Source organism: Orcinus orca, chromosome 7 (assembly GCF_937001465.1).
Source record: "Orcinus orca chromosome 7, mOrcOrc1.1, whole genome shotgun sequence".
Classification (NCBI taxonomy): Eukaryota; Metazoa; Chordata; class Mammalia; order Artiodactyla; family Delphinidae; genus Orcinus; species Orcinus orca.
In genome coordinates, this window is record NC_064565.1 from 38,012,836 (window position 1) to 38,084,924 (window position 72,089).

The 72,089-nt window shown below is 37.0% G+C and overlaps 2 long non-coding RNA genes across 2 annotated transcripts; both read right to left on the minus strand.

Annotated features, from left to right (window-relative positions):
• Positions 1–2,578: 2,578 nt before the first annotated feature.
• On the minus strand, positions 2,579–47,418 carry LOC125965039 (uncharacterized). Its single transcript, XR_007478503.1, has 3 exons — positions 47,333–47,418; positions 39,382–39,439; positions 2,579–2,645 (listed from the first exon to the last, which is right to left on the minus strand). It is a non-coding gene; the product is annotated as an uncharacterized LOC125965039 (long non-coding RNA).
• An 18,604-nt stretch (positions 47,419–66,022) lies between these two features.
• Positions 66,023–67,933, minus strand: LOC125965038 (uncharacterized). Its single transcript, XR_007478502.1, has 3 exons — positions 67,787–67,933; positions 66,495–66,589; positions 66,023–66,077 (listed from the first exon to the last, which is right to left on the minus strand). It is a non-coding gene; the product is annotated as an uncharacterized LOC125965038 (long non-coding RNA).
• Positions 67,934–72,089: the final 4,156 nt, after the last annotated feature.

The following is a 72,089-nucleotide window of genomic DNA, read 5'->3' on the forward strand; positions in this document are numbered from 1 at the left end:
AAGAAAGTATATATCCTGAATATCTATAGAGAGACGGCCAAAGCACTCTATAAAGATGCCCTGACTAAATACAACAACAAAAAATGGATCTTTACTTTCATGCTGCTTCTAACCCTGCTGATTTTTTTTTTTTTTTCCCCAATCTAGTGAAACATCATCAAGAGTTAGGAGATCTGTACTCTAGGTCTAGCCCTGAGTAAGTCTATGACCCAACCATGTCACATAATTTCTCTGTGCAATTTATTTGCCTTTGAAAAAATACTGGCAAATGTCTATAGTTGCCTCCAGCTCTAACACTTAGGTCTCCAATAAATGCACCCCTTGTCCTTTAAAGACTTATGCCTAAATCAGGTTCTGCAAACCAAACTGCTCTATTATGTAATACATAAGCACAAAGTTTGCCTGAGCTGGTATATAAGATCTGAGTCTCATCCACTCGTGTGAAATTTGTAAACCTCTACGTGTATGCATATGGTTGATTCACTTTGTTGTACAATAGAAACTAACACAGCACTGTGAAGCAATTATACTCCAATAAGGATGTATTTAAAAAAATGCCATTTAAAAAACAAACGAAAACATGTTTGGAGGACAAGTCTTTACCCAGCATGTACTGTCAAATACCTGGGTTCTTTTTCAAACCCCTTCCTGGAATTGCGGGGGTAGGGAGGGAAGAATGGGACAGGGTATTCCATGGATGTGATTAGTTTACAGTTCACCTATAAAAAGTGAGATGATGTGGTCCCTCCAGTCACTTCTTTCGGGGTCATGGCAGTTTAATCTGATAAGAACACTGAACTTTAACAGTGAACTTGCAATGATTTACATGATTCCTTTCATTCTAAAACTCATTAAGTTGTTAAGCATATTATAAAGTTCATTGAATAGTCACTCTTTCCATACACATTAAGATCAATGGGGACTCAATTTCCTCCTCTCCACCCATGTGCACACATAGAAATTAAACCATTTACAACTGTTTGGGGCTGATATGAAGCAATTCTTGTCCTTAATGTTGGTACCCATTCTTTGGACAGGCTCACATATTGACATCTCTCATACAATGGAACAGTGAATTTGAGGCCATGATTCCCCTATGACTATTAAATCTTGAAATTTCAGACTTTGACCAAGACTGTAGTAACAGTGCCAAGTAGCAAAACTCAAAGAAACCATATCTGAATTGGTCCAAACACATGTGTCTGGAAGAGACCTTGCGTGTGAAGGACTTTGCATGTGAAGCAGTCTTAGAAAATTTACAACAGACCTGTCCTCAAGTTGCTTTGTTTTGGAACAGAATAAGCTTGGAAATAATTATGGTGACGAAGTCAGCTCCCCTGGACCTGATCCTTGGCATTCCCAGGAAACTTAATGCTGTTTAAAATGTTGCCAAGAACAGCTGGCTAGACCCTACACAGTTCTAAAAAAAAATTATCTCAATAGTCATGTAAATCCCTGTTGCCCCAAACCCCACAATGGCTAACAACTGTTTTACAACTGACAAAATTTTCAGCACGGTGTGTTGGAAAGGACCTATCATTTTCAGAGATCTTGGTCTCTTTACAAGTACTTGGGAGTTGTGCCAGACAACAGACTTAAGTCATCATTGCCGGACTTCTGAATGAAAATGTAAAGATATATTTATTCACTGTTCTACATTTTATAGCCATGGCTACTCGGGGATGGGCAGTACAAATGGGTTTTTCTTTTCATGCTATTAATTATAAACTGGGGAAACCAGAAAACAGATCAATTAAAGCCAAGTTAGCCCAGCTAAAGAAAGTGCTTGGCAATTTCCTTAAGAAAATTATGGTAAATATGAAAATGTTAATAAACCTAAAGAGAAAGAAGCTTAATAATGAAAGATTATTTTATTATTCAATGTCCTTTCTAATGTTTAAGTAATACTAAAAAAATATTTCCACTCTTGGTTCAACTGTTTTCTTCTGTTAAAACCACAAGGTGCCAAATGTCTCCTTTTCATAGCTTTGTTAACAACTAATCTCTGGCAAAATTTGTTGTTACTGGTTTGACAACAAGGTAGCTTTGTTGGTTATTTTCTATACTTAAATCTGTTATCACTATGTTACAATCTTTTTCTGAAAGTTACCCTCATTCACATTAGGATCTGATTCCTTTGTATTTTATAAATTCAGTTCATTATTTGTTTTTTAAAGACCACAATAAAGTTTTTTTTCCCCCTTCTTGAGCATGCAGACCATGATCAGAAATGCAATTTCTAGATAGATCAGCAAATAGTTTAAGATGCTGCTGTGTGTAGCATTATAAATAATTTAAAACACATGAAATGTTTAATAATGTCTCATAACAAAAATGCAAAAGGAAGTCTGCATGGTAATATACCATGCTTGATTCTAAAATAAATATAGGTATTAATGTGGGCACTTAGATAAAAATATCACTTTAAGGAACGTTTACCAACCTCAAAAATAAGAAATTATACACCTACACCAGAGGCAGAAAATTATCTGCCAATAATAGAATATTTGATTTTCAAAACAGAAATGTAATAGCTAGATGTATATCCACTTGTTATTTTTTCAAAAGCATTTCTCACCTCTAATACATTGCTAATAACTTGAATATGCCCATATATCCCCTCTGTCCTCAGCTGCCGTCTCTATCTAAAAAAAAATGAGTAGATGAAAAAAGATTATAAATGCTTAATAATCTAAGAACTGATTAACCCACAAAGAAAGTACAGTTTGAATGAGTGTGTAAATAAATTTAATAGAATATTCATTTCAGAGAAAGGAAATGATCAAGATGCATCCTTATCTAAGTGTTCATGAACTTTATCATTTCCTTTTTTCATATGTTTATTTAAATCTACCTCCTGTGTAAAGAAAATTTAATCTTCTCAAGTAGAACAATTTTGAAAAACAAAGTTTGCCATCCTTAGGATCAATTTCCTGAGATAAACCCACTGAAGTTCCATTAGTGTCAGTAGAAAATCATGTACCTAATGCCACTGGAGAGAAAGGCCCTCAGTAATGATTTCAATTTGTATTAATCTTCTGTTATGATACGAGAGAAAGCGTGTGTGAGAGAGTGTGTGTCTATGTGGAATAAAAAACTATCTACCCCCAGCCCTACCATTTACTCAGCAGATGATATATAGTATAATATTTCATTTTGTTCATCATTTATTTACTCTAGGAATAAGAGACAGAAGCTCCCCACTGGAGATTGGAGAAATGTCAGGAAGGTTGAGTGGAAATAGGTGGCGGTGATGATTGATACCAATGCTATTGTCAATTAATAAGAAACTTCTCAATGTAGGAAACATCTATTTGAAAATCCCATCCACGACAAAATTCAAAGAATAATGTCATTTAAGTTTATGAGTCTTCAGTAGATTATAAAAATTTCCAAACTATGAAGAAGGCAGTTTGCAAAGATGTAGACCAGTTTCACATGTGAATTTCAATGCAAGAATCCTAAATAAAATGATAGCAAGTTGATTTCAGTGTATATTAAAAAAAATAATGTAGTCAAATTTATTAAAATGTTAATGTATTATAACAATAAAATTCAAATGATAATATGACAGAATGCAAGCATAGCTCAATATTAAGAACACTAATGATACAGCTCACTTTAAGAGAAAAATCACACTGTCATTGCAAAATTAAAATAATGAATATATTAAAATTCAATAGACATTTCTAATTTTTAAAAAGTAAACTCGGACTGCTATGACCTTCCTTGGGGAGACAAATATACAGAATTTTAAAAAGAAGATTTAATTGACATCTACTTGGTCTGCTTCCAGGAATAATAACTGCTTAGCTTTCTCTCTAAAAAAGAAATTAGTAATCATGGATTTACAACTACTGGCAGATAACAGACTAATCTTCAATAGGTTAATACACATTTGCTTCAACTTGATAAGTGAATATGAAGTTCCATGTTACAAAACACTGTTTACACTGAGCTATAACCACATAAGTATTAGAAGCTACAACAATCAATAAAATATAAGTGTCACAGCAAAGGAAAACACAAACAAGACAAAAAGGCAACCCTCAGAATGGGAGAAAATATTTGCAAATGAAACAACTGACAAAGGATTAATCTCCAAAATTTACAAGCAGCTCATGCAGCTCAATATCAAAAAAACAAACAATCCAATCCAAAAATGGGCAGAAGACCTAAACAGACATTTCTCCAAAGAAGATATACAGATTGCCAACAAACACATGAAAGGATGCTCAACAAAACTAATCATTAGAGAAATGCAAACCAAAACTACAATGAGGTATCACCTCACCCCAGTCAGAATGGTCATCATCAAAAAATCTACAAACAATTAATGCTGGAGAGAGTGTGGAGAAAAGGGAACCCTCTTGCACTGTTGGTGGGAATGTAAACTGATACAGCCACTATGGAGGACAGTATGGAGGTTCCTTAAGAAACTAAAACTAGAACTGCCATATGACCCAGCAATCCCACTACTGGGCATATACCGTGAGAAAACCAGAATTCAAAAAGACTCATGTACCACAATGTTCACTGCAGCTCTGTTTACAATAGTCAGGACATGCAAGCAATCTAAGTGTCCATCAACAGGTGAATGGATAAAGAAGATGTGGCACATATATACAATGGAATATTACTCAGCCATAAAAAGAAATGAAATTGAGTTATTTGTAGTGAGGTGGATGGACCCAGAGTCTGTCATACAGAGTGAAGTAAGTCAGAAAGAGAAAAACAAATACTGTATGCTAACACATATATATGGAATCTAAAAACAAACAAAAAAATGGTTCTGAAGAACCTAGGGGCAGGACAGGAATAAAGATGCAGACGTAGAGAATGGACTTGAGGACACGGGGAATGGGAAGGGTAAGCTGGGACAAAGTGAGAGAGGCATGGACATATATAAACTACCAAATGTAAAATAGATAGCTAGTGGGAAGCAGCCACATAGCACAGAGAGATCAGCTCAGTGCTTTGTGACCACCTAGAGGGGTGGGGTAGGGAAGGTGGAGAGGGAGGAGATATGGAGATATATGTATATGTATAGCTGATTCACTTTGTTATAAGTGAATATTCACTAAGTTATAAGTGTTATAAGTGAATATATGTATAGCTGATTCACTTTGCTATACAGCAGAAACTAACACACCATTGTAAAGCAATTATACTCCAATAAAGATGTTAAAATATATATATATATATATATATATGTCAAAAAAGAGTTAGTGTTTCTAAGAAAATTCAGTTAAATTCTTTGGAATGATGCAATAAGTATGAACAATTAAAGTACTTCAGAAAACAATAATGGTTGGGGTAAGGTCATAGTTTAGAAGTATTATGAATCATGTTACTTCATAAATATCTTAAAATGCCAGGTACTTAAAAAACAAATTCTATGCAATGTTTTATGGGTATGGTTTATGCTAAAGAGGGTGTAAATCTCCAATCAGTAGCCCATATTCAAATAAGAAGACTTGATTCTATAACAAAAGTGTGACAAATGAATACTTAAGTTAAAATGTGAAGTTTAAGTTACACATAATTTTTTTTTTTTTTTTTTGCAGTACGCGGGCCTCTCACCGCTGTGGCCTCTCCCGTTGCAGAGCACAGGCTCCAGAAGCGCAGGCTCAGCAGCCATGGCTCACGGGCCCAGCCGCTCCGCGGCATGTGGGATCTTTCCAGACCGGGGCACGAACCCCTGTCCCCTACATCGGCAGGCGGACTCTCAACCACTGCGCCACCAGGGAAGCCCACACATAATTTTTAATGATTGTAGGTTTTAAACTACTTTTTAATTAATCTACAATCTAGTGGACCTAAAGAAAATAAAAAAGATGCTATGTCATACAATATGGAGAAACATTAACTGAATTGTTTTCACTGAAGTTAGGAATTAGACAACAATATCCTTCTTGAAATTACAGTTAGTACATTTAGTTACAGTTAATACATTTACCCAAAATAATAAAGTAAGTATAGGCATTAGAAAAGAATATGCAAAATTGTCATTATTTTCAGATGTTAAAATTTCATTCATATAAACAATAGCAAATATACTATAAAAATGTAAGAAAAATAGAAAAAAAATTTAAGGTACCTGGTTATAAAAAAAATACGTATATATAAAATTCAATAGCGTTCCTTTGCACAATGGCCAGTTTGAAATTGTAATAGATGAGAGATCACACTAATATTGTTTACAGATTAAAAATTTAGCAATAAATTAAAAAAAAAAGTGCAGGATACATAAAAAATTTGAAATTCTACTCTCAAAGGGAATAAGAAATTTCAAGTCAGATTGCAGTTCATATTTTTAGACTTTACTACACAAAACAGTATATAAAATATAAAACAAAAATTTCAAAAGACACACACACACACACACCCCCCCCCCCCACACACACACACATCTCCATGGAGCAGAAATGAAAGAGAAATCTAATGCAATGCAGGGATCAAGGTTCTGGCCTGCTGAGCTCTGATTCCAGAAGCAAGCAGAGACAGGTAGGAATTCATTTTCTCCAACATACTAAGGACTAAATGTTCCATATCCAGTAAAGGATTGGACACAGACTCACTTTATGAAAAGAGGAGTTGGAACAAGATTCACCCAATGTGAATGGACATGAAAAGAAGCTAAAGCTGTCTTCTGTCTTAGTCTAGGTCTTGTCATAAGCTGACCACCAAGCAAAGATGAAGTAAACAGACCAGCTTTGTAGCCAGCACCTGGCCAAGCAGTCTTCAGCCTTGGAGACTATATCCGGAATGTCCCCCAAATAAGATGGAAGCTTGAGCCAACAATATAAGGCTGGTTCTGGACTTGTTAGTCCCAGGACAGAGTTGAGATTAAAAAAAAAAACAAAAAAAAATCCAAAAGACAAAAAACCCAAAACCTAAATAGGAAACAGTAAGTACAGAGAAAAAGAATTCATTCAAAATAAGTCTATAAATAAAAATTACAAAATACGTGAGAAAAACATGATTCTAATCATCCACCTCTCCAGTACACAGGAAAAGCAGATTCAGAATTGTTAACCGATACTCCCTTGAGAGATAAAGTTACTGACTAGACTACAGTGTTTATGTACTGTTTCTTTTGGTTTTAGCTTTATAGTTTCCCATCAAAACACAATTCTGTGGCACACATATACAATGGAATATTACTCAGTCATAAAAAGAAACGAAATTGAGTTATTTGTAGTGAGGTGGATGGACCTAGAGCCTGTCATACAGAGTGAAGTAAGTCAGAAAGAGAAAAACAAATACCGTTGGCTAACACATATATATGGAATCTAAAAAAAAAAAAAAAAATGGTTCTGAAGAACCTAGGGGCAGGACAGAAATAAAGATGCAAACGTAGAGAATGGACTTGAGGACATGGGGAGGGGAAGGGTAAGCTGGGACGAAGTGAGAGAGTGGCATGGACTTATATAGATAGCTAGTGGGAAGCAGCCGCATAGCACAGGGAGATCAGCTTGGTGCTTTGTGACCACCTAGAGGGGTGGGATAAGGAGGGTGGGAGGGAGAAGCAAGAGGGTGGAGATATGGGGATATATGTATATGTATAGCTGATTCACTTTGTTATAAAGCAGAAACTAACACACAATTGTAAAGCAATTATACTCCAATAAGGATGTTTAAAAAGAAAACAAAAACACCATTCTCCAAAGTTACTTAGGTCAGTTCTTCTTTCCCCCAACCCCTTCAGTACAGAGAGGTTATGTCATACATTTGAAACACAGATTTGTTACAACTGCATTCCCTTCTGAAATTCCAGCAACATCCAGTATAAACATCCCTTTATTTTTAGTCTTCCTGAATTACTTTATTTTAGGTTTTCTATTCTGTACAGCATATATCTGGGTCTTACTGGGGAGGCCAAAATGAAAATCTTTTCCCCTTAATAGATGAGTTAAGCCCATTCACATTTATTGATATAATTGCTACACTGCATTTCAACATATTACTATTTCATAGTTGTGTATATTTTATTAGAGTTAGTATATTTCTTTCTCCTCAAGATGTATCTTTAGAAAGGTTGTATTTTTATTCTAATGGTTACCTTTCTATATATAAATTATTTAATGCCCTTAGTTCACTGTTTTCTTATTTAACCTTTTACTCTGATTTATCAGTTGTTGTTCAGTATGTTTTAACACTTACCAATTAGCTATACAGCAATAAGCTTTCTCTATGTACCTCTTCCCCATTTACTTCTATTTTTAGTTTTATTGAGTTTCATCATTGACATTATATATTGCCACAATTTATAATACTTGCACATCAGTCTTTAATTCTCATCTTTTCCTTAGTTGTAGTCTCAAACACATATATTTTAAATATGCACAACAGTCCTTTTGCTGAAGATTTCCCAGTCATTACCTAGTTAGGAGATGCTCATCTTCTAGTAGATTCCTCAAGAATAGCCAATGAGTGCAGAGATCCTGATGTTCTCATGTGTTGAAACCTTTAATAGCCTTGCCGTGTGAAGGTCAGCTGTCTGGATGTAAAATTCTTAGTTGGCATGTTCCTCAATTAAAATTTTTTTTAAGTGCTGCTCCATTTTTGTCTTCTTTTGTGTCTCGGTTTGAAAAGCCTGATGCCAGTTTACTTTGTCTTTATGAATTATTTGAGTTTTTTTTAAAGACTGGCAAATTTTACCTTTATCTTTGAAATTTAATTGTTTTACTAAGATATGTCTTAGAGTTTATTATTCTTGATTAATTTTCCCAGGTATGTGATGAACCCATTCAATGCATAAATTAGGTCTTTTCTTATCTCTGAAAATTTTTCTTGGATTATGGTTTTAAATACTACCTCTGTTCCTTTTTCAAATTGTTTTCTTCCTTACAGATTCTGAGAATATTAATGTTATTACTTTTTTCCTTGTTTCCCTTTTTACTACTTTCTCTCTGACCATTTTTTTCTTCTTTTTTGATTTTGTCATTTCTTTTGATTTTCATTTCTTTGTTTACCTAGTTTTTTTTTTTTTTTTTCCAACGTGCCTTAATAAACTTTTCTTCAAGTTTATTCTTGGAATTTATAATATTTATTGAGCTAATTATTGTAACTTATTTCTTCATTTATGAGATACTTTTGTTTTTCTATTTCTGAGTTCAATCTCTCTTCTCAATTTTCTTTTGTCCGTTTCTGTTTTAATTTTCAAATTTCTGATTAAAGATGGTTTCTCAAATCCTCAAATGCTTGTTTGAGTGTATTTAATTTTGTTTAGAGTTACTGGCTTACAGCTTTCTTCTGCTTTGTTTTCATTTTTCAAGGTGAGGCGTGGTTAATTTTCTCAGTTATGTGAGAAATTTCATTTACTAATTTTCTGCAATATCTCTATATGGACTTTATCTTTCTTTTGTTCATTTTTATTATACTGGAGTATTTTCCAGTATTCCCAATTCTTAATACCACACTCTTCTGTCAGTACAGCACAGTCAAGAAACTTTAGCAAGGAGTTTTTATTTGTTTTGATGTTGGGGAAAGGGTATGAGTCCTCTAATTTCATGGTTCTCTTTTTTTCTTGCCTTTCTTAAAAATCTCCCCCACCCTTCTTTTCTATTTCTACTTAACTACCAGACTGCAAAGGAGCACTTTCCAGTCCTTTGCAACTTTTTCCTCCAGAAGTTGTGCATTTTGAAGAGTGCCTATTTAAATCAGGTCTGTCCATGTAATTGCATCTCTCCCTGTAAACTGGGCCTGTCCCTTTAAATCACAGGAACTCTTAAGCCTCTGACCTGTAGCTCTTGCTCTGATTTCGACAGATACCTTTCCAGGTTTTGATTTTGATTTTTTTCCAGATTCAGGGTAGATATAATATTTTGAGGCAGTCTTCCAAATCACCATTATAGCTCCTTGCTTGTCTCCCTCTTGTCTTCCTCACAGTTTTTCTTTGGATATGAGATGGTGATGTGAAAGATCACTTACTGGAATTTGGTCATTTTTTTTGTCCTTTACAGAAAGTTATTTTTGCAGTTTTGGTATGTTCTGTCTGCCAGGTATGCTAAGGGCACTGTTTTGCATAGAACTTACTTTTCTTGTATTTTCTTATGGGTTGGGGAATAAATTTTTGCAGATGCTATAAGTCCATTTTCCTAAACCAGATGGATACCCAATAAAATTATATATAATGAGTCATTAGTGGGAAGAAGGCAACCTTCCTACTTTGTCATTTCATTACAGTCCCAGTCAAGTTTCCAAAGTATTTGTTTGTTTGGGGGTGGGGACTTCTAAGGTGGAGACATGATCTGACAATTTATTTTAAAGATCACTTGGAAGACTAAATAAGTGAAGCTATCCATGGAAATGTATGTGGATGAAAGACTAGCCCTAGTCAGTATCTCAAAGGTATATCATAAAATGAATTAAAATTATGTTGTTCTGGTCAGGAGTAGACAGGCAGACTAATGAAACAGAATGAAGACTTCAGAAATAACTCAAATACATATTATATATTGGTATGTGATAAATATATCATTTAAAATCAGAGAAGAAAAGAGAATTCTTTAATAAAGAGTGCTAGGTCATTTGCCAGGTCATATGGGTAAAACCAAAATTAGATCCCTATGTTGCCCCATACATCAACATTATTTCAGAATAATAAAATTTTCAAATTTAAAGCTTAAACAAATGAATAAATGTACTTTAAGAAAACATACAGCAATGTTCTTTATGAAACATTAGCGTGGAGAAGGCCTTGCTAAGCACGCCATAAAATTCAGGAGATATAAAGTTACACGTTGGTAAAATTGACTACATAAAAATCTAAAATTTCTGCATAGCTACTAACATCATAGACAAAGCTAAAAGACAAATAAAAAGGGCAAAATAGTCCATTACTATATGTTTTCAAATATTTCCTTTAATATAGAAAACTCTATCTCAAACTGTTAAAAAGGTCAATAAATCAATAAAAACTGTTTATACAAGATATGAACAACTCACAGGAACAAAATGGTAAACCAACACAGCTAAAGATGTTCATCTCAAATTTAAACCCAAGACGAAGTTTGACACCTATGGAATTCACATGCTCTAGGATTTATTCCTCAGCTCTTCAGTTTTCACCCTCTCTTCACTTTATGGGTGGACCCAACCACATCCAGGACTTCAATTAACACCTGCATGTCAGCCAGATATTCATCACAGACTGTCTCCTAAGTCCCAGACCCCTACTTCTCTCCTCTCCTTACCTTAACAGTCACCAAGTCCTGACAGTTCTACCTCCTTTAGTATCTCCTTACACCGATGTTTTCCAAATAGAACTTAGCAATCCTTTAGTCGGTCATGAAATCAACTTAATCAGCTTAGAAGCAACATTTTAAAAAGAAAATACTACTAAGTGAAAGAAGCTAATCTGAAAAGGCTATATACTGTATGATTCTAACTATATGAAATCTGGAAAAGGCAGAACTATGGAGATGGTAAAAACGTTAGCGGCTGCCAGGGATTTGGGAAGGGGAAGAACGAAGAGGTGAAGCACAGGAAATTTTTAGAACAGTGACGCTATTCTACATGATGCTATATAGATGTATACATGTAATTACAAAGATTTTTAAAAACCCACAGAATGGACAGCACAAAGGGTGAACCCTAATGTGCACAATGGACCTCAGTTGATTTTTTTAATAGTATAGTGTTATTGTGTCCCCCCAGATTCATGTGTTGAAGTCCTAACATTCAATACCTCAGAACGTGACTGTGTTTAGAGAAAAGGCCTAAAGAGGTAATTAGGGTAAGATGAAGTCACATCCATGGACCCTAATCCAATATAACTGATGTTCTTATAAGAAAAGACTAGGACACAGACATGCAAAGAGCTAAGTCCATACAAAGATACAGGAAGAAGACTGCCTTCTACAAGTCAAGGAGTGAGGGAGGCCTGGAACAGATGCTTTCCTCATGGCCCTCAAAAGAAACCAAACCTGCTGGCACCTTGACCTCAGACTTCTAGCCTCCAGAATTGTGAGAAAATGCTTTTCTTTTGTTTAAGCCACCAAGTCTGTGTTTTTTATTACAGCAGCTCTAGCAAACTAATACAAATAGTATAGCATGGCATGACATAGGATGGAAAATAGTGTGTGCCACAGGTACTAGGAGAAAATACTGTTTAGTAAAACATTAGTTTTAAGTGTGGGTATGTGTGCACATATGCCTATATGTACTGAGTCATGTATGTATATTTCCTAATGTAGGTCTTAATTAGAAAAATTTGAAAAACACTGATCCAAACTACCCACTTTTTTATCCTTCTCAATTATCTCCATCATTTCTCAGCTGGATTACCTCAAAAGGTTCCTACATGGTCTCTGTGTTTATTCCTATATTCAACAAATATTGATGAAAGAATTACCATGCATCAGACACTGGGCAAGTTCCTAGAGGTACAGTGGTGAGCAAACAGACCTGGTCCCTGCTCTCATTCACTCATAGTCTAATGGCCCCTCCTATTTATTCTCCACATCTCTGAGAGTAATCCTTCTAAAACACATATTTGATCACTCTGCTCTACTCAACACCCATCACTGGCTTGCCAATGAATTTTGGAAAATAAAAATGCAAACTCTCCAAGCTCACAAGAGAGCTTTCATGATCTGACACCTGCCTGTAACTTTGGGCACATCGTGGTTCTCACCAATCCCCTATACTCCAGATGTATTAAACAATGTACATTACACCTCCCCAAATATGGCAAGATCTCTCAGACCTTTATGCCCTCGAATGAGCTTCAGCCTCTAGCCTCTTCACTCTCTCCATTCACTCAGATAATTCCCAGTTATAATTCCGCTCACTGGCAACTTACCATCCACCCAAACCCCTGTTTCCTACCTCTAGGCCTTCACCTCCTTCAAAAAATCCTTCACTGACCACCCTAGTCTAAATTAGCAGCCTAACCACATCACACTAATTGTCAATTTTTTTGCCTGTCTCTTTCATTAGTTCTGCAAGTTCACTGACAGTAATGATTTAGTTTCTTTTCTTGCTTTTCCACACATTAACACATTTCCTGGCACATAAATGAATGTATGAATAGAGGATGGATGGACAGACACATAGCCTTTTATATGGGGATCATTAATGAAATTATTCATCAAAATTTTGAAATGAACATAATGAAAACTTACCACTCTAGTGACATACAGAGAAGAGATTAAAATTGTAGGAAAATATAAATTGCAGTAACTGAAATAAGGGATTTCACTAGACTATATTATGACTTAGCCTGCACTCTGTGAAACATTTTAATTAAAAATTCCTATCAATGATAATTGAAATTGAGTTAAATATTTTAATGATATCTAGGAGTGAATCAGTTTGTTCTCTAGATCTCAAACAATACAGACACTAAGACTTTATTGGGGACTTTTCTCGCAAATGCTTAAATAACCTTTTATTTCTTAATTATAACAATAAATTAGTAACATGATAATGGAGAAAAAATTAGAAAAAAAATAACTTCCAACTTTGCAAAATATCCCATGTATAACCTAAGTTGTAAATGTGAGCTTAATAATAAAATGTAATCTACCTATACAGGATTTTGATTATTAGCTAGCTAAAGGTTTCTGTTTATCTTTCTGTTTATCTGTTGTTATCTAAAGACTATATCCTGAAGATCATTAAAATGGAAGGAAGAGTCCAAGTGCTAGTGTCAAATTTTGCTTAGGTGGCAGTCCCTCCTGATAAATCTATGCCTTCCAGATACCCATGCTTTTATACCAGTACTCATCTTACATTATTCAAGCAGTGCTAAAAAAAACAAAGGGGGGGTGGGGGGAGAGAAAAGGAAAGAAAAAGGAAAGTAAAAGAATGAAGGAATAAAAATTGTAAATGTCCTAGCCCAGTTACCCCTTTCAGAAACATGAAAAAAATTTTAGTTTTTTCAACATTTACTCTTTGAAGAAAACTAAAATGCTTTAGCCTTATTTTCAGAATGGAACGTGTGATTGTTTTGTTTGTTTGTTTTGAATTTTATTTTTATACAGCAGGTTCTTATTAGTTATCTATTTGATACATATTAGTGTATATATGTCAATCCTAATCTCCCAATTCATCACACCACCACACCCCCTCACCACTTTCCCCCCTTGGTGTCCATATGTTTGTTCTCTACAAGGAACATGTGATGTTAATTGTGCATATTATTTAAGCACCTACTACATAGAGGAATTGAACCTGTAGTAGTACAATCCACCCAATCTGTTATGACTTGCCACAATTCATTAAATTTTATGGATACTTTCTGTGTAACAGATTTCAATGTCTCCCTCTCTCAGAACTCCAGGAAGTATCTTAAATGTAGAACTTGACACAGAGTTAGGAAAAGATACCTGTACCTGAATGGGACCTATTGATGTGGTCCATACAGATCAGCCTTCCAGCACAGAGAGCAGAGTAGAGAAGTATAGAAAGTAGGTCTGGGGGGCGAGGGGTGGAGGCAAACAGAAAATATCTGGCACATCATTCAAGTAGTAAAACAGATTGTAAAATTCATAAAACAAGTATCAGGTGTGAAGATGGCAATAGACACTGAGTACCCATGGGAGACCTGAGCATGCCAAACACCCATCCTACTGAAAAATATTGACACCGTCTGTGAACACATGAGGCCTTGGCACACTCATTTTCATATTCTACCACCCAGCCCATCCTAAACCTTCACATACAGTGAATCTTGAGACAAATTTCCCTCTAAATCTAACCTCTCATTACTGACTACATTTAAGAGCATATCAGGGATTTCCCTGGTGGCATAGTGGTTAAGAATCCATCTGCCAATGCAGGGGACACGGGTTCGATCTCTGGTCTGGGAATATCCCATATGCCGTGGAGAAACTAAGTCCGTGTGCCACAACTACTGAGCCCACATGCTGCAACTACTGAAGCCCACATGCCTAGAGCCTGTGCTCTGCAACAAGAGAAGCTGCCACAATGAGAAGCCCGTGTAATGCAATGAAGAGTAGCCCCTGCTTGCTGCAACTAGAGAAAGCCTGCATGCAGCAACAAAGATCCAACATAGCCAAAAAAAAAAAAAAAAAGAGCATATCAATTTATTATTTCGTAACATCCTGCCTTCCATGGACAGATCTTGGGAGTAGCTATTGCAAATGTAGTCTCTCCTCCTAAAGTATTCTCAAACAGAAGCAAAAGAAGCAAAAGTGCCATAGGAACCCACTCTCTTCTCTCTAAGGAAGAAAACTTACAAGCCTTTTGCTGATAGTACTATTTTATTTCTTTGTATTACTCCCTCATTTTTTTTCTTTCTTATCAATTACTTCCTATATCATTGGGTCCTTCACAATAATCTCACAATAGCAATTCACTATTATAGTGTTATTTGTTATCTAATACCTCTAATCCTCAAAACAGCATTCCAAGGTAAGTGTTATTATTCTCCATTTTGCTAATGAGGAAATCGAGATTTAGAGAAGTAAATTAAGCCTCCCGAGAGTAGACTCTTCTGTGGGTCAAGATATGTAGGTCCCTCTCATTTGTTGAGACTCCTAGTATATTTTTTAAATCTAAATAGTTAGAAAATTGTGTGATAGAGAATGCTTAAATGCATATTATTAAGTGAAAGCCAATCTAAAAAGGCTACATATTGTATAATTCCAACTATATGACATTCTGGAAAAGGCAAAACTATAGAAGCAGTTAAAAAAAAGAAAAGTCAGTGGTTGCCAGGGATTTAGGGGGAGGAAAAGATGAATAGGTATATTCTTAGGAGATTTTTAGGGCCATGAAACTCTTATTTATGATACTACAGTAATGGATAAATGCCTTTATACATTTGTCTACACGTACAGAAAACACACCACCAAGAGTGAACCCTAATATAAACTATGGACTTTGTATAATGATATGTCAATGTAGTTTCATCAATAGTTACAAATATACCACTCTGGTGTGGGATGTGGATAGTAGGGGAGGCTGGGGGTGGGGGTGGAAATCAGATCAACCAACACTTTAGAGCAAATTCCAGTCCATGGATCAACTCTATAATCAACTCAAGAGATAAGATGTACATCTTGTATTACTGACTGAGTCTAACTAGGGTGACCAACTCTTGTTTGCCCAGGACTAAGAGGTTTCCTGGGAAATAGGACTTGCAGTGTTAAAACTGGGACAGGACAAGGCAAACTAGAATAGTTGGTCAGTCTAATTTGACTGTAACAAATCAGAGTCAATAATATGGCAGATATGCTCGCTTTCTCCATTTTCAGGTCTGCTTATTGGTTATTACATAATATCTTAGAGTCTTCCCAATGAAAGAAACTTAGATGTCACCTAATACAATCTCCCAGAAAATGCAGAAAAATAAAACAGGCAAATTGTGAAGCAGCAAAACTAACCTCTGTTTGTATGTCTTCGGTGATGGGGAGTTTAGAGCCTTTCCAATTATGTTTTTGTAATTTGAATTATAATCTATCTCCATATAACCTAAACTAATCAGTCCCAGTTACCTAGGGCTATACTGAATAAATGTAATCTCTAGTTCATATGCATAGGCAAGACTGGGTCCTTCAGATATATCAAAACAATGGTTCTTCCCCATCAGTATTCCCTTATCCAGTGAAACTGCTCCAGTTCTCCCATGGTGTGATATCTAGATACTTTTTTTCTATTCTGGGCATCATCTTCTGGACTTATTCCCATTTATCAATGACACTCCAAAACTGAATACAACACTCTAGATATTGACCCACATAGAATCCAAGGATACTAATACCTTGCATTTTCTGGATATGTTATTTATGTTAATGAAACTAAAGATCACATTAGATTTCTTGGAAACCCTGTCTTACTGTAAGTTCATATTGAATGTCCAGTCAATTAAAACTTCTAGGATTATTTTCCCACATAAATTGTCAGTAATCTTAAGGCTCTTGCATTATATACTTGTAAAGCTGGGTTTTTTTAATCTAATTGCTTAGATTTAATTAAATTTAATTAAATTTAATTTAAATTTCATCTGGTTGTTCTTAGCATCTTCTTCCAACTTACTGGAAATTTTTTAGTCTTTATCAGCCAATATATTATTTACACATTCTATGTGTGTTTAATAATACTACACATATATGAAAAGTAATTTTTTTAGCTTCTTTTAAGTCATTCATGAGGGCATGGCCAAGGTCATAGCCATGAGGCTGACCTCTAGTATGGTACCTTCAAGATGATATTGATCTGTTAATCAACATACTTCAGATATTGTTGTTTTAACAACAAGCTACTAATTTACTTAATGGTGCTATTATTCAGCTCAGATATCTCCATCTTCTCCACTTGTTATAAGATATAACAAGAGACTGTGAAATGCTTTACTAAAATCCAGTTGCAATAAATCAAAGGCAGCCTGGTTAAGAAACACTCCACTCCCACCAGCAAAAATAAAATCAGGTTTGTCATAATTGTTATGAGCACACGGTGATTCACTTAACGTTTCCAAATTGCTAACAGATATTAATCTTTGGGATTTGGCAACAATAAATCAGATTCCCAGGAATTCTCAGGAATTTCTGAAACCTTAAGTTACTCTTGAAATACTTTCAATATTATTCATACTCTTTACTCATTATTATGGATATCTAAAACATTGTTTACTAAATAAGAAATATATGTTTAATAGTAATTACAAGGAGCCATAGGCTATAGCAAATATTCAAACACTGGAAAATACCAGCAAATGCTATTGGATAATATTCAAATAACATAACTTGGTATCTTAGCAAAGTCACCAGCATTACCCAAAATTACTTGTTAAAATTGCCATTGTTAGGATTTATTTTGCTCTGAAAATACTTTTTGGAATGCTGCTCATAAAGTTACATGTCATATAATACCAAATAAAATTATTAACATTTATTTTATTTAAGAATGCCAGTTAGCAGCAGACAGAACCACAGACACACAATAGGTAGAAGCATGATTGCCTGACCATGACTGCTTCACTTGGACGTGGTCCTATCCCAGTTTCAGACATGGTCCAGAGATACAAACATTTAAAACAGCAAGATTCTCTTTGTCACTTATCTCCCCATCACACATTTAAATACTGCTTAAGCTATATTTGTTTTCTGTCCAGTTTGCAGCTTCTTCCTGACAGAGAGGGAAGCAAACAAGAGTAGGGAACAGCATTTCTGTCACTGTCATCCTGGATGCACTACAGGCAGCCCCTGACTAATTCCTGCTTTCCAGAATTGTTCTAGGTTGGCATCTTTCTCAAGCCTCAGAATATTTTGAGCTCAGTATATTTGTAACATTTTCCTACAGTTTTCTGCCACAATTTTACACTTAGCCCTTATTGGGGACACGTTCCTTTACTCTTTACATGTGACTTTTAAAAATATCTGAGCTTATCTATAAGTAGTCACACTGGTTCTCCCACACACACACCTTTTCTCCTCTTTAGGGTCCATGATAAATGAGAAAGCAAACTGTTTTTCTAGAAGAACATGGAAGCCTGGGAGAGTAATTAATTTGTAGTAGAAACTCAGTTATCACTGCTGTCATTGTTACATATTTCTACATCATTTTAGCTATGGTTCATTTTGAATCCTTAGCTTTGGAATTATAACTTGATTTTCTCCAAACTTTACCTTCTATACCTTCAAGGATGCTGGCATCAGGTCTGACCAAGTCACCTTTTCCTTCTTTACCTATGAAGAACTTCTATCATATCATGATGACTTCCACCCCAAATTTCCCGACACTGTTCTTGTATCAAGCTGTTTTTTCTTATTAGTTAAAATAAGTGCAGACCAGCAGTTTCTCTTAATGTTTTTTTAATTATGAAATTCATTGTCAGCCAGGAATATTAATCATGTACCAACTCCTCTGTTTTTAATAGGACACTTCTAATAAAGTCTGGACAGTAAATAAAAATCTGCCACACCTTTGTGTCTTGTCTCTTTACTAGTTTTGTAATTTTTATCATGAAAACCTCACTCCCGTTCTCTGACTAGGCATGCTTTAGTCCATTCCACAAAAATATCAGGTCTATTTTTCTCTCTTTATATCATTCCCAAAACGTCTCCACCATTCATTACACCTCTACCCTATTAAAAATGGATTATCTTACAAAAAAGGTTCTGACCATCCAATTTTAATTGGTGGGGGGAAGGGGAGCTTATTCCTCATACCACCAAGCTGTTCTCTGATACCAGCTGGGCATCCTACAATTCAACTCAATTCTGACACTAGCTACTAGGAGACAGTATCAAATTCCACAGATTAAGGTGGAATCGCAAACTCAGCTTGTCACCTGTGCTTCTGATCAACCAGCTATAGACTGAAGGGTCCAACAACTCCCTTCTTGGGTTACAGGTTAAGGGTTAAGTTCTACAAGATTGCCCCCCTCCACACTTCAGACATCAGTTACAAGACCATGGTGTCACCTGTGCTTCTGACCAAATGGCTATGAATCAGAGGTTCCCACTACCTTTTCCTTGGGTTTGATTAGTTCACTAGGATGGCTCCAGAACTCAGAGAAACATTTTATCTACTAGCTTAGCAGTTTATTATAAAATGATGTAACTCAGGAACAACCAGATGGAAGAGATGCACAGGGCAAGGTATGGAGAAAGTCTGCAGAGCTTTCACGTACTGAGTATACCACTCACCAACCCAGAAGCTCTCCAAACCCAGTCCTTTTGAGTTTTTTATGGAGGCTTTATTACAAAGGGAGGATTGATTAAATCATTGGCCAGTGGAGACTGAACAAGCGTCTCTTCCCTCCTTGGAGGTTGGGGAACTAGGGGAAGGTGGGGTGGGATAGCCAGGCTGAAACCCTCTAATCACATAGCCTGCTCCACTGGCAACCAGCCCCAACCTTATATACAATCCAAAAGTCACCATTAAAATATCAAGACACATTTATGCTCTCTTCACTTAGGAAATTCCAAGGGACTTAGGATTTCTGTGCCAGAAATGGGGACAAAGCCCAAATGTATATTTCTTATTATAAATCACATCACATCTAAACTATGCTCTTACATTCCATGTTGTTTGAATAAGACATATACTCCCCATTACCACATTATATTCAAAAATTTCTACCCATTAAGTCTCAGTGATACATGAGTTTATATTCATCACTCAAAATTAAATTTTCAAATTTCTCTTGTTTGTCATTGGCCAACTGGGATCATAATTTTCAGCCCTGATCATCCCTTGTCACCAGTGCATCCTCCATCATTGTTCTTCTACCTTAGACATCTATTGTATTCCACAACAGCTGAAACTTACAGCTCTTCATTATTTCCAGGAATTTATTTCTCAGCCTTACAAGCTCCAGTTTAATTTCACCTGAACAGACGATCACCTCTTCTGGTAACCACATTCTTTCCAATTTTCAAAATATGCACTTGATCTTTGCCAAATTATAACCCTCCCCCCAAAATAGCAATCCATTCTTTGAGAAAGAAAGGTTTGGGATATCATGAAAAATCAATCAAAGTCAAAAAATTCATGATTAACAAAGAAATGTTTAAAATAACTTTCTAGTTTCTGTGACTTCAGTTTCCTATTTGTAGACTTTTCAGGTACAGTATATGGAAATAGCATTTATCTTTGGTTATATAATTGACCCCAACATAAATTAAAAGTTATTAGTGGGTTTTATTTATTAATTTTTGCCAATTTTTTCTCATGATATCTTAGATAGTTCTCCAGAAATTACCTACAAACTAAGTATGTCAAAGCTTCATACCAGGAAACTATTAATCCCCACAATGTGTTATTCTTCCTGGTCTAGGGGACAAAGCTTTGTATCTTTGCTACTACCTAGGGATGTGCCTCATTGTTTCATGGATATTAAAATCTCCCTCCAGAAAGTCTGGTTTCATGCTCAGGATGCTACCAGGATTTATTCTCAGCAGTTTATACACTGATTTCTTTGAAACACTTACCCATTTTCCAATATCTTCATGAAAATTCTAAATATCCAATCCCCACAGACACACTTTTCTCTCCTTGTTTCCTTCTTAAACCACCTCTCCTATCTTGTTTAAAATCATTTCATCTTTTTAAATAAGCCAGAATATATACACGTATTCTCCAAATCTTTACCTTCAACTTCAAACATGGCGGCCAATACACATTTAAAGCGCCTACATTTGTTTCTTGCATCAGGAAGAAAAATCTAGGCCAATTGCTCTAAGTGACTGTTCCCTGCACCAGTTATATATGGCTATCACTTCAAAACTTGGCAGCATAGAATAACCACTTATTATTTCTGACAGTTCTTTGTGTTGATTGGGCAGTTCTGATGGTCTCATCTGGCTTATTCATGGGGTTGCAGTGAGGTAAGATGTAGAATGACTGGAAGCAGTTCACCCAAGGTACAGGCAACAAGGTACATTGTAGAATTTTAAAACAGTAATAAAAACTGGCTAAAAGTCAGTCTGCTTTTGGTTATCACTATGTGCCAGTATTTCTAAATAGTGTCAGGATAAACTGCTCCTCCCCGAAAAACAACTGGGGGGAGTAGTCTTGGTCTTTTCGGGCTGCTATAACAAACTGCGATAGACTGGGTAACTTATAGACTATAACAAACTGCGATAGACTGGGCAACTTATAAACAACAGAAATTTGTTTCTCATAGTTTGGGAGGCCAGAAGTCTTGAAGGCACCACCATGATCAGGTTCTGATGAGGACCCACTTCCTAGCTCACAGATGCTCTATCCTCACATGGCAGAAGGGGTGAGGGAGCTCTCTGTGGTCTCTTTTATAAGGGCACTAATCCCATTCATGAGAGCTTCACCTTCATGACTTAATGACTTCTCAAAGGCCCCACCTCCAAATACCATCACATTGGGGATTAGGTTTTAACATATGAATTTTGGAGGGGCACTCTATAGCATTAGTCTAATTTCTAGACAGTGCTGAAGTTCTTAAGTTTTAATAATATGTATGTAAGTTTCAAATTAGTATATTACTTATCCTTTAAAAGAACACTGTATTTTACCTGGAAGTTAATTTGGAAAACTTACTACAGCTGGCAACCCCAACACACACAGGATCAACTAACTACACATTTGTTTTAAAAATAATTTCATAATGATTGGGAATTTTTCAGGCTTTCTTTGTGTGCAGTTTGTATCTCCAACCCTATGGCACTATATATTCTTCTGTTTAAGATTTGAACTTCACAAGGATAGAACAACAGAATAGAAGGAACTCAAGTTCTGTTTCTTTGTGTTTACAATCATTATCCTATTACCACTTGGAGATTTTATTTATGTAAAAGTATTTTAAAGGTGAGGCAAAGTGAGAATTGTCAGAAATAATATTTTTGTTTTGGAAATACAATTTTTAATGTATACACAAAATATTTTTATCCATGTGAATGAATATCTTTGCAATTGACATTCATTATTTTGCCAATTGTTTTAAAATTAAAGAATATGCCAAGAAAATTATTATTATTGAAAATAAATTTGTCATGGAAAAGAGGAAGGTGTGAAAGAATCTACTTTGAGTATCCAGTACTCGAGATACACCAACAGAGGGAAGATGCAAAAAAAACCTCATAAGTCTGGAGTTGTGCCGTCTGCTGTGCTGCCTGTATCTTCTCCACAACGTTGCTCATCCTCCAGTAGGCTACATTGGCTTCCTCACAAGATGACCTCAGCTTAGCATTCCTAGAAAGTACAGGTGGAAGTTGCAAGGTCTCTTAAGACCAAGCAAAAGGAATAGCCTAATTTAACTTTCCCTGCCTCCTACTGGTTAAAGTAAATCATAAAAACAACTCAGACTCAAGGGATGGGCAAATAAACTCCACCTCTGGATCACAGGGGACTGTAAGCTTTAATAATATATACATACACAGACACCCCAAAACACACCATTGGACAGGTCCTGCCCACCAGAAACACAAGATCCAGCCTCATCCACCAGAACACAGGCACCAGTCTCCTCCACCAGGAAACCTACAACAACCCACTGAACCAACCTTACCCACTGGGGGCAGACACCAAAAACAAAAGGAATGACAAACCTGCAGCCTGCAAAAAGGAGAACCCAAACACAGTAAGTTAAGCAAAATGGGAAGACACAGATATCTGCAGCAGATGAAGGAGCAAGGTAAAAACACACCAGACCAGAAAAATGAAGAGGAAATAGGCAGTCTACCTGAAAAAGAATTCAGAGTAATGATAGTAAAGATGATACAAAATCTTGGAAATAGAATGGAGAAAATACAAGAAACGTTTAACAAGGACCTAGAAGAACTAAAGAGCAAACAAACAATGATGAACAACACAATAAATGATATTAAAAATTCTCTAGATGGGATCAATAGCAGAATAACTGAGGCAGAAGAACCGATAAGCGACCTGGAAGTTAAAATAGTGGAAATAACTACTGCAGAGCAGAATAAAGAATGGAAAGAATTGAGGACAGTCTCAGAGACCTCTGGGACAACATTAAATGCACCAGCATCTGAATTAGAGGGGTCCCAGAAGAAGAAGAGGAAAAAAAAAAAGGGACTGAGAAAACATCTGAAGAGATTATAGTTGAAAACTTCCCTAATATGGGAAAGGGAATAGTCAATCAGGTCCAGGAAGCACAGAGAGTCCCACACAGGATAAATCCAAGGAGAAACATGCCAAGACATATATTAATCAAACTATCAAAGAAAATTAAATACGAAGAAAAAATATTAAAGCAGCAAGGGAAAAACAACATACAAGGGAATCCCCATAAGGTTAACAGCTGATCTTTCAGCAGAAACTCTGCAAGCCAGAAGGGAGTGGCAGGCCATATTTAAAGTGATGAAAGGGAAAACCTACAACCAAGATTACTCTACCCAGCAGGGATCTCATTCAGATTTGACAGAGACATTAAAACCTTTACAGACAAGCAAAAGCTAAGAGAATTCAGCACCACCAAACCAGCTTTACAACAAATGCTAAAGGAACTTCTCTAGGCAGGAAACACAAGAGAAGGAAAAGACCTACAATAACAAACCCAAAACAATTAAGAAAATGGTAATAGGAACATACATATTGATAATTACCTTAGATGTAAATGGATTAAATGCTCTAAACAAAAGACGTAGACTGGCTGAATGGATACAAAAACAAGACCCGTATATATGCTGTCTACAAGAGACCCACTTAGACCTAGGGACACATACAGACTGAAAGTGAGGGGATGGAAAAAGATATTCCATGCAAATGGGAACCAAAAGAAAGCTGGAATAGCAATACTCATATCAGACAAGATAGATTTTAAAATAAAGACTATTACAAGAGACAAGAAAGTTATCACCTCACACCAGTCTGAATGGTCATCATCAAAAAATCTACAAACAATAAATGCTGGAGAGGGTGTGGTGAAAAGGGAAACCTCCTGCACTGCTGATGGGAATGTAAATTGATACAGCCACTATGGAGAACAGTATGGAGAGTCCTTAAAAAACTAAAAATAGAAGTACCATATGACCCAGCAATCCCACTACGGGCATATACCCTGAGAAAACGATAATTCAAAAAGATACATGTACCACAATGTTCACTACAGCACTATTTACAATAGCCAGGACATGGAAGCAACCTAAATGTCCATCGAGAGATGAATGGATAAAGAAGATGTAGCACATATATACAATGGAATATTACTCAGTCATAAAAAGAAACAAAATTGAGTTATTTATAGTGATGTGGATGGACCTAGAGTCTCTCATACCGAGTGAAGTAAGTCAGAAAGAGAAAAACAAATACTGTATGCTAACATATATATGGAATCTAAAAAAAAAAAAGGTTCTGAAGAACCTAGGGGCAGGACAGGAATAAAGATGCAGACGTAGAGAATGGACTTAAGGACACGGGGAGGAGGAAGGGTAAGCTGGGACAAAGTGAGAGAGTGGCATGGACATATATACACTACCAAACGTAAAATAGATAGCTAGTGGGAAGCAGCCGCATAGCACAGGGAGATCAGCTCCACACTTTGTGACCACGTAGAGGGGTGGGATAGGGAGGTTGGGAGGGAGACACAAGAGGGAGGGGATATGGGGATACATGTATATGTATAGCTGACTCACTTTGTTATACAGCAGACACTAACACAGCACTGTAAAGCAATTATACTCCAATAAAGATGTTAAAAAATAATAATCTATACATAAGCTTCCCTCAGGGGGTCCTCTGTAGAGCAATTTTTAAACTCTCTAAGTAAATTGTAGTGGAAAACATTTATTTTCTCTTACCTAGAAACTTTAGCATTAGGTTCCCTGTGTGGTAGGAGCTCCTGGAAACCTGTCTTTAAGTCTGTCTGGCCGTTCCTCTCCCTCCTTTGGCTAATTACTGCTAATTACCTCTAGGTGTTCACAATTAATACCAATTGACCTCAGCTGTGTACCCCCAGGCTCTGGCATCATATAAGCTCAAGCCCTTAAAGACCAAATATTGCAAAATCTTTTGCTTGCCCCTTTGACCTCTTTTTCATTCTTTTCAGAACTCAATTCTAGTCAGCTTGGCGGGGGCAATTCGGGTCTGTCTGTAAGATCTCCCATAGGAGAGGATTATTTTTGCAGCAATTTAGTTTGCCAGTGACAGTAAGAGACAGAACAAGAACCTAATTAATAAGAATTTGATTTAACTGTAGACCAAATCTAACCAAAGCTAGAAGGAACATTTTTCTTCCTCTGACCTCTCAAAGCCCTTTATTTTGCCCCTTTTATGGCAAATTTACTTTTAACTTTTATTATGCTTATTTGTACAATGGGCAGCTCTCTCCTGGTAGACTTTGACTGCCCTGAGGGGAGGATTCAAGTTGCCCTCTACCTAGTTTCTTTCACAGCATCTTAGTCAGTTTGATAACATGGTGAGCTCCAGTAAATATCTGTAGATGAACAAATGAAAACATTCTCTGTGTATTACTATTCGTGATACACCAAGAGAATTTAAAAGTAGGTGTAACCCTTAACTCCCTATACCAGAGAGGTAAATATCATGACTGAGAAAGATCGACTAACCAGGGGAAGCAATAATTAAATGTGTGGACTCTGATTCTATATTTTTATTCTCAAGGCTAATTTTTTGTCTGCTTAAATGTAAGATCCTCCACAAAAGAAAATCATTATTCCATGTTTCTTGGGGTGTAAAGAAAAAAACAAAACACAGATGTTCATTCCCTGAAGCTTCCAATAGAAGCAGAAGCACATACGTCGCTTCCTCCACAGCCACCCTCTATAACATGGCAATGCTCATCTTTGTTCTCTTAGCCTTGCTGCCTTTTCATTTCCTTCAGCTGTGCATGTCTTCAAGTCTTTTGTCTGCTGCAGAGAGCAGTATATCTTAATAAATGACCACTTGAGGAAATTAAATTATACAATCTTTTCACTAATCTGTCTAATGGTTATTTGCAAAAGAAGTGAAAATGTTGAAGCACTTCCCGTTTTTAAGAACATGGTAAGAAAAAATATATACCCAAGGATCCAAACTGGTGTTGATCTGACTAGATTAATTACCTAATTCTATATCACTCCATTTAAAATTTGTTTTGTTGTTACTAGTTTCAGTTGTTGCTATTATATTTACCAGCGTTTCTTTTCTTTTTTTTTTTTTGTACCAGTGTTTCTTATCCTTTAGGTAGCATCAGAATCACCTGGAGTGCTTGTCAAAACACAGACTACTGGGCCCACACCTAGAGTTACCGATTCACTAGGTCTGGGCTGGGGCTCAAAACATGTGCATTTTTAACAAATTCCCAAGTGATGTTGACATTGCTGGTCCAGGGACCAAACTTTGAGAACCTCTGACTTAAACAGTCTTTATGCATATATGGCTCCCCCACCCACACATTCCTAACTCCAACCCCTCATTAGAATATCTGATGTAATTCTGGATAATTCATCACCTGGTAAGATACTTAAAACCATAGTCATTTATAGTTAAAAATGCATCTACCATTAATAAATGCACAATTAAAAATAAATAAATAAATGTAAATCAGAAAAGTCAATAATGTCACATGATCAAAATTTTAAATGTTTCAAAACCATAGGCCATTTTACTAAATCAATATAGCAAAATGATTTACCAAATACAAGTTAAGTACACTTCAATAAGTAGAATTAAACTACGCTGTCTGAGCTAGCTAAAATACCACACAATGTTATTATATCTAAGATAGTTACACTTTGGGGGTAGGGGCAGAGAAAGTGTCAGGATCTCTGAAGGGAGAATACTATCTAGGCCAGTAATGTCCATGAATAAGATCATTCAGGGAAGGTTCTAGGTAAGGGCCAAGGATATAATGTGAAGGAAAAAAGAGAAAAAAAAAAAAAAAAGATTAAGTTGCCAGGTTAAAGCTTTTGCTCATAGAAAAGAGAAATATTCAAAAAAGATGGAGTCACCATGGTACTATAGAAAGTATGGGTCCCCTAACTGTAGTCCTCAAACCCACATCTTCACACTTCCCCCTCTGGAGTTTCCAAATTAGAATTCGCCTTGTGCTCCTTCAACCTTGTATTCTATGGGCTATTCTCTGTTGTATTGCCACTTTCTATCATAGTACACACTGCTCTTTAACAAATGTTTATTGAATAAATGAATGAATATATGGCAGAAATAAAGAAAGTTTATAAATCTAGAAGATGACGGTAAACTCCATTTTGCTCTGAGGTGGAGCAGGTGTTGTTTTGGCTAAGGATGTTCTTTATCATTGTAGTTAGAGGGAGGCGACCACAGGCAGCTGTACAGGGTGTACACTATAATACTCCAGAGGCACCGTTCATATAGGTTACAATGTAGATGGCAACCCCAAACGTTGTGGGAGCATCACTTGCCTAACTGGACGCAAGGGCCCTGTGGAGTAGCAAAGAAGAGGAAGTAAGAGATGCTGAGGGCTGAGTCTAGGTTACAGAGAAACTCTATAATGCGAGAGTTGGGAATTAGGACTTTGGGATGAGACAAATTCTAACTGGTTCTTACCTCTGTGCTATGTGGCACAAATTTGACCTCTCTCAACCACAGCTCACTCATCTGTTAATGAGGGTTAAATAAGATCCTTCTTGTGTTATCTACAAAATGCCTGGAAAAATACCTTTTTCAACTGGTTTGACCTCTTCTCTCCATGACCTTAAACTGCTTCTGATTTCAGGCAACTGTAGGAATGTTAACTCCAGTTTATTTCTGGTCCTGGAACTGGCCCCTGCCTGCCTAATTCAGCCTTTCCCAAACTCTCTCCTGCTGTGACACATTTGGTTAATTTAGGCTTCTTGTGTCACAAAGAAACATCTGAGACCAGTAGTGCCTAGTAGTTATTTAACAAGATCTCTGGGGTGGGTGGGGGTGGGGAGAAGAGCCCCAATTTACAGTGTTTGCCAATTTCTATGGTGTAAATACTCTTACTGTGCCAGTTTCAAGCGGTCAATGTGAAATCACTGAACACAGAGTTCAAAAGAAAACTGCCATCAGCTTTGGTGAGCCTGTTGGAGCTGGCTCCAGCACGGAATGACAAGGTAATGAGGGGCTACCACTGCCTCTAATGCCCCTAACTGCCACCACTTAATGCCTTTCCCCCATCTCTGCTTTCTCTGCCTTTTCTTCCTTTCTGTGACAGTCTCCCACAACTTCTTTCCCATTTGTCTGCCCACTCTTGGTACTTACCAATGTCACTCAAAAATTTCATCAGCTTGGCTTAGCCCTGTTGGTGCCCTCAGGGCTTAAACTTCTGATCTCTTCTCTACAGTTAATACACACAACCAAAAGAGTACCCAAATACTATCACCAAATGAGCAAAGAGTTGATTCTGGGGCTCCACATGAAAGCTGCTAGAAGTTAAACCAAAGAAGCTCTGGCCATTACATTTGTACCTAAAATTAGCCAATAATTGCCCTTTCAACGTCTTCTATTTTCACAAAGGAATTACAAAATTTTCCATGGCCTGCAAAAAGTATAAGAAAGCAGTAATGGTAGAGGAAAAAAGTCCTATGATGGATTTAGCTCTGCAAGCCCCAGGCTGTGCTCAGATTTTCAATTTAAAGTTTTATATGAATAGTCAATCCCTTTGAATTGTGGGTGAAGTAGAAATGCCTCTTGTGGATAGGATTATTTCCAGAACAAATATTAGGCCGTACCAACTTTTGAAAGATTTTGCCTTCCACCAAATCTAGCTTCCCCTCAACACTCTTCCAAAAGCCTTTGTAATTGGGCCTATTGCCTAGAATCTTCTCCCACCTCTGCACTATGCTCAGCCCCAGCCTCTCCTGTTAAAAAGAAAGAAAAGGATAACACATAAACATATCAGGTTAAGTGAGTCTTTGCCACAGTGTGGGAGGCAGGGGCCTCTGAGGGTCACACTACATAAAGGGCATTGTGGGATAGGTTCCAATTCAAGGCCTCCTTTCAACAGCTTGAGAATTAATAATCAGTACAGTCAAGTGAGAACAGAGTGCTCTGTAGCTGCAGACCAGTAAAAAAGCTCTTTCAGAAAGATGGTTGAGGTGCATTTCTAAGTTTTCTGCCTGGTTTCAGAGACAGAGAAGTGCTTAATATGGAGCTCATCTTACTCTTAAATATGAACTGTATAATTCAATTCTCTGGAGTCTAATGCAGAACAACTGCTTCGTATTAGCACAGCTTCATTGTACGCTCTATGCTTTAAACGTTCACCTCTCTGTTTGGGTGCTCTCATCTCCTAATAAGAACACTTTGAAATGGAGGCATCACTGTATAAACAATCTTGGATTTAAACTTCTGGATGGATAGTAAATCAAGGTATAGATCCATCTCTTTAAAAAGCCACTGAAGCCGGAGGGAGGCCACATAAAATCCTCTGTTTCAAAAAATTTTGCTTTGCGTGATATATTTTCCCCACGTTCCTCACCCTGATTCTATCACTGAATCTTTTTTAAATTTAATTGGTATTTTCCTATAGACTTGCCGCCTGATGAAAAAAAAAAAAGATAAATAAGATGATCACCTTGCAGGTGCTGCCTGCTTTAAAAACATATGCAATAAAATACAGATTTACAGAACAATTAGGAGGTAATTATTTGCATTGGAGAAATAATTATCCCATTACAAAAGACTTTGTACATTTTTTAATTACTGTATTTCAATAATGCTAGTTCAAATGTTATTGATTTACAACCACTGAAGAGAAGCAAAGAATCAAGGGAAGGAAAACTAAAAAATATATGAAAGAGGGCTTCCCTGGTGGCGCAGTGGTTGAGAGTCCACCTTCCAATGCAGGGGACACGGGTTCGTGCCCCGGTCCGGGAAGATCCCACATGCCGCGGAGCGGCTGGGCCCGTGAGCCATGGCCACTGAGCCTGCGCATCTGGAGCCTGTGCTCCGCAATGGGAGAGGCCACAACAGTGAGAGGCCCACATACCACACACACAAAAAAAAGTTCACATATTGCTCACCTAGACCTTCTACCCAGAGTCACTGATACCCTCTGGGCCAACACTGAAGTAAACCAACAAGTTCAACTGGCCTATCAGGGAGAGCTGGAAAATGTCTTCCGGCCTTAGATCAATGTGCAAATGCCGAAGGTAAGACCTGGGTCTCCTGGCTGGGATCTAGATATTCTGTCCAAACTCAATTCCAGTAACTCCAGACACTGGCTAGGACTCAACCTCAAAAGGACTAACTGGGCCCAACCATGGTCTTCATGCTCCTGTTCCTAGACTCCTGTTGCTTGTCCCACCTGGCACACTGGACCTTTTCAAGAACAAGAGAAGAAACTGAGGTAGAAACAGACACATGTAATAATACCACCTCCCTAGGTGGGACCCCCTTGCTGAATGTGCTACTTACCTGTTCTCTTGTATTTGTTACTATATGTGCCCATTTACGGGGATTTCCTTGATTGTTGGCCACTCACCACCTAATCTGAACTTTTCCCTCAGTAACTGGAAATTTGGATTTGTATCAGCTCTATAGCTCCCATATCTACCAAATATTTTCAGTCTTGCTATGAATCCAGTTCCTCCTGTCTCCCTTACCCACCTCTTGTCCTGACAGCTCCATGATGGTAGGTATACCTAATATGCTCATTGCCCATTATTGTCCAATGGCCACCAACTGATTGGGATGAGTCATGATCACAATGATCCATTCAAGGCAATCCCACACCCTCCAAATTTGTTCTCCACTTGTTCTTTGGGTCCAGTTTCCTATTTCTAATCTTTGGTGGTATCTCTTATTTACAGCTCCAACTACAGTAGACATATTTTATGGCATGCTCGTGCTCATCATGATTCCTTTCTCTCCAGGAACTTCCCACCCCTTCACAGGGTCAGGAGGTTAGCTCTCATCAGTCATGTTTGAACAAAGCAGGAGTGGACACATGATTCAAACCAGGGCAATCATATTCTCTCCTGGGAAGTTGACATTGGAAATGATAATGCCTTGTATTATTGGACCTATAACATGTAAACTCAGGAGGTGAGAACAGCATATTTCTACTACATAGACTGAATAGCAGTAAAAGAATGTCTGTAGAAAGAAAGAAAAAAGCAAATGTCTAGAAGGTAACCAAGATAAGAGAGAGAGACACAGAAAGGGAGACAGAGAAGGAGAAAGAGAATACCATAGGTCCCCAAAAGTCTTCCATTACTATAACTGGGGCCCACCTGATTTCTTGATCTAGAGTGAGACTCCCCTGTATCTTTATATATATTCCAATATTTGATTAAACTTTCATGGTTTTTATTACATGGGCATGAAGAATCCTGACTAATTCACTGCCTCCTGGTGTCTGGTTTCTCCAGTATGACATTTAGTTCCTTTTCTAGGACTCTGGATTTGAACCACTAATTGTCCTCTTTGAGGCATACCTTGGTAATACACCCACTCTGCAGAGACCTTGGGCCTAGCTTCTGTCCCTTGCCCTGCCAAACAGATCCCTCACCAACCTATACAATCTTGAGAGGAAAAGGGGCAACATTTTCCCAAGACCTGGCTTTTAAAGGAGTTTCATTTATTATTATGAATGACCTAGAGTGACATAGCAGTCACAAGACCCTTGGTCCCCTGGAAGATGTCCTAGGTTTGAATTGCAGCAATGGATATTTTTAACTGTTCCTAATATTGAGGTACTGAAATAAGTGAATGCCGTGGCCTCCCCGTCTATGTTCAGTTCTGCCCTGACTTCTTACTACTCCTCACTCTCACGCTAGGAGTGCCCCTTCATCCCTATTTTATAGGGTGGGACATGAACTTCCATAGCTTCCACAGGCACTGAATATAGGAAACTGCCTAACAGACTTTTTCATTCGCCAACTTTCTTTCTGACATCATTCAATAACCCTTTTAAAAACCCATGGAGCTCATTCCCAAAGAAGCAACAGATGATGGCTTTTGAGTGGACAAATTTCAACACAGTGGATTTCATAATACTAAACATCAAAATAGTAGCCATAACACAACAATCAGTGATTAACAATTTTAATTAACAAGTACTGAGCCTTCTGTCTGAAGGACTCAAAGAGAAGCACAGCACTTAATATATCAAAGAAAGAGGAATTCTCTCCTCTTTATAGAAAAAATACCCAACGACAAAATGAAGACTTCACAACTTCACTCTTAGCTGTCCTTTGACATCTACTATTTCTCAGATTTTTCTCCGGCTCTTAGGTAAGTCATGCTGCTCTAGTAATGCAGAAGATGCAGTAAACCCTGCACTGTCAACATGACTCGGAATTAGTTTCCTGTGCCTCTAGTGTTAATTCTGGAAGGGAAAGTGATGTATGTCAGAAAAATGTCCCAACTTGAAAGTTCTCTTATGCACAGGGAGGCACTCAGGTCCAAGGAGGCAAAAGAACATTACTATTCCCAGCTCTACCATTGGCCCTGTGATCTCTAAAAGCCATTTAAACTGTTCAAATGTCTGTTTCCTCACCTATACATTGAGGATAACAATAAACCCGCCTACTTCAGGAGATTACCATGAGGATCAAATGAGAAAATGAGTAGGAAAGGGTTTGCATGACATGGATTCATAGTGAGAGAAACTACCACTGCATAAACCTTCCTTAATTTCATCCCTTAGAACATATCATTTGAGCCCATTAGAACCTTTCTATTTCACTTTAACTTTGTTATTTGGTTAAACCACAAACCAAAATGCCACTTTATCCCCTCAACAGGTTGCCCAAAGCATGAGTAAAAAAACCAGACCTAAGAGTTAAGCCATAACATCTGCAAAGAAATGATAAAATGCTAGAGCATGAGGAAAGGCTAACACCATCCTAAAAATGTATCGGAGATGAGATAATAAATGCAAAAGAGCTCTGAAAGTATAAAGCACCAAACTACTGTCTGTTGTTACTATTAATGAGGAGGGGTTGGGTTCCCGCGATGGTATTTCACAGCTGGGCCCAAGGTCACACAGTCAGACCTCAGACATTGCATAGATGATTGATGTTCTAAGGAACAAACACCCTCTGTTATCCTCATCCCTGTTTGGATCCCAAACATTACTCACGCTGCTTCATCATTCTTGCTTAAAGGTTTTTGTTGATTTCTGAATGGGGTTTAAATGGAGTTTTCTTTCACATCTCCCTGAAACAGTGGAAAGCAACAAACCTGAACCATTGACATGTGTCATTTTGTCTGTGAGGATTCTTTAAAAGCCTTCAGTTTCAGTGGACTAAACATAGGACTAACTTTTAAGTCAGAGGTCAACTCCATTTTTAGAAGAAATAAAAGTAGAAGATACACAAATTGGTGATAGTGGTTATTGGAATGACACTAAGGCAGCCACGGCCACCAAGCAAGTGGGTGCTGGCATGTTTTCTGTTAATGAGATGATTTTAAAGTACATCAGAGCAATGACACTCTCAAGAAAAGGCATTGCCTCCCTATCTCCACTTTCTCTTTCTTGGCAATCTTACCACAGAAACACAACCTTGACATCCTTTGTCTAGTTTTCCCCTCATTCCTCTCCCAACTGCCAAGCCAATACTCCTGAACCAGCATTCTTAACCATGGACTAAAGACCCAAAACTATGCAAATTCAAAACAAACTGTTTTAGGTGAATGGAGCACTGAGAACATCTTAATTACTCATCCTATTGCTTGTCTCCGTTTATACAAACGCACAAAAATAGCTACAATATTTGTCTGTTTGCTGGTTTAATTGATAAAAATGACAACCGCCAGTTCTAATGGATCTTTGTTATAAATGTTTACCCAGCACTGACTGTCAGACCTGAATAATAAAGGCCTAAATTAAAAGTTTCATGGAATTTGAAGGGACCTGAAAGATCACATTATTCAATCTCAATAGCTTTCAGATAAAGAAGCTAAGATCCAGAGGAGGGGATCCCTTGCCTGTGGCCACAGTGCCAGTTTATGGTCTAATCTTTCTGGTCCACTGCTCTTTTCATTACAACATGCTGAAGGTTCTCCTTGACACCCTAAAAACAAATCTTATTCCCAGGACTGGGACATAATATCTTTGTTCCCCAGGTGTTCCAAAGTCAAGAAAACTAATAAAAATCATCAGTAAAATTAAAAAAAATATGTTGTCCTATTCATCTATTCTCATATACATGGGGCTTTAGAAGAAGTTGTCATCAAGATTTTAAGGTGTTTTAGATAGAAGATAGCACAAAGTTGTATGAATTAAAATATGGATTTATTTAATTATGAAAAAATATTCATAATTAATATTAGGAAAATAGCAAAATGCAGTAAAGTACCAAGGATTTGGAGAGGCGATCATTACACCCCCACTGTTAAGTCACAGCATGGTAAATAGACTATTCGGAAACGAAAACTCTCATAAATATATATATGCCATCCTGAGTACCCCTCCATTTCAATAACACTAATTGCCCTTTTTTTCCTTGCTGCTCCTAGCCATATTTCTTGGAAAACAACAGCTGTGTTTATTCAAATAGCAGAATACTGATGACTTGATGATAGGGTAATCTGCTGGAATTCCAAGTGTGACGGTCCCAGAGACAACTTCTCAGCACACCAGAAAAGTATCCTTTGCATAGTACAAAGCTTTGGAAAGGAATCCCCACTTTGTTAGCATGTGGGATTGGGTGTTCTTTATTTCAACTTGTTGTGACACTGAATTTCTTCCAGCAAGGATCATATTTTCTGGTTCTTGCAGAATAATCTTCCCATGCATCACTGTCAAAAAGTAATCTGCAACACGAACATTTTCACTCCAATAGTTTCTAAGCAAAGGGATTAAACAGTACCTTGAATTACAGTGCAAACAGCCACAAAATTCAGTTCAAAATCAGAGGAACAAATTCCATTTGTTGGTATTTTCTCTGAATCAACAGGCACCGGAACGGATAATAATACCTTAGAAGCCATTTATTAGAAGAATGAAACAAACAGACACACACATAAAACAAATATTGCTGAGAATGCAATTAATTGAAGCACAAGACCAATTTCCAAGAGTTATCAAGAGTTAAACTTTTATAAGAAATTAGTTACGTTCCTTAATGAAGACCACTCAAGATATAATTGCACTGAATATAAGAATTATAGATGGTTTTTAGAAATAAAATGAATTCAAAAAAATTTAACCAATATTTTTAAGGTAATGAAGTAGTTGGTCTCCTTTAATAATAATCTTTATAGGGACTTCCCTGGTGGTCCAGTGGTTAAGACTTTGCCCTTCCACTTCAGGGGACATGGGTTTGATCCCTTGTTGGGGAACTAAGATGCTGTGTGGTATGGCCAAAATAATAATAATAATCTTTATAAATTTAGGAAGTTTGTAACTTTGCTCCTGAGATGATATTTATTAAGAATTTAATTTTTTTCTGTAGGAGACATGTTCGTAGCAACTTAAGAAAACAGACTTGTTGTACTGATGATTACATAAAAATAACAATCACAACTACATGTATAACACAATAGAAATTGTTTTATGTGATTAAATACATTAGCTCTTTAAATGAAGTGAATCCTTCATTTTTTTTTCAGATGGGGAACCTGAGGCACAGAAACATTGTCACTTGCCCAAGGTCATGTACTAGTAAGGGGTGGAGTTGAGACCCCAATCCAGGCCCTAGGCTCTAGAGTCCATATTCTTCATCAGGATACTATACTTCTCTCAAACTAAGCATAAGATGCAGAAAAAATAATACACTAAGGGTCAAAAGCAAAATTTTACAGTTAGAAGTAATCCCTTTAGATTAAAGACATCTACATATCTACACACACACAAAAAAGAGCATGTTAAAGGAGACTAGAGTTGAAGGACCTGCTAAGGCAGAAAACTTTTAAGGTACAGATATACCTAATGCATAAGTGACTCAAAATCAATTGCGGAAGCTTATCTCCAGCAAGAAATTAGGCATTTTTCAAAAACACTATTCTCTACATTTCCTGAAGAGAGAAAAGGGAAATGGGCTTCTAAAATGTCCATTCACATTGGGTTAGACTTCCAGAAGAGCTGTCTCTCAAAATGAGTTCCTAAAAGGGATTTACAGAAATTGTTCTTCTAGATGTTATGTTTATATTTTGTTTTGCTGATTTTTAATACAGTAGAATGCTACAGATCTAGAAAGAGTTGGTGAAATACTAAGAGGAGACTAATTAATGGTCTCCATAATCTCATGAGGGCAATTCTGTCTTTGGAATAAAATGGAATGAGAATTCACTTCAGCAAACGACTAAGTCATACTCTGTTTCTTCACTCACTCTGGATATCCTTTGGAACACTCTCAACACCACTAAACAAATTCCAAACCTCTTCTGCATGGATTATATCTTTTCTGAAGATTTCAAATAGAAATTTCCAAAAACAGAATAGCAATTTCAGACTAAAATGGCACTTAGTTGGCACTTATGACAGAACACCTCCTAAATTTGAATGAAAATCCCTAAGAGGGCAGAGAAAAAGATGAGAAATTTATTTCTCAATCTCTCTCCACACACATACACGTAAGCTGTGTATTTATACATATATAGGCACAGACGTGTGTATGTGTCTATATATGTGCTTATATATAAATATGTATACATATATATGTATATGCATATGCCTGAGTATCTGTGTGTTTGTGTTTTATGTGTGTGTGTGTGTGTGTGTATGTATGAAACGAGAATGATGGTAGGTACAGGCATACCTCATTTAATTGTAATTCACTTTATCGCACTTTGCAGATACTACATTTTTTACAAATTGAAAGTCTGCAGAAACACTTCATTGAGCAAGTCTATCAGCACCTTTTTCCAACATTTCCAAACAGCATTTGTTCATTTCATGTCTCTGTGTCACATTTTGCTAATTCTCACAATACTTCTATTTTTTTCATTATTAGTATATTTGTTATGATGATCTGTGATCAGTGATATTTGATGTTACTATTGTAATTATTTTGGGGTGCCACGAACTGCACCCATATAAGATAGTGAACTTAATTGATAAATGTGTGTGTTCTGACTGCTCCATTGACTGGCTATCCTCACCCCACCCCACCCTCACCCCACCTCTCTCCCTCTCGTCCAGCCTCCTTATTCCCTGAGATACAACAATATTGAAATTAGGCCAGTTAATAACCCTACAATGGCCTCTAAATGTTCACGTGAAAGTAAGAGACACATGTCTCTTACTTTAACTCAAAAGCTAGAAATGATTAAGCTTAACAATGAAGGCATGTCAAAAGCTGAGACAGGCTGAAAGCTAGGCTTCTTGTGCCAAGCTGTGAAAGCAAAGGAAAAGCTACTGAAGAAAATTGAAAGTGCTACTACAGTGAACATACAAATGATATGAAAGAGAAACACTTATTGCTGATATGGAAAAGTTTTATTGATCTCCACAGAAGATCAAACCAGCCACAACATTCCCTTAAGTCCAAACGTAATCCAGAGCTAGGGCCTAACTCTCTTCAATTCTATGAAGGCTTAGAGAGATGAGGAAGCTGCAGCGGAAAAGTCTGAAGCTAGCAGAGGTTGGTTTATGAGGCTTAAGAAAAGAAGCCATCTTCATAACATCAAAGTACAAAGTGAAGTAGCAAGTGCTGTTGTAGGAGCTACAGCAAGGTATCCAGAAGATCTAGCTAAGATAATTAATGAAGGTGGCTACACTAAACAACAGATTTTCAATATAGACAAAATAGCCTTCTATTGTAAGAAGATGCCATCTAGGACTTTCATAGCTAGAGAGGAGAAGTCAATGTGTGGCTTCAAAGCTGCAAAGGACAGGCTGACTCTCTTGTTAGAGACTTTAAATTGAAGCCAATGCTCATTTATCATTTTGAAAATCCTAGGGCCCTTAAGAACTAAGCTAAATCTACTCTTTCTGTGCTCTATAAATGGAACAACAAAGCCTGGACATCTGTTTACAACATGGTTTATTGAATATTTTAAGCACATTATTGAGATCTACTGCTCAGAAAAAAAGATTCCTTTCAAAATATTACTGCTTATTGACAATATACCTGGTCAGCCAAGAGCTCAGTTGGAGATGTACAAGGAGATTCATGTTAACACAATATCCATTCTGCAGCCCATGGATCAAGGAGTAATTTCAACTTTCAAGTCATATTCTTTAAGAAATACATTTCGTAAGACTACAGCTGCCATAGATAGTGATTCCACTGATGGATCAGGACAAAGTAAGATGAAACCCTTCTGGAAAGGATTCACCATTCTAGCTGCCATTAAGAACATTTGTGATTGATGGGAAGATGTGAAAATAACAACATTAACAGAAGCTTGGAAGCAGTTGATTCCAGCCCTCATGGATTGAGAAGGGGTTCAAGACTTCAGTGGAGGAAGTAACTGCAAATGTGATATAGAGAGCAAGAGAACTAGAAATAGAAGTAGAGCCTGAAGATGTGACTGAATTGCTGCAATCTGATGATAAAACTAACAGATGAGGAGTTGCTTCTTATGGACGAGCAAAGAAAGTGGTTTCTTGAGATAGAATCTACTCTTGGTGAAAATGCTTTGAAGACTGTTGAAATGACAAAAAGAATTTAGAATATTACATAAACTTAGTTGATAGAGCAGGGGCAGGGTTTGAGAGAACTGACTTCCATTTTGAAAGAAGTTCTACTGTGGGTCAAATGCTATCAAACAGTGCTGCATGCTACACAAATTCTTCTTGAAAGGAAGAGTCAATCAGTGTGGCAAATGTCATTGTTTTCTTATTTTAAGAAACTTCCACAGCCATCCCAACCTTCATCAACCACTACCCTGATCAGTTAGCATCCATCAACATCGCATCAAGACACTCTACCAGTAAAAAGACTATGACTCGCTGAAAGCTCAGATAATGGTTAGCAATTTTTAGCAATAAAATATGTTTTACTTAAGGTATGTACATTTTTTTTTAGACATAATGCTATTGCACAGTTAACAGACTATAGGATAACATAAACATAACTTTTATATGAACTGGGAAACCAAAAAATTCATGTGACTCACTTTATTGTGATATTCGATTTATTGGCGTGGTCTGGAATCCAGTAACTCTGAGGTATGCCTGTATAGGAAACAAAAATAGAAATTAAGTCTCAGAATTATAGTAGAATTATAGATGTTCCTAAGGAAGAAAACAGAACAAATGGGAACTGAAGCAATAAGTAAAAATATAACTAAAGAAAACATTCTAAACTTGAAAAAAAGTCCTTAATACATATGTATTTTATGTGTATATATATATATATATATATATATATATATATATAAAGTATGTATGTGTTATATAGAGTTCACAATGTTCCAGAAAATATTAAGTAAAAAATACCTATACCTAGAGAAACCCTTGGGAAATGTTTATGTTTCAAGAATAAAGAAATTTCTCATAAACATCTAGAAAAAAATAACGTAAAGTACACTCAAAGAAACAAACTTAAGTTAACCTCAGACTTCTATTTTGTAAATTAAATTGCAGAAGACAAAGGAACAAAATACACAGAATTTTAAAAGCAAATTCAATATCCAGAGTACTTAAAATGCATAATTAATAACACTGTCATATTAAAACTCCTCAAAGATTATCACTGCATGGTGCCAGGCACATAGTATATGTTCAGTAAATAGTTGTTACATGAATGAATAAATTAATGAATGAAACACAAAGAAATTCTTACATACACAAGAGCTTGAAAAACATATCACCCATATCCAATTCTTTAAGAGAATGTGTATGTGTGTGTGTGTGTGTGTGTGTGTGTGTGTGTGTGTGTGTGTGTGTGTATTTCGGCCACTCAAAATATTAATTGAGTTAAGGACTCAAGAATGGAAACAATGTGGTCTAAAAATGACCAGTGGTGAGCACTAAAACCAGTTAAACACAGATGCATTTACATAAACATTAAAAAGTCCCATATTATTAACTGCAAATAAAATAAATTTGAAGTTAACAAAAGATTACTAGTAATATCTATCAGTCATGGGAAATGGCTAATTTTTATTTTTTTACATGCCCTTTTTTAACTCCTCTTTTCTTTACTTTTCTTTACTTATTTTAACATCATTATTGGAGTATAACTGCTTTACAATGCTGGGTTACTTTATGCTTTATAACAAAGTGAACCAGCTATACATATACATATATCCCCATATCTCCTCCCACTTGCATCTCCCTCCCACCCTCCCTATCCCACCCCACTAGGTGGTCACAAAGCACCAAGCTGATTTCCCTGTGCTATACGGCTGCTTCCCACTAGCTATCTATTTTTACATTTGGTAGGATATACAAGTCCATGCCACTCTCTCACTTTGTCCCAGCTTACCCCTCCCCCTCCCCATGTCCTCAAGTCCATTCTCTACATCTGCATTTTTATTCCTGTCCTGCCCCTAGGTTCTTCAGAACCTTTTTATTTTTCTTTAGATTCCACATATATCTGTTAGCATACAGTATACATTTTTCTCTTTCTGACTTACTTCACGCTGTATGACAGTCTCTAGGTCCATCCACCTCACTACAAATAACTCAATTTCATTTCTTTTTATGGCTGAGTAATATTCCATTGTATATATGTGCCACAACTTCTTTATCCATTCATCTGTCAACGGACACTTAGATTGCTTCTATGCCCTGCCTATTGTAAATAGTGCTGCAATGAACATTGTGGTACATGAGTCTTTTTGAACTATGGTTTTCTCAGGGTATATGCCCAGTAGTGGGATTGCTGGGTCGTATGATAGTTCTAGTTTTAGTTTTTTAAGGAATCTCCATACTATTCTCCATAGTGGCTGTATCAATTTACATTCTTACCAACAGTGCAAGAGGGTTCCCTTTTCTCCACACCCTGTCCAGCATTTAATGTTTGTAGATTTTTTGATGATGGCTATTCTGACTGGTATGAGGTGATACCTCATTGTAGTTTTGATTTGCATTTCTCTAATGGTTAGTGATGTTGAGCATCCTTTCATGTGTTTATTGGCAATCTGTATATCTTCTTTGTAGAAATGTCTACTTAGGTCTTCTGCCCATTTTTGGATTGGGTTTTTCTTCTGATATTGAGCTGTGTGAGTTGCTTGTATATTTTGGAAATTAATCATTTGCCAATTGCTTCATTTGCAAATATTTTCTCCCATTCTGAGGGTTGTCTTTTTGTCTTGTTTATGGTTTCCTTGGCTGTGCAAAAGCTTTTAAGTTTCATTAGGTCCCATTTGTTTATTTTTTTTTTTAATTTCCATTTCTCTAAGACGTGGCTCAAAAAGGATCTTGCTGTGATTTATGTCATAGAGTGTTCTGCCTATGTTTTCCTCTGAGAGTTTTATAGTGTCTGGCCTTACATTTAGGTCTTTAATCCATTTTGAGTTTATTTTTGTGTATGGTGTTACGGAGTGTTCTAATTTCATTTTTTTACATGTAGCTGTCCAGTTTTCCAAGCACCACTTATTGAAGAGGCTGTCCTTTCTCCATTGTATATTTTTGCCTCCTTTATCAAAAATAAGGTGACCAGATGTGTGTGGGTTTACCTCTGGGCTTTCTATCCTGTTCCATTGATCTATATTTCTGTTTCTGTTGTCAGTACCATACTGTCTTGATGACTGTAGCTTTGTAGTATAGTCTGAAGTCCAGGAGCCTGATTCATCAGCTCCATTTTTCTTTCTCAAGATTGCTTTGGCTATTTGAGGTCTTTTGTGTTTCCATATAAATTGTGAAATGTTTTGTTCTAGTTCTGTGAAAAATCCTATTGGTAGTTTGATAGATTCATTTGCATTTTATCTGTGGATTGCTTTGGGTAGTACAGTCATTTCAACAATGTTGATTCTTCCAATCTGAGAACATGGTATATTTCTCCATCTGTTTGTATCACCTTTAATTAATTTCATCACTGTCTTATAGTTTTCTGCATACAGGTGTTTTATCTCCTTAGGTAGGTTTATTCCTAGGTATTATATTCTTTTTTGTTGCAATGGTAAATGGGAGTGTTTCCTTAATTTCTCTTTCATATTTTTCACCATTAGTGTATAGGAATGCAAGAGATATCTGTGCATTAATTTTGTATCCTGCTACTTTACCAAATTCATTGATTAGCTCTAGTAGTTTTCTGGTAGCATCTTTAGGATTCTCTATGTATAGTATCATGTCATCTGCAAACAGTGATAGCTTTACTTCTTCGTTTCCAATTTGGATTCCTTTTGTTTCTTTTTCTTCTCTGATTGCTGTGGCTAAAACTTCCAAAACTGTGTCGAATAATAGTGGTGAGAGTGGACAACCTTGTCTTGTTCCAGATATTAGAGGAAATGGTTTCAGTGTTTCACCATTGAGAATGATGTTGTCTGTGGGTTTGTCATATATGGCCTTTATTATGTTGAGGTAAGTTCCCTCTATGCCTACTATCTGGAGGGTTTTTATCATAAATCTGTATTGAATTTTGTCGAATGCTTTTTCTGCATCTCTTGAGATGATCATTTGGTTTTTCTCCTTCAATTTGTTAATATGGTTTATCACATTGATTGGTTTGCATATACTGAAGAATCCTTGAATTCCTGGGATAAACCCCACTTGATCATAGTGCATGATCCTTTTAATGTGCTGTTGGATTCTGTTTGCTAGTATTTTGTTGAGGATTTTTGCATCTATGTTCATCAGTGATATTGGCCTGTAGTTTTCTTTCTTTGAGACATTTTTGTCTGGTTTTGGTAACAGGGTGATGATGGCCTCGTAGAATGAGTTTGGGAGTGTTCCTCCCTCTGCTATATTTTGGAAGAGTTTGAGAAGGATGGGTGTTAGCTCTTCTCTACATGTTTGACAGAATTTGCCTGTGAAGCCCTCTGGTCCTGGGCTTTTGTTTGTTGGAAGATTTTTAATCACAGTCTCAATTTCAGTACTTGTGATTGGTCTGTTTATATTTTCTATTTCTTCCTGGTTCATTCTCGAAAGGTTGTGCTTTTCTAAGAGTTTGCCCATTTCTTCCAGCTTGTCCATTTTATGGGCATATAGTTGCTTGTAGTAATCTCTCATGATCCTTTGTATTTCTGCAGTGTCAGTTGTTACTTCTCCTTTTTCATTTCTAATTCTATTGATTTGAGTCTTCTCCTTTTTTTTCTTGATGAGACTTGCTAATGGTTTAGCAGTTTTGTTTATCTTCTCTAAGAACCAGCTTTTAGTTTTATTGATCTTTGCTATTGTTTCCTTCATTTCTTTTTCATTTATTTCTGATCTGATCTTTATGATTTCTTTCCTTCTGCTAAATTTGGTTTTTTTTTGTTGTTGTTGCTGTTGTTCTTCTTTCTCTACTTGCTTTAGGTGTCAGGTTAGGTTGCTTATTTGAGATTTTTCTTGTTTCCTGAGGTAGGATTGTATTGCTATAAACTTCCCTGTTAGAACTGCATTTGCTGCATCCCATAGGTTTTGGGTCATCGTGTTTTCATTGTCATTTGTTTCTAGGTATTTTTTGATTTCCTCCTTGATTTCATCAGTGATCTCTTGGTTATTAAGGAGTGTATTGTTTAGCCTCCATGTGTTTGTATTGTTTACACAATTTTTCCTGTAATTGATATCTAGTCTCATAGCATTTTGGTTGGAAAAGATATTTGATACGTCTTCAATTTTCTTAAATGTACCAAGGCTTGATTTGTTACACAAGATATAATCTATCCTGGAGAGTGTTCCATGAGCACTTGAGAAGAAAGTGTATTCTGTTGTTTTTGGATGGAATATCTGATAAATATCAATTAAGTCCAACTTGTGTAATGTATCATTTAAAGCTTGTGTTTCCTTATTTATTTTCATTTTGGATGATCTGTTCACTTGTGAAAGTGGGGCTTAAAGTCCCCTACTACGATTGTGTTACTGTCGATTTCTGGCTGTTAGCATTTGCCTTATGTATTGAGGTGCTCCTATGCTGGGTGCATAAATATTTACAATTGTTATACCTTCTTCTTGGATTGATCCTTTGATCATTATGTAGTGTCCTTTTTTGTACATGCCCTTTTATATTTACCAAATAGTCTATAATAAGCATTTAATAGTTTTCTAATTGAAGAAAAGGAATAGTTAATGAAATATTGAAAAAATAACAGTTAAAACATATTGGGTCAACTAATTTCAGTAGTAAATTATTTCAAAGGGCAGAAGAAGAAGTAATTCTATATGCTACAAACATCCAAGAGATACAATTAGAAAACATATATGGTTTCTGGAAAGATGAAATAGAAATGCTTCTCCCTATTCCTTCCTCTAAGTAAAACTAAAAACCCTGGACATTATATACAAACCAAACCTCAGAAGAAAGGTGGAAAGAAGAAGGTAAACTGAATGGAAGCTTCAGGCCCGAAGAAACAACACAGTAGTGATTTCTCCGGGTCTTTTTCATGCCTCACATATCTCAGATTTGAATCTTAAGAAACTGGCAGCCTCAAAGAAATAATGGCTGAAATTTTTCCACATTCTGCAAATGACACAAACCTAGAGATTCAAGATGCTAAGCAAACCCCAAAGAGGATAAATATTAAGAAAGCCACACTAAGACACATCATAGTCCAGCTTCTGAAAACAGAGAAATAAGTCTTAAAAGTAATGAAATTTAAAAAAGAGCTACCTATAAAGAAACAACAATCGTAGCGACAGTGGATTCCTTATCAGAAACCAGGAAGGCTAGAAGGAAGTGGTACATTGTTTAAACACTGAAAGAAAACAACTGTCAACCAAGAATGCTGCATCCAGAGACAATATCCTTCAAAATAAAAGGCAAAATCAAAACATTCTTGGCTGTAGGGAAACTAAGATAATTTGTCTATAGCAGCACTCTCCTAAAAGAACATCTAAAGGAATTTCTCTAAAAAAAAAGGAAATGATAAAAGTCAGATCCTTGGAATATCAAGGAGACAGAAAGAACATGGTAAACAAAAATATGGTGAAAGCAATACACTTTTCTTCTTTTCTTGAGTTTTCTAAATTGTGTTTGATGGTTGAAGCAAAATTATAACACCGTCCTATATGGTTCTAAATGTATGTAGAGAGAATATTTAAAACAACCATAGACTGGGAAGTGTAAAGTGAGATAAATGGAGGTGAATTTTCTATACATAACTTGAACCAGTAAAATGATGATACCAGTACAGAGTGATATGTTATATAATGTAATGTAATACCTGCAGCAACCACTAAAAAATTGATATAAAAAAGATACACTAAAAAACACTATCAATAATTCAAAATAGAATTCCAAAACATGTTCCAGTAACCTATAGGAAGGCAGGAAAAAGAAAGTGGAGAAAGAAAAACATAGAAAGCAAACAGAAAAATAATGGTAGATTTAAACCCCAGTAGCTATAATTCATTAAATGTAAATGATCTAAATACAACAATTATTCATTTGGCAGTAAATTTTAAAAGTTAAGTAAACTATATCCTGTCTGTAGGACACTGTTCATCTGTTGCAGAAAAAAGCATTTGACAAAATTCAACACTGATTCATGATACGAACTCAGAAAAATGAATAGAGGGAAACATCCTCAACATGATAAGCATCTACTAAAAAACCTATAGTTAACATTAAACTTACTGTAAAAGACTGACTGTTCTCCTCTCAAGAACTAGAACAATGCAAAGATGTCTGTTTTCATCACTCTTACTCAACAGAGGGCTGAATGTTCTACCCATGTAATATACACAACAAGAAAGGCACTAAGAAGCAAATAGATTGGAAAGGAAAAAGTAAAACTGCTCCTATTTGCAACAACATGATTTTCTACATAGAAAATCCCAAGGAATCTACAAAAACAAAAACAAAAAAACCCTCCTAGAACTAATAAGTTCAACAAATTTGCAATATACACGATAAACATACAAAAACCATTGCTAGGTTGAGAAAGCAGGTTGCAAAACTGCACATATAGGATGGATCCAGTTGATATACACATATGCTCACACACATACAAACAAATACACCAAAATATTAATAGTGGGTTACCTCTGGAAACTGAAATCATAGGCAATTTTTTACTTTATTCTTCATACTTTTCAACATTTTAATGAGAAATAATAAACATTATTCTTAATAAGAGATAGAGAAATAGAACAGTTCCTACCCTACAAAATTTCTTTGTCCTTCAGCTGGCACATTATTATTAATAATAATGCTTATTGAGCAGGAATAATCTCTTTTCAGCATGAGCATCTCGAATTCATGCAAAAATAATCTTAACACTTATTATTTTTAATGAGAAAAATGTGCTCAGGTTGAACAATTCTTATCAAATACTTGATATGAGTATGTAGAGGAGAACTTGACTTTGTAAAACTGTGCTGTACACCAAAATGTTACAATTACCAATAAACTCTGGAGAGGAAGAGAGAGGCTGGCAGCTGGCAGCAAAAAGAATGGCCTGAAGATTCAGAGGCTCCATCCCAATGAGTGTGGCCTAGCAGCAGATGCCAATGTTGTCCAGTAGATTTCTATCATCATCACCACCAACACCACACACCACACACCACACACCATACACACCCTTACTTCATAATGCAAGTTTCTTAAGAGGCCCTTTTCTTTTTTACTCTTTCATGATTTCTGCAGCTGCCCATTTTCTCCTTCCAGTATCTTCTTCATCTAAAATTCCTCTGCTAAAATAAATATTTGAGAACATTTTCACTGCATCATTTCCAAGACAAATTTATGGCCAACTATAACTTTGCTAGAAGTTAACTCACTATTTCATCATCTTCGCTGGGGTCAAATTCAGGGCATATTTCAATACTAAAAGCCACTTGGTGGATATATGTTTCCTGTTTGAGTAATATTTCCACCATAGCCTCTATATTATTGGGTATTTTCCTTTTCTCTTCTTTTTTTTTCCAATTCTGCCTTAATTTTTATTTGAACTTTGAAACTATGATATGTAATACCATAAATTGCATTTGGATATATATTCCCTCAAAGATCTTATGAACAATGAAATTGTATCTCCTCACAGAATTAGACAGCTCGACAAAATAAGCTTATATCATTCCCATATTTTGCTCCTTTTCACATATATTCAGTTTTCAAAGAGTTATAAAATTATATTTCCAAGTTATAACATTGTGTTCTCTTTTAGTGATCTTTTTCAGCTCAGCTTCTAAAAGAAAGACAAAATAAATCCATTAGACCATTCCCTACATTTCAACCATTTATTTTAGATTTTTCTGTAATAAATACATGGAAAACAGTCTTTGTCTATTCGTCTGATCATAATACAGTATAGTGTACAGGGAAAAATACAGCCTTGGAGTCAGATCTGAGTTCCAGACTCAGCTCTACTGAATATTTTTAATGACTCTGTTTTACATCATTCACCTTCTATAAGCCTCCATTTATTTTTCTACAAAGTATAAAACGGCCTGCCTTACAGATTTTAATGGTGGATAAATGACATTAATCAAATGTGCTATATAACTTGTTCATCATTATTAATAATTAAGATTTCCCAATTATTTTGATCCTAGTTTGATCTGTTATCACTAAAAATACTACTTCCATTGTGCTTAACAGATCCTAATGGAAGTTCACATAGCAAAGAGCAAGAAAAACTTGCCATGATAAACAGGTTGTAAAAAATACACTTGGTTTTAATTTTAAACTTCCCATTGACCCTTCTAAATTCTAGACTGGAGGCAACCATTTTTTAAAGGTCACTTATGACATTGCCAGCATGAGGTTTATAAAATATTTTCTTACCCATCTCCAGGGACCTCCATAACAAAGTTATCTGGGAAGACCTATTGTAGGCTGGATATATGTATATATAAATTGACCATTATTGTAGCAAGATGGCAGCCTCCACTTTGAAGCTAAGAAATGCCACTGGGATGGAGTAAGATGCTACTTTAAACTACCATGAGTAATTTTCATAGTTTGTTGCGGCGAGGGAACAGAGGCCGTTAAGTACCTATTACAATGTCAGCAGACATACTACTGAGATGAATCCATTTTGACCTTTGTTCACATTCCATCTGCTCTAGTGACAAGGGTGAATTCACAGGTTCATGATGAGGCAGGCTTCATTTGCATCCTCGGAAACATCTGCAGTTTTGAATATTTGACAAGTAACACACCCCAAGGTGAAAATCCTAAGGGAGTGAAGGATTTGTTAAAGATGTTTCCATGACTTAGGTAATATGATGGAGGTAATATAGTGGAGTTCCTGCACTGAAAAGACCTCACTGTCCTGAGACAGCCCCAAAGCCAACTATGGCATCATAGAATTGACCCCTGGCCAAATTGTGATACATTCCCAATAAAAGTGAAATCAATTAAAATAAATATTAAAAGCAACCTTGTGAAGGTGATAAACCACAAAACGCTCCTCTCTGAATTGAGGTATATGCAAAAGAAGAAGAGCAGGCTTATAACCTTATCTTAAGGATGAAGCAGGAATCCATGGAAAGCACATCTGGCAGGGAAGGAACCACATTTCCAGACTGACATCTACATGTAAAACTCTGTCATTAGGATCAAATGGTAAAAGCACTCTGTTTCCTTTTACTGCTTCCTGGTCATAAGGACCATCCAAAGTAGAATGAGAGGAATTGCCCCTACACTAAAAAAAGAAATAATCAGGGAGTCTTTACCAAGCAACCACCCCTCACTGGGTGCTCCATCTCAGTCTCCTTAGTGGGTTCCCCTCATCTTTTTTTTAATCTCAAAACAGTGAGGGATTCAGTCCTTAAAATCTCTTCACAATCTATACTTAACTCAATTAGACACTTTATCCAGTTCCAGAGTTTTAAATATTATCTACCTATAGGAAAAAAATTCACAAAATTTTATTTTTGGCCTGATGCTCTGGACTTAACTACAAACCTATCTACTTGACATCCCCACTTTGATGCCCAATAGGCATCTCAGCTTTATCATACCCAATACTGATTGTTTAATTTTCCCTTCCCGCCTGTCCTACAGTCTTCTTTATTTCAGCAGTTGGTATCTTTATTGTGCCACATAATCAGACTAAAAATCCTTGCAGTCACCTTTGATTTCCCTCTTTTTATCAGTAAATCCTTCAGCAAAAGTGTCAGCATTTCCTTTGCATTATGTCCAACAACTTCTCAAGCTTCCACAGCCACCACCTTGGTTCAAGCCATCAGCATCTCTTGCTTGAACAGATGCACTGGCCTCCTAACCTACTCACCAATTCCACACCTGCCTCCACAGCCACAAAGATGTCCCTCATTTCCTTCAGATCACTACCCACAGTTTACCTCCTCAGGTAAACTTTTTGGGATCAGTATGTGTCCCTTTTCTCTTGCTTTATTTTTTTTATCAGAGTTCTTAATCATCAAATATATGTTGTGTCATTTGTTTATATTTTTATTGCCTTTCTTCCCTGACTAGACTATGAACTCTTTGAGGACAGGAATTTTGTTTATTATAATTACCACATTGTGCCCAGAACTTAACAAAATGCATGGCACAGAGATAATGCCCAATGCATATTTTAAATGAATGAATATAAAAATACAGTTCCTATCTTCAAGGTACTCACCAGCCAGGAGTAAAAACAAGATGAACATAGCTAGCTATAATGCAAGCCAACTGTGATTAAACAAATTACAGGATAGCACACGGGAGACAAAATTAATTCTAGCTGGGGTTAGAGAAGGGACAGAGTTTTCTCACACATTACAGACATTTGGACATACACATAAGTATTTAAATTAGGCTGAAACAGATAAATGAGATTTCAGCAAGAAAAGACATGGAGATCAGCATACGGCAAGAACTTGAATGCTTAGAAGTGCTCAGCATATTCAAGGAACAGCAAATGATCCCTGGGTGGCTGCCATCTGGAAGCTGAGCTGAGTACCAGAGGAAGGAGATGAGGCTGGGAAGATAGAGTGAGCCAGATTTCGAGGGGTCTTGAATGCAGTGAAAGTGATGTTGTTTAATACCATCAAGAAATGTTTGTTAAGAACCTACTCCAGGCCAGACTCTGTGCTAAGTGCTGGGGATGTAGAAATGACATCTCTCGTTTCTGTGTTCAGGAAATGTAGAGCAGAGCATAGGATATCCAAATATTCAGACAAATAAGTGTCACAAAGTGTTGTGAGTGTCATGGCAGCAATCTGAGGAGCAACATGATGAAGGAGTGAGGATTCTATAGTGCAGAGATGGAGTTGTCCAGAAAGAGTGTATGAAGAAGGCCATGAGTCAAGGGATTTTGAGTTGGAGAGTAAAATGATAGGATCTAAGTTTTAGAGAGATTATACAAGTTAGGGTAGGCAATTGAGTGGAAGAGAGAGAGCGTAAAAAAAGAAGAAATTCTCTTCTGAGTAAAGACTAAGGGAAGCCTAATCAAACTTACTTGAGACTTGGAAAGATATTTCAACACTATCCTCTGTCCTGGTGAGTACTCACCTCCTCAGGGGTTTTCTAATGTTAAACCAGTTTCATGTGCATAGAAAAAAAGACAATCAGAATTATCTTGCCTGATAATAAATCACATTCTCCTTAAGTTAAAACAGGCAAGAAATCTAGAAAAAGCCATGCAAAAATTCTCAAGACAAGAGTGGAGGATGAACAGATGAACCTAGCAGTGTGTGGTTTTATATAGAATGCTCTTTAATGAGAGTATAGTAGGTTATGTCACAGCACTGGCTTATATCATGTACATTACTTGTATACTCTCAGTGGTTTAATATTAACCAAATAAAAAAAATAACTTGTAACGTGTTCTGCTCCCATCCTTCTGCAAACCCTCTTCATGATTTCAAGATGTTAGTTCTGACAAGTTCAAATCATAATCATGATAATTAGTATTTGACACTTACAGCCTCTTCACCAACAGTACATGTTGTTCATTTGTCAACATATAGTTGCAGTATAGAAAATATTTATCATCTATAAGAACCACATTTTGAGTCATTTAGGAACATTTTGATAAGCTAAACATACTGAAGGGTGCTTCCACCACTGATTATTTTTCCCTCTGAGCTATTTCTATTTTGTTAACATGTAATTTTATAAGCTAAATTAATTTTCAAATTTCTGCGTTTGTTGGGTTGGGTCCCTCAGAATTTTTCTCTGACTCACTGAAATGGAGGCACAAAAATGACTTGCTGAGTTTAAAATTTTTTAAATGAATTAATGTAATTCCCACACATATGACTATATGAACATATTATGTGTCATTTTGTGATCACTGAAAATGCATGGAAAAACATACACTTGTTTTTCCATGCAATATTCAGTATATTTCTTTTTTTCTATAAAAACTAAGTAAGATCCAATGAAATTTTTATTCAAATGCTTATCGTCTCATGGAAATACAAAACCTGTGAATTTCTCTGTTTTCTTACAGTAATTACTTTGACTTAGGATTGCTTAATAAGATTTCTTCTCTAGATAAGCATGAACATTTCCTTAGATGGTTGGGATCAGGTTCAAGTGTAGATGGCATCTGCATTTATTATCTAATTGAGAAGAAAATGTAAGTGTGACATATAAGGACAGCAGAGTTGTAAGTTTAAAAGGAATTATCATAGTGAATTAATTTTTAGAATATTTAAAATCTGTCCTGACCTTTTAAGCTGGATCTATGTGTATAACCATTTTGACAGCCATTTATTAGGAACTGTGATTCTCACTCAGTTTACCTCCTAAAGTTACCAGGTCTAAAAATCATCCAGGACATGCCATCATCCCTTCTGGGTAGGCAGCCAAACTCCCAGGCTTCAGTGGCTCCTGGGTAAGCTTTCCTGACCCCATCTGGCCAGGCACTCTCAGGAGGGAGCCTGAAAACACCTGCTCTGTGGCCGCTTGGCGGCTTCCCCACAAATACCAGCTGGAGATAACATGTGTGTACAGAAACAGCCTAGAGTTCTGGGATTTTACAAGGTAATTTGATAGAGAGCCGATCAAAATAAACCATGAAAGTAAATAAACACTAAGTTAAACATACTTGTAGAAATGGCATTAGAGCATATTCATGGAAAACAATTCTCCTTGAAGTAAATTCTCAGGGCTTTTTTGCCCCGGAATTATCTGCTACATTATTACAGTCTGTAGGGATATGCGTAAAAAGTATTATGGTAAAAACTTAGTGAAAACAGTACAAGCCTGTGAGAAACTTCAACTGAATTGAAATACACAAAGGGATTAGGTCAGAGAAAGATAAATGTATCTTTAAGCAGTGTGTGCCTGAGAAATGATGCATGATCAAAAGTCTTCCCATAGCCCCACTTATGACTAAACATCCTTAGCACAAAGAAAATTACAAACGGGTACACTTCTGTATTGGAAATGGAAATGAATAGTTCTCTGTATTTCTTTACCTTCTTACATTTCTATAGTCCTTCATAGTTTAAAAAAGAACTCTTGCAAGCATTATTTCCTTTTATTCTTGCAATAACCTGGTGTGGTAGGTAAAATATTTTTTTAAAAAGACTTGGAGAAGCCAAGTTGTAGATTTGCTTGAAAAACAGCATCCTTGACTCCACTCACCAGCCGAGTCCTAAGCTGCTGGCAAAGAGATGGAGCCGGACAAGGAACATTGTCAGAACAGAAGGCAGGAGATGTGTGTGTGCATGTGTGCCTGATTGCAAATGTTTTGCCTTCCAAACAAGTCAAGAAATTTCTGAATTTCCTATGATTTCAAAAGACCTGTATCTATTTCTTCTCTCTTTAAATAACAAGAATAAAAATATAAGTATCCAAAGAGCACTGTATAGTCACTACAGCCTGGTGTGAAAGCTTAGACAAGAAAATTCCAGGAAAGAGAATATAGCCAATATGAGACATGTAGAACACATCCATGCAGTACTGCATTGTTGGAAGGCATCCATAGGTACCTATGAAACAAGTTTGAAGAAACACATGAAGAAGCCCTCCATACAAGGCCTGTTTTATCAAACAACTGTTTTCCAAGGGCATGCTCCTCTTTAGGAGTATTTCAGAATTCAAACCCTGATTTCTCTATTATTTACAATAGTCATTGTCCTTGAGTTTGGATCTGTGTAGAAGCAACATTCCATGGCAGACAGCCATCTATTACAAACTTTAAATATACCTGCATTTTCCACCAGCAGCTCTGCTTCTGTGTTCTTAGCATATCTATTATATAATCTTTTAAAATTAATCTCACTATCTTCCTCAAACTGAATATTACTACATCCCCTCTCTCAATAAATGGCAAAACCATTATGCAATCTCCCAAGCTATCAACCTTGCCCCGTGGACAGTTCCTTCTCTCTCTCATCCATACATAACTTAGTCCCTTTGACTTTACCTCTATGATATCCCCAAAATAAATGCCCTTTGCTCTAGCCTCATTGATGTTATTCCTCTCCATGTGAGAGGTAACAAGGGTCTGGAATTTCTACAGGACCTTTCTCTTTGTTTTCTATTTAAAAAAATTTTTTTTCAATTTCTGAACCTCCTTTATTTATTTACCATTTTTAAAAATTTTGTATACAATTTTTAAAGGTTACTTCCCATTTACAGTTATTACAAAATATTGACTATATTCCCCGTGTTGTACAATATATCCTTGAGCTTATCTTATACCCAATAGTTTGTACCTCCCACTCTCCTACCCCTATATTGCAAGCCCCCCTGCTGGTAACCACCAGTTTGTTCTCTGTATCTGTGAGTCAGCTTCTTTTCTGTTATATTCACTAGTTTGTTGTATTTTTCAGATTCCCCATATAAGTGATATCATACAGTATTTGTCTTTCTCCATCTGACTTATTTCACTAGCATAATGCCCTCCAAGTCCATCCATGTTGCTGCAAATGGCAAAATTTCATTCTTTTTTTATGGCTGAGTAGTTTTCCATTGTATATCTATACTACATCTTCTTTATCCATTCATCTGTTGATGGACACTTAGGTTGCTTCCATATCTTGACAACTGCAAATCATGCCTTGCAGGAGCTTTCTTACTGGCCCACAGGATAAAATCCCAGGCTCCTGAGCATGGCATGTAAGGCTCTTGCTTTTTGATCTAGTCCCTGCCTAATTTTCCAAATCAGGCTACTGAAACTTAATTCCAGCCATAACAAACTTCTTTCAGCCTCCCACATGCTATATGCAGTTTAATTCTCCATATCTTTGATCTTTTTGTTTGTTCTGCATAAAATATACTTCTCCCAACCCTGTTGTCTCTAAGTATGTTACAAAATTGAGCTTAAATACCACCTCCTCTGTGAAACCTCCATTCTCACATTCTCACATAGGTAGCTGCCCTTCTTCTATGCCTCAGTTACTTTTATTAGTATTATTATTGATATTATTAGATTTTTTGTTTTAATTTCTTTTCCATGGTTTTCCCCTTCACTAATTTAAAAATTATGCACCCTATACTATTCACCTTTATTCACCTCTATCGCAGTCACCTAGTACATTTAGCAATAAGCATTTTTAAGTGAATATATATGGTGAATAAATTTTTAAATTTCCAGGAAATTTTAAATATATATATAAAATAGCCTAATACCAACTTGAATATCATTATTGCCAAAAAGCTCTGATCTAAACATATGTTTTTTTTTTCTCAAGTGTGTAGACAAAAGAAAAACTAAAAATAGTTTAAGTATCCTACAGGCAATAATTATTATCATAAATTGCATCCCATATAACTTTGGGAGGAACAGATTGAGTCAGATCCTGTATTGATGGCCCACATAGACAAGAAATAAACAAAAGATGACTTATCACATGATAATAAAAGTTTTCAATCCATTCCACTCATTTTCTAATTTACCTTATCTCTGTTGGGTGAAGGAATATCTGGTTTAAAGCCTACTGAAATAATTGTTATCACTGTCTCTGTACCAGTCATGAGTGCTGCCTCCAGGAAGCTCTGTCAGAATCAGTCCTGGGGTTTGTCCTAGCAAGTTGTCTAAATTACAACTGAACCAAGGAGCCAATGCTCTATTCACAAAATGCATGCTGATACTGTGATGGGGGGAGTAAGATTCAAAATTACATTTACTGGATGAAAAATATTCCTATGAAAACAGAAAAAAAAAAAAGTAAAAATGATAGATAATTTCTTAAGGAGTGAAAAACTGGTGGTAAAAATCAATATAATAAAGAAATAGTTGGAAACCACTTTTTAAAGGGAAAAAGTGAGAAGAAGTAATGTTGAAGGTGAGGGTTTTTTTTGCTTGTTTCAGCAGGTCAGAAGCCTTTAGATTATATGTCCAGTTTAAGTCATCAGGTTCAACTTGTAAGGAGTGTGGATATCAGGGAGAAGGTTCAGAGAAGAATTACAAAGAGTACTCAACAGAAGGGAAAGTTAGAGAATTTTAGGGTAGGGAAGAGATGCCAAAATCACAGCAAGGGGATGACTAATAATTTCAGATATATTAAGAAGTTAACATAAAGGGAACCCAAATTCTTCCTATCAGTGATGGACCAAAACTAAAGAATATGGTCAAAATCAAAGAGAAAGACATTGGGCTTAGCAAATAGAATTTCTTGACTTTGTGAGCGACAAATCAATAGATGGCTATGGAGCAAGGTTATGAAAACTTCCAGGAAGGACTGAAAACTGTCTATTTTGAAAGGTTTAGGCATTCAGCTTCCCACAGGAAGGAAGATGCACCATATCCTCTGTCATGAATATTTCTAGTTCTATGAGTTAATGACATTATCTTATATTCATCATATATTTATGTAATATCCTGAAAAACACAATACACTCTATTGTCTATTAATTTACTCCTCTATAGAGTAAAACCTCACAACAGGTTTAAACTTCCTTCACCAAAAGGTATATTTGATGCCTTTGAATATTTTTTGTCCACTAGCCACATCCTTCCCAATTTCTCTGCAACTTCCAATAACTATGGAGCACCGAAAAATACACAACTCTTCAATAAGTGCCCAGGAAATGCAAAGTCAAAATAGGCAGATTACTCCATGGTTTCTGCATGTCATGCATCTATTAATACATCCTAGGATCGTGTTCACACTTTTAATAACAGCATCAGGCTGCTGACTCACATTCGGGCATGTTTCTACTTCCTTCGTACCTACATAATTATTCCCTTTCTTGTGTCAGCCCGGTTTGTTTTCTTCCCTAATCTCATCCTGTTTAGCTTGGCCACTTTTCTCAATTTTCAAGGGTCTGTTAAACTGTAGTCCTGAGGTCCACATATTAATAATGCTACCAAAATGAGGACTTTCTTTTCTAATTTTCAAATAATCAAAGGATATAGAAGGTGGGGGAAAGCTCAATAATTCTTTTTACTTGTGTGCAAGGCTCTCTGCTAGGTGTTAGGAGGTAAAACAAACATGGTTCTTGCTTCCTGATAGATAAAACTCTATCAGAGACAGAGATAAGTAAATAGAAAGCTACAACCCTCTATGTAAGTGCTGTGATAGGAAGGGCAGGTAGCAACAGGACAAAGTGAGATTTTGAGCACAGGGAGAATTACTAGTCTAGAAGCTGTGGGTGCATTTTGTAGTACCACTTGACCTCCAAAGAAAAGGATGCAGAAGAGGTGGGGCTAAAAAGCTGAGAATCTGCGCAAGTATATAAATTAACCCCTTTAATGCTCACAACAACACTGTAGGGCCAGTATTGTTGTCCCAGCTTCAAATATGAAGAAACTCAGCATTTAATAGGGTAGGTAACTTATCCAAAGGTCACACATTTCTAGCTAATAAGTAACAGAACTGGATTTCCAATGCAGGTCTATATGACTCCAAAGTTCATGAATGACCATGCTGCTTTTCAAATAGTCTCTATGTTTCTGGATTATGAACAGAAATGCCATGTGGGAAGAAATCTAAAATTTCAGAAATCCAGATAATGTCTACTGCTTCCTTTTATGTGGCATTCAATCAAAATATGACAACAAACTGACCTGACATAAGCTTATCCCAAACTATTCTGGTAACTCCCGACACTGAATTCAGGAAGCCAATTACCTGATGACTTGCTAGTTATGTTTCCAGGATCCAAAGATATAATAATGCATTCATAACTTCAAGGACCAATATTTCTTCCAGTTTTAAAAAAGGTACCATATTTTTCCACCTTTGGGCATTTTCGTCTTCTGCAGAAAATATTCTACAGTTAATAACAGTGGAAAGCACTCAGCAATATCAGAAGTAACTTGAGTATCTATCCAGATGGCTCAGTGATAGTAGTTTCCTGTCATAAGCAGGTAGCTAATGTTTAATATGTATTCAAATAGGAAAAGGAAACAATCCAGGCAATCAACCTAGCACATATAATTGTTTAATAGATGATATCTGAAATGCTATGTTCAATTCCTGTTACTATCATCCATCCAACAAATAAAATGTTTAAGCTAGTTCCTGCAATAGGCCACTCCGAAAAGCTCCTCAAAGTGAGGGTGCACTAACAGCAAATAGCTTGTCCCAACCCTGCACCTGGCAGGGCATCTTCATCTTCATCTGCCCATTTCTCTAATTTCCCTTGGCTCACGGGATGTTCCATATCCAGCCCCCAGGATTTCTTTAATAGATCATATTCTGATAGATTCCTAGAAACACCTGTTCCCTCTCCTCAAAAACCTACCAATATGGAATTTAAATTGGCATAACCACATTAGAAAAACCAATATTTACTAAAGCTTAACTTATACATAACCTATGACCCAGCAACAGAAATGCCTACACATGTTTACCCAAAGACATGCGCCAGAAGGTTTACAGTAGTACGATTTGTGATGTCCAAAAGTAGAAACTATCCAAATGTCCAACTACAATAGAATGAATAAATTGTGCTGTATTCATACAACTGAATACTTTACAGCCATAGGAGTGAATAACTACAACTACATGCAGCAATAGAGATGGACCTCACAAGCTTAGTGGAGAGTAAAACACACAAACTCACATATACACACACGCATACTATATGATCCTATATATGTAAAGAACAAAAAGAGGAAAAATTAACGTGTTCTACTGGAAATCTGGATAATTGTTACTTTTAAGGAGGGGTGGTAACAGGAAGGGAAGATGAGGAGGGCTTCTAAGATGCTGGTAATATTCTCTTTCTTAATTGGGATGTTGGTTAACTGAGTGTGTGCAGTTTTGTGAAAATTAATTGACTTACTTTTCTATATATGTATTATACTTCAATAAAAAGTTCTTAAAGCCCCAAAAGGCTGGAAATTTTAAATAGCTAATTTTTGGAGAGATTAAAATGGACTGTATAAAATATTACCTGTGGGATAGAAAAAGTGTTGCGTAAGGATCTGTATTCTAAACAATATGGACTTTAAATGTCTTTTCCAAGATAGACCTGGATCCCTCTCTCTTCTTGAATTCATGAGATTCCCATGTCTCCCTACATACTGCCCTAGTCTTTATTTTGGCTGTAGTCCCCAACCCACTCCTTCTGATCATAAATAATGTTCCACTTCTGCTAAAAGGTTGTTCTCACTCTTGAAGGACATGCCCTGGGTCTGTGAGTCTTGAAAGCAAGGCACTTTTCAACCAGCCCTCAAATATTCTTCTCCTGGCCTCTAAACATCCTGCACTGATCATGCAGTCACCTTCTTCTCTCTCCAGAGCACTCTGGGGAATCACCCTCACAATGGCCTCTCTCTCTCTCTCTCATGTCTTTAGTTTGCCTCCTGTGCCAATTAAGAGTAGAGAAGACAGGCTGTTTCACATATTGTTTTTTGTGGTCTCTCCCATTGCGGAGCACAGGCTCCGGACGCGCAGGCTCAGTGGCCATGGCTCACGGGCCTAGCTGCTCCGCGGCATGTGGGATCTTCCCGGACCGGGGCACGAACCCACATCCCCTGCAACGGGAGGCGGACTCTCAACCACTACGCCACCAGGGAAGCCCACAAATATTGTTTTAAATTCACCCAAATGTCTACTTGACCTTGATGACAGATAATGCTTTGTTTTTGTTTTCACAATTTCCTAGGAGGGCCGCCTCCTGTTCGCAGTTCATTTATAGACACACCTGGGCCCCCAAAATGGCCAAATTACTACTGCTTCAGATCACCAGCCCCTTCCACGTATTCTGGTTCTCTTTGGTAAATCATCACTCAGAAGCCCCTCAGCAGGCTGCTTATCTAGAGTGACATAATGACAATTTTATAATATTAAAAATAGCTTTAATGTATCTTAAGAGAAGTTAACATAACCCTTACAAGGGAAAGGAAGGAATGAATCTGACATTTAGCAGGCATCTACTACCTGTAGAACTTCCTGCTGGTACTTGCCTGTATGCTATTGTTTTTAGTCCTTATATAACCCTGTAACATGTATCTTATAATCTCCCTTTAGCAGATGAGAAAATAGATGCTTGGAGTTTAAATACATTGCCCCACATCACATAACAGGTAAGATGCAGAGCAAGACATTAAACCAGGCATCGGCAAATGTTTTCTATAAAGATACAACAAATATTTTAGGCTTTACAAGTCACATAAGGTCTCTGTCACATTTTTTTCTTTGTTTCTTTGCTGGTTGGTTTGTTTTTACAACCCTTTAAAAACATAAAAACTATTTTTAACTCCTTGGCTGGATTTGGCCCAAAGATGGTAGTTTGCAGATGCCTGTCTTAAGAAGTTGGGGGAAAATACATGCTAAAGCATGTGCTCTGGACTTTGGTCCAGGTTTAAATCCTAATTCTATCACTTACTAGCTAACATTTATGAAGACTTTATACAGTACCGGGCAACATTCTAGGTGTTTTACATGTATTTACTTATTTAATCCTCCCAACAATTATTCCCCCATTCTAGAGATAAGGAAACCAGAGCGGTTAAATAACTTGAGCAAGTCTGCACACAGCAGTAAGTGGCACAGCCCAGGCCCTCTAGCTACAAGGCCCATGTTTTTTAACACTATGTTAATATTATTGAAGTCAATAATAAACTACCTGATCAGGATAAGTAATTGAATTGCACATGTACAGAAAAGGAAACTTTGTACTTATTTTCAATGATCCTTTTAGCCTTGCAAGAAAAGGACTTAGTAACAGGCGGTTGTAACTGGGACTAAGGCATCTAGTATCTAGAAGATGCCATTACGTAAGATTCTACAGGTTCATAAGTGTGCAAAGCAGAACCTAGACAGGGAGATTGTTCAAAGGCAAAAGGATAGACTAGATTTGAGTTCAATTAATCAGGGTCAAAGGAGGCCACGGTGCTAGTTGGGATTCAAGGTATGAACAGGTGGAGAACTAGGTAGGGGATAATCAATAGGCATCCAAATGGGCAGGCAATTGGTATCAGGACCTGCAGCTTAAAACATCAGGGTGCCTGGTTCAGGGGCTAAGCCCTAGGAAATTTGAGATTCCCCTATGTCTATGCTGAGTGAGTAATGCTACTGATTCAGTACTGAGCTGCACAATTATTGCATGAGTAAAAATAGATCTTTGCAGACCCTTGCTCTGCACTGTGATCAGGGTAAAAGGTAAGGCTCATCCTAAAAGTCAAGGTCAGGTAGATCTACCTACTGGAGTTAAAGATCTGTAAAGACAGGGACTCAGGAAGATCCTGCAAATACATGAATCTTAAATAAATTTCTTACGTCCAAAATAACAAATTCCACTATTTATTGTTATTGCAATTACCCTATTATCAACCACAGATAAGTAATATAAAAGTTAAAAGAAAAGCAAAGAAAGGAAAGTGTAGTCTTCTGTGGTGATAAACTGCAATGGCCTACAAGGACCTATGTGATCTGGCCCCAATGTCCCTCAACCTGAGACCCTTAGTGCAGGCTGCTCCCTTTCCCTGAAACGCTCACCACTACCCACTTCTTTGCAGTCTTTGTGACTGAGCTTACATTTTCCACATTTTGTCTTATTTTTTGCTTTGTCACACTTATCATATGTTTTAAAATTACACAGAGTGCTGTGTATTGCCCATTTCCCTCACTACACTGTAAGCTCATGATAGCAGAGACCATATAGTTTAGTTCGTCATGTTATCTCCACCCATGGCTTAGCACAGTTCATAAATTTGCCCTTGATAATTATCCATTATGAATAAATCTCTATTGACAGGGCATTGAAATGCCTAAATATTATTTCTCCCCCAGACTGAACAAAAACTTCCTGAAGGCGAGAAATATGTACTACAAATACAAAATATCTGTCAGTAGTCTTATGTAACAATACCAGGAAAATCATATGACACAGGATAAATAGAGTATCACAATGTTATTTATACTAAAATGTGCCCACAAGGTCCCTGGGACAGAGAAGGGACTATATATATAACAAAAAGATTTTGCTGGTAAACAAATAGCACGAATATTTCTGCCTTCCACACAGTAAACATTAGGCTTCTTTTGCTTGCTGATGAAAAAATTTACCAAAGCAATCAGTCCTGTTTTTCCCTTTCTATTTTTTGACTTGAGACGGCTATAATTTACTAAGTAAACTACCTGGCATCCTTGAGTACTCAAAGTCCGTGTTGTCTATGACGACTCAAATAACAAGGGCATCTTTGGCATTCCAGATGCATATAAAATAATCAATACAGAAAAAGAACAAATTAATCGAAAGTTGTGTAATCTTATACCCTGAAAAGAATCTGATGAAATCTCCATCCTTTGTAGCTATTTCTAATCTAGGAGAGTGCAGATGTTTACAATCGTTTATGAGATGACCTCACGTGACCCAAGGATAGTTTTAATTGCTTATCAAATGTAATTTTATGAATGAGATAAAGATACTGTGAATGTATATAAAACACCTTTGAAATACAGAGAGCCTTTCAAGATGGGATTTCTAGTTAGCTTGCTACTTTTTCTTTAGAGTCTAATTGATTTTCCTGACATCTCGTTAGCCTGGCAAACTGCCTGCCTAAGTACTTTATCTGACCTTCAGGCCGTTTGCCAGGTATTGATCCAATATGTACAATGGCTGTGTTGTACCAGCTCTTCCAACTTTGATAAGGGCTAATGTACTAGCGCCAGGCAGACAGGAAGTCAATGGTCTCAAAATTTCTCTCATCCTCTTCTTCTATCTCTATCTTCCTTTCTTCTTATGCAAGAATTTCAGGTCCTATCAAAATCAAATCTTAAGCAGATCAGATGGATTTTAGCCCAAATTTATTTTCTAGAAATTAAAAAAAAAATACATTAGAAGAGCTCCCTAGGCAACAATAAATGAAAACGAATAAATGAAAATAATATTACTAATTGATGGGTTTCCTTTTTAAAGAAAAATAAAACTAAATATGACAGAGATGCTTAAGGAGGATTTAGACAAACTGCATTGCAAATCATGAAGAGAAAGCAGGTAGCAAAGGGTCTTGAAATCATGTCATAGATGAACAATAAAAGAAAATGGGATTTTTGGTTAACCTGAAGAATCACATACTTAGGGAGCTCTATGAGATTAATATCTGTAAATTAATGTGACTATATGTATTAATTTGTAGATAGATCTCACGTTTTTCATAGTTTGCCTTGACAAAAAAATTTAGGAAAGCATTTTCATTTGACAAATGGCCCTGGGCAGGCTGAGGAAATCCATGCCAACAAAACACCCTAATTACTCAGGCCAGGATGGAATTCTTGAAGATGGAGAAAACAAACCACCTAAAAGTAGAGTTGCTGAAATAAGCCTTTTGGGAAACAGAGAACCTTACTGAGAATAAATTTTGTGTTTTGAAGATAATTTGGGATAGATAAAATTGACTGATTCCACAGTACAAAGCTGCTACTGATATGCTTTTTGCCCTTCGTCAACTAACTTCAAGAAAACAACTGAAAGGATCTAGAGACTTCATAATGCCCTTGCGTGGAACAAAATGGTGTTGACTGGTGCCTAGTTCATCTGACCTACTTTTCATAGCTAGGAACAGAGAGAAAACCATGAAAAATTTACTTTTAAGTCACCAGCCTGAGGGAGACCATTAGTAGTTAGAATACACGAAAAATACACATTCATCGTCATATGCCACTTCAGGCAACCTACATTCTGAAAAGTCATTCCAAGCAGCTGGATGGAGCCTGAGTTGATGGCTGGCCATGGTGGGAAAAAGGCAGAGAGTCCCACAGAACTGACAGAGGTGGAAAAATGCAGAGGGTTCTGCAGGGGTGGCTGTAGGTGGGAGAGGCACAGAAGACCCCATAGAGCTGGCATGGGTAGGAGTGGTACACAGGATCCCACAGGTCTGGCTAGAAGTAAAAGAGGTGCAGACGATTTTGCAGTGCTATGGTACATAAGCCCAAGGAAACTGTGCTGAGAAAGGAGCTGCCTGGGTTATTTTAATCTCCAACCATACTAATCAAAAGCCACTGAAAATTTAGAATAACTCCTTCCTTTCATCTGTTAGTTTCAATGGCCCAAATGATATTGCAGACAGGCCTGCAGAAAGGACTTTAAAGCTGCTCCTAAAACCATGGGAGCTTTTTGAATCTGAAATACTGAAGAGCTGGGGTACTTACCATCAATCTACTAGAAGAGGCAAGGGGAAAGCCTAAGAAGAAAAGCAATACTTAAGGGAAAGCAAAAGAGGGGTAAGCAGTGAGAAGGCACAGAAATGGCTTTAGATAACTGCACACTCTATGCTGGCATAGGATCCAGATATTGACTGACTTTTGGACCAGAAAACTTTAGCCAAATCCATGACTTCTGGGGAGGAAATGTTGAATAGAGAAGTTATGAATGAGAGGTGATGATTACTCCAGGTTGTTCTGTCAATTATCAGTTAAATCAGTCCTGCTATTGTGATTACACTGGTGTTTGTCTCCAGCAGCTGGAGGCAAAAAGACCTTGAAAACAAGGAGAGGAAACTAACTGAAATTTGGCATCAAAAAATAGTTCAGACAAATACACCTAGGGGAATAAATATTACAAAGTGGTGGAAGGTCTGAAAATGCACTATTGCCAGGAGAGCCAGGAAGGGTGGCCAATATGACAGGAATATGTGCCTGGCAGAACAACAAAATGCTGTAGCTGCAAGCCATGTGCATCATGTGAATGAGGCAAAGACTTCTTTTACCTTCTCCAGGAAGGGTTTGTGGGATCAGATCTCAGGTACTATTTATGGATTTGCATTTTTAACAAAAGGACAGGAAAAACAGAAAAAACAGAGAAGTAAAAGATATTCAGTAAATGATATATAGGCAAAATCGATGGGATCCCCCTTAAAAAAATTAAAAAATTGGCAAATCACAGTCAAAAACGGAGAAAGGGGAGGAAAACTGGGGTCAGAAAGCCAAATAATAAAAATGGAAAAAGAAGTTTAAGTATTGTATTTATAAAAGCTCCCTCTTCAAGGAAGTGCAAAAATCACTTCACCTCTTTGGGCCTCAATTGTAAAGGTAGGGTTATGGATGACAGGATTGTTAAGGTCTCGCCCAGCCCCAAATATCTGTGCCCTACAATTTTTAAAATTCAGCTTCTTCTAAATCTGGCTCTAACCTCACTTTGGGGAATTCTCTGACATATATCCTATTTCACTTGGCTGGCCCCTTTCCTCACGTCCCCAAAGGTCATCTGCTTATGCTGCATGCTTAGGAACAGCACATTTGCCCTTTTTTTAATTGAGGGAACGAAGATGCTAGGAAGAGATTGAACTGGAAATAAGAAGCCCTGGCTTCTGGTTCTGACTCTCCTACATAGATGCAGGATGTTTCCCTCAAGTCTAAAGAGATGGGCCAGATTACGTTGTCACTGAGGTTCTTGCCAGCTCTACTTGCTGGTCTCTCTCAACTTCTCAGGCCTTTGCACGAGTTCTCATCAATTAGATGTCTCTCAGCAAGGACAGGTCAACCATCAAGTGTGGACATGGTGGGGAGGGGTGGTGGGGAGGATGAAATGGGAGATTGGAATTGATGTATGTGTACTGCCATGTGTAAAACAGATAGCTAGAGGGAACCTGCTGTATAGCGCAGGGAGCTCAGCTCCGTGCTCTGTGGTGACCTAGATGGATGGGATGGGGTGGGGGTGGGTGGAGAGGGAGGTCCAAGAGGGGATATATGTATACATATAGCTGATTCACTTCGTTGTACAACAGAAACTAACACAACATTGTAAACCAACTCTACCCCAATTAAAAAAAAAAAAAAGGCCCAGAACTCCCGCATTCCAATTCTCCACCTAATTCATTCCCATAAAACATCATGGCTAGAGGTCAGAAAGTGCATGACACACACAAAAAATAGTAACAAAATACTAAAAGACAACTTCCCAGAGAGGTGACTCTTTCCACTACAGACCAGTCTCCAGAGAAACCAGGAGGAAGAGTCAACTCCTCTCAGAGAGACTTGAAATAAGATTTGAAAGAAATCAGAAAGAATTGACCATATTCCCTTAGTACTCAGGAGCTGGCCCTACACACTTCCTCATATCTGAAGTCCGTAGCAGTCACTGCTGTCTAACGCTGACTTGGAAACCTCTAGAGACATCCTTTACAGCTCTGCCCAGCAGTTCTCCAGCTTTCCATTTTCTCCATGGGATGCCTGGATCTCCAGGGATGCCTGCAGCCTGTGGGCCACGCTGCACCCTACATTCCTGTCAGGTGTCCTGTCAGGCAAAGCTGGTTTATTCGAGGTCATGCTGGCAGCTGAGCCCAAAAGCCTGCTGCCTGTGTTGTTAACCTTGCCAAGTTGAGCTGCATCTATTTTTTTTTCTTCAATCATTCCTAGAAATATCAATTCTGGAAAACTCTGTTTTCCCACATAAGGTTTTGGCAGCCAATCCTCAGCAGTTACCTCATTCTTTGCTCTGCTGCCAGCTGAGAGAACGCACCAGAAAAAAACTGTGCACCTGTAGGGAGAACAAATGCATGGAGAATGAAGGATTGTATTGTCTCTTCCTCCTGATAGGGTTATGTAGGAAATGTCTTCATGGAGTTAAAGCACATTAGTGCAGCTGGAGACCTGAAAGTCTACCTAGCCCAAATCCCTCATTTCACATTCAAGGAAACTGAGGCTGGGTAGAGGAAAGTCTCATCTGCAGGTTATAGCTAAAAATATTTGCAAATATATGAATGAATAGATGAATGAAATAGAGAAATTCAGAAATGGAATTGGGAGGACAAAATATACACTTGTGGAGCACAAAGGCCAGAGGAAGAATGAGCGATAAAAGATCTCTGTCACTATATGCCTTAGTCAGTTTGAGCTGCTATAACAGAACACAATAGACTGGGTAACTTATAAACAACAGAAATTGATTTCTCACAGTTCTGGAGGCTGGGAAGTCCAAGATCAAGGTGCTGGCAGATTCAGTGTCTGGTTGAGGGTGTGTTTTCTTGTTCATAGATCGTCATCTTCTTCCTGTGTTCTCACATGGCAAAAGGGGTGAAGGAACACTCTGGGGTCTCTTTTTTAAGGGCACTAATCCCATCATGAGGGCTCCATCCTCACAACTTAATCACCCTCAAAGGCCCCACCTCCTAATACCATTACATTAGGGGTTAAGTTTTCAACATATGCATGCTGGGGGGACACAAACATTCGGTCCATAACATTAAGTAAATATATCCACTCCTCTCAGGTTAAAATATAGCTACTAGTCATCATTCCTTATTTTTGGTCCAGACAGCATCTTCTGAAAATAAGTTGTTCATGACTCTTCTGTATTATTGACAATTAATCATAAAGTGAGAGCTTGAGAGAGCCTTAAGAAGCATATGGTTACATCCTCATATTTTAGAGATGAGAGACTAAGATTTGAAAAAAGTAAAATGGCTTTCCCAGAATATCCAAAAGCTATAGAATGATCACAAAAAGAAAAAGCAATATAGACAGACCTTGATCAACTTGTCCCTGAACACTTTATTCCTACTGAAATAAGTCCAAAACACACATGTGCACACATGCATACCCATACACCCACACCTACTGTAGGTATAAAAAGTTACTAAATATACTACTTCAATAGCTGGGATTCTACAAGTTGACTTTACACAAGGTGCTTGTGGTTTCTTAAAATGTGTTAGGCTCTCTTCTCTTCTAAGATTTTAAAAATTTAACATGGAACTTAAACATAAAAAGGCTGAATTGGTCAAGACAGTTACTGCACGGTTACTTTATACCATCAAATCCAAATTATGGGAAGTGAATTCAAGCCTGCCTTAATGTGCTGCCACATCAGCTCACTTTGGTCAATAGTGGTCAAACAAGGTGATCAGAAGCCAAAGTGGCCACCGTGAGGCCTTGCTGAAGTTGCACCAGTGGGTGTCCATCTCTGCACCTGATTAGATGGAATTCCTATTGAATTCAGTAGGAACTAAGAACTGAGGCCAGTTAGTAAGAACTAAAAACTAGATCCTACTAGCAGATCTGGTAGGCAGTAAAGCAGCACCATTCTCACTGTTATTCACTGGGCCTTGACTTGTGACAAGTTACTAAACTGATAACTTAGCTCAGAGAGTCCATGATACACACCCCCAACCCCTGGAGAAAATGCGTTCTTCCAGATGCTCAGTGAGAAAACTAAGGGGTGCCCTCGAGGAGTTCTATGGGCCTTACCCAGGGGTTCCATTCTTGCAGGGCCTCGTTTATCTTCCTCCTCCGATATCCTCTCCACTCATCATCAGCACCAACACTCACTGCATAGGAGTGTGCTGGGAATTGAGTTGGACACTATGCTGGAGACTTCTGTCATGGGGTTGATAATCTAATGAGAGCCAAAACATGTACACAAAAGGCTATATAATTATACACCTAGAATAACCAAAGCACCAAATAAGTTAGTGAATCAGTAATAATTATGGAGTTCAGAGAAGTTCCCAGAGGGCACTGTGACAACTTACAGTATAAGGCTCTTCCTTTGCAGAGATTTAAAATGTTTTTCCACATTTGAGTTTTATGCTTTATTATATAGGGTAGGTTTATGGTTTACCCTCGTTATAATAAGAAAGGAGGATGAAAGAAGAAGAATCTAGAACAAAGAGTAAGAATTTGAATTCTAAAACATGGAGTACTTGAGCACCTATTATGTGGCAGGCACATAAAAAGAAAATGAAATATAATATACAGTGGAATAACTGAACCCCACCCTACGGGTTAAATCTTAGCTGAAAGGCAAGTATGTACGGCTAGGATGGGATCCTTGGATGGATGCCAACAATGCCATAAGCAAACCTGAGCAGAGCCAGGTGGAGGCCAATGAACAGAACAGTGAGGAAGAACATGGTTACCCCCAAAGAAGTAGAGCAAAGAGCCTTGTAATAAGATATTATATGTTATGGGGGCTAGAGATGTAGGCAGACCAGAGTAGACAACTAAGAAAAGAAGGCTAAGAAGGGCATAAATGGAGGTGGGAATGAGAAATTATCTAAGAGATGCTATCTAAAATCTCAACAGGTTAAACAACGATGAGAAAGATGTAAATAAAATGGGACCAGGAAGGAAGAAGGAGGTTCACTCCTTCTCAAACCAGACACGACAGTGTCAGATAAGGGCTCCATAAAAGCTTCCTTTTATCTGCATTTGTTCCCCATAGGATGGGGATATCCCTTCCCTCTCAAAGGAAAAAAATGGATGCAGGAATCTGACACCAAGCTACAAATGAGTCTTGGGAGTAAATTATCGAACAAATTGTGCTCCAGGACTTCCCTCTGTGACCTGGAGATAGACATGGTAAACAGAGTCAACTCTCAGAAATCCTGCTCACGGGGGCCAATACTGTAATTATATGTAAGCGTGCATAACTCCTATAATTGCTTCCCAAGAAGAAATGTTCAAAATGGAATAAGAACAAATCCTATATTAAGATAGTATTTATTTATAAAAAGAAAATATCTACTTCCATAGTTCAATCTTGAAGAAGGATTCAGCAATAATACGGCAATGAATTGTAGAGCTAACACATCATGCCTAGGAACTGTGATAACTTGGGCCCCATGAGTCTCAATTAGCTAAAAGATTAGTCCTTGCTCAGCATGCATAGGTGATTCATTCTTACTTAACACTAACTAACTGTATCTCTGGGTTATGTGATTTATCAAAATGACTGTACTCTAAACAGAAGGATGAAAAGAAACAAAAATAACCAAGGAGTATCTGGGTGTTGCATGTTTGCATGTTTTCTCGCACCCTTAATCCAAAATATGTTTCTTGGAAAAGTGTTTTCCAGTTGTTCAACAACACAAAACTTCCCATGGCCACCAGGCCCATTGTTTGCATTGCTAATCCCTGGAGGCAGCATGGAAAAAGGGAAAGGAAGAAGCTAGCCAGCGCTTCAACAAAATCCTAGCTCTATCACTTAGTTTTAAGTATTAATTGTTAATAATTACTTAATTCCTAAAATTCCTAGTCCTGGAGAAATTGCTTTACCAATATTATGTTACAATAACTCTATGAGATAAGTATTATTCTTGTTCCCATTTCACAGACGAGAAAACTGAGACATAGAAAAGTTAGTAACTTGGCCAAGGTCACAGTAAGTGATGGAGCCAGGATTTGGTCCTTTCTCTGTGTCATGTCTCTTAATCCTTATGTCATGCGACCTCTTCTCTCTTGGATTTAGACTCTGAGCAACATAGGTATTCTGGGGCTCAGTTTCTTCATCAATAATGTGGAGAATATACTATCTCCCTTGCAGAACTGATGGGAAAATTAAAGGAGATAATACATGTAAAGGGTTTAGCATAGTCCCTGACCCATAATATTGTAATCATTAAATAGTAACTATTATTGTATTTGATAATGATTGTTTCATAATCTCTAAGACTTCCCTGATAAAATGATCACTACTTAAGTTATATAGATACATTTTCATCAATAAGAATAAAATTATTAGTACAGCTTTTCATTAATAGGAGAATCACAATTTCCATTTAATTTCTATTGCCTATGTATTTTGAGAACAAAGTCAAATGCTCAACTCATCAGTGCCGGGCTGCCAAATGAATAGGAAATAAACCTTGATCTCAGACTTATAATCTAAATATAGTATAGTCCTCCCTTATCTGCAGGAAATACATTCTCAGACCCCTAGTGCACGCCTGAAACCACAGATAGTACCAAACCCTAAATATACTACATATACTTTTTTTTCTTTACATACATAACTATGATAAAATTTAATTTATAAATTAGTCACAGTACAAGATTAACAACAATAACTAATAATAAAATAGAACAATTATAACAATATACTATAATAAAAGCTATGTGAATGTGGTCTCTCTCTGCAAAAATATTGTACAAATTTAATGCCTTTTCCATCTTTTTTTTAAAAATTAGTTTTATTAGTTATATATTTTATAGAAATTAATGTATATATGTCAACCCCAATCTCCTAATTCATCCTCCCACACCCCCACCACCGCTTTCCACCCTTGGTGTCCATACATTTGTTCTCTACAACTGTGTCTCTATTTCTCCCTTGTAAACCAGTTCATCTGTATCATTTTTCTAGATTCCACAAATATGCGTTAATATACAAGATTTGTTTTTCTCTTTCTGACTTACTTCACTCTATATGACAGCCTCTAGGTCCATCCACATCTCTACAAATGACCTAATTTCATTCCTGTTTATGACTGAGTAATATTCCATTGTATATATGTACCACATCTTCTTTAACCATTCATCTGTCAATGGACATTTAGGTTGCTTCCATGTCCTGGCTATTGTAAATAGTGCTGCAATGAATATTGGGGTGCATGTGTCTTTTTGAATTATGATTTTCTCTGGGTATATGCCCAGTGGTGGGACTGCTGGGTCATACAGTAATTCTCGTTTTAGTTTTTTGAGGAAACTCCATACTGTTCTCCATAGTGGTTGTATCAATTTACATTCCCACCAAGAATGCAAGAGGGTTCCCTTTTCTTCACACCCTCTCCAGCATTTGTTACTTGTAGATTTTCTGATGATGCCCATTCTAACCAGTGTGAGGTGATAGCTCATCGTAGTTTTGATCTGCATTCCTCTAATAATTAGTGATGTTGAGAGCTTTTCATGTGCCTCTTGGCCATCTGTATGTCTTCTTTGGAGAAATATCTATTTAGGTCTTCTGCCCATTTTTTTTTTTTTTTTTGCGGTACGCGGGCCTCTCACTGTTGTGGCCTCTCCTGTTGCAGAGCACAGGCTCCGGACGTGCAGGCTCAGCGGCCATGGCTCATGGGTCCCGCCGTTCCGCGGCATATGGGATCTTCCCGGACCAGGGCACGAACCCACATCCCCTTCATCAGAAGGTGGACTCTCAACCACTGTGCCAACAGGGAAGCCCCTTCTGCCCATTTTTTGATTGGGTTGTTTGTTTTTTTAATATTGAGCTGCATGAGCTGTTTATATATTTTGGAGATTAATCCTTTGTCCGCTGATTCATTTGCAAATATTTTCTCTCATTATGAGGGTTATCTTTTTGTCTACTTTACAGTTTCCTTTGCTATGCACAAGGTTTTAAGTTTCATTAGGTCCCAAGTGTTAATTTTTGCTTTTATTTCCATTACTCTAGGAGGTGGGTCAAAAAAAGAACTTGCTGTGATTTATGTCAAAGAGTGTTCTTCCTATGTTTCCTCTAAGAGTTTTATAGTGTCCAGGCTTACATTTAGGTCTCCAATCCATTTTGAGTTTATTTTTGTGTGTAGTGTTAGGGAGTGTTCTAATTTCATTCTTTTACATGTAGCTGTCAAGTTTTCCCAGCACCACTTATTGAAGAGACTGCCTTTTCTCCATTGTATATCCTTGCCTCCTGTCATAGATTAGTTGACCATAGGTGTGTGGGTTTATCTCTGAGCTTTCTATCCTGTTCCATGGATCTATATGTCTGTTTTTGTGCCAGTACCATATTGTCTTGATTACTGTAGCTTTGTAGTATAGT